The sequence below is a fragment of the Podarcis vaucheri genome (genome assembly GCF_965113315.1).
Source record: "Podarcis vaucheri genome assembly, chromosome: 5".
Classification (NCBI taxonomy): Eukaryota; Metazoa; Chordata; class Lepidosauria; order Squamata; family Lacertidae; genus Podarcis; species Podarcis vaucheri.
The window spans coordinates 33,486,195-33,558,283 of NC_138763.1; the positions used below are offsets into that span (position 1 = coordinate 33,486,195).

Here is a 72,089-nt window from a genome sequence, read left to right on the forward strand (position 1 = left end):
AAAACTAAGCAAAAGTTTGCACAGAAGCTAACAAAGGAAACTGGAACAATGATTTTAACCTTTTATGTGAAGCTTTAATGGTAAATACAGACAAACACTAGTGGCTCCATCATGTTTTCAAAGGCTATCTCAAAGTGCATATTCAAGAGAAACAGAGAGCCAGCGCTTTGGCTTCAATGAAGACCAAAGGTTAGGCACTGGGAATTCTAGGGAAGTCTACACATTTTGTAAATATAATGTGGAAGACACTGGAAATACCATCCATGCGAAAGCTGTTACATGTGATAGCCAAAGGATGTTTAGTACTGATCTGCTGCTTTCACATTATCTGGTGTTTAGGGGCATGGTTGCATGTGACTATTTCTGATATACTAACTTTTTGAAAACACATTGGAAAAGACTTGCACATGCTGGAGGGGTTATTTCGAGATCATGACTCATTTTGTCATTTCCATTTTCAAAGATATTCCCAACCCAATCTATGAGTCATTAATAGGATACATAGCAATACTTTTCAGAGAACATAGGAAAAGCCCTGCTGGATCAGACCAAAGGCTTATCTAGTCCAGCATCCTATCTTCACAGTGGCCGGCCAGATGCATATGCTGATCCACCTTGAGTGGGGGGCGGGAATAGTTTGCTCACCCCACCTCCCCTAGAAAGAAGACTCAAAATGGTTTTGCCCTGGGGGAGATGGGGAGTGGAGTGGTTGGGTGAACAATCAGGCCAATCAGGATGGAGGGAAAGCCAAGCTTTATAAGCTGGCTCATCCTTAAAGCACTGCACTCCTTTCTTTGCAGCAACCTCCTCCTTTCCCAAGCAGTATGGACCTTGCTAGTTGCCTGTTTGGGGGGCTGAGTGAGAATTTTAAGGTGGAGCCCCCGAATTAGCCTTGGAACTCCTCTGTTTTTGTCTGCTCCACACTATTGGGAGGCCTGTTTTTTATTGGTATAATTGGCTTTCAGTCCAGACAGGAAAGAAAAGTTATGATCTGAGGGGGTGGGAAATACCTGAGGTATTAAGAGCACTCTCTGTCACCCTATGGTGCCTTGGCATTGGGCCCTTTGTGATGCCCTTTCGGCAAGTGGACCAGGGTGAACACCAATGCAGCAGTGCCATAGTGCACTTACCGGGTTCACATACCCAAGTTTTTTGTAGCAGGGAGAAAAAAATTGTTCCATTCCTTTGCTGCAGGGCCACAGGTGTAACTATGGTGTAAATATGTACAGGAGTGGGGAAGGACCCAAACCTTCGCACCTTACAGAATCTCCTTGTCTGGACTATGTTTTGATTTGGCTAATTGTGTTTATTTGGTTGTTTGCAGATGCTCTGTGTTGTGTCATTCGAATAAATGTATTTTATTTTATTTGCCACAGTTGTGGTTTCTTGAGTCTTTGAGAATGTGCTGGCAAAACCTGCGTTTGGCTCCATATTCCAAGAAAACATCCACGGTTTCCTTCATGCACAAGATGTTAGTCATCATGATGCAAAGGCTGAGATTAGAGCTTTTATGCAACACACACACGAGTTTCATTCAAACTAAGGCCAGATATCTGTACCAGCAATAGTGCTGCATCATGGCTGCTCTCGGTGTGAACCAGTAACATTTTCAGGAAGCATCTAATGTGCAGGAGCACAGCTTTGTGGTTACTTCACATGAGACCACCATCTTGCCAAAGGGCTGGCAAAGAAGCAACCTTTTCATTTCTGCTGACATGACTGATCTGCTTTTTTCAAATGTTGCTGAAGCAGCACGGGAACATTCACTCTTTGGGATCTCCCACACTACTGCTAATAATGAATATTCCTAAACTGGGCTGTCGAGTACCAATTACGCTGTTTAGAGGTATGCACATAAAGATGAAGGAAACTTCAATAATATCCTGTATCTGGCTTATTTCAACCCCATGATGAGTTTCAAGATTATGTAAACACTTTCCATAGTCTTGAAAATCTTTTATCAGGCAGTGAGATGTGTTTTTCTGGTCACACGGTCCACCCAGCCAATTTTAATTCAAACAGGAGCCATAGATTGTTAAAAGCCATTAGTGTCTCTCTGATTTGTAACACCATGTTCCTTCCCTGCATCCTAGTTTCTTTAAAGCATCTCTGTGTTCTTTCTAAGCATCTCTGCATGCCATCAAATGCACTCCTGGTTCCACCTCCAAGGTGCAGATTTTGAAGATTTTAACCTTAGTCTAGGGGTAACCAACCCTCCAGATGTAGCTAGACTAGAACTCTCATCAGTCCCAGTTAGCATAGCCATATAGCAGGGCTGATGGGAACTGGAGTACTGTGATCATTGAAGGAAGGGTGGTATAGAAATTTAATAAGTAAATAAAAATAAATAAATAGAGTTATTTAGCCCGTTCCACAATTCTTTGCAGGCTGAGAGTTCTGATACTCATGATGAGTTCCTTGCTTACAAAAGCTTCTGTATTTGCTTCAGAAAGGATGCAATTCATAGAATGGCCCTTGGCCTATCTGATTGTTTAAGGACTGCCATGGACTGAATATGGCACGGTGTGTCAACAGCTAAGTATTCAGCCTTATCCAAATGCAAGTGTAGCTATTTATCCTTCAGAAATAGCTCTTTCACATTATGTTATTTACCTGTTATACGTAAAATATAGATCTTCCTACAATTGTTGGGTTTTGTTTGGTTTTTTTTATTAAAAAAATGGCAACAGTTATCAAGCTTGGGATAATATCAGTGTCATCAATTGTATCTTGCTTGTTTAAATTGTCATAAACTAATGGAGCAATTTCCCCTTATGGGATTCTGCTATACACAGGCTGAATCAAATAATTCACAAGAAATGATGATCAGACCTATAACAGCCCTTAAGAGCTAGATATTTCCCTGTCTGATGATGTGCTATTTTCCTCAGCTGCACTTTGTAAGGTGACATTGATACTGGCAGAAATGAAGTTTCCTGTAATAAACTAGCACAATACTTGCCGCTTCCTGTGGAATTAGACATTCTGCTTAGGGGTTGTGATCCTTAGGAGTCATTTATGTTAGACAAAAAATGAATCTGTATCAGTAGAAATGCCTTGCAGAATTAATGCATTTTTAAACAAAGCAGATCCAGGAGGGATTAGATTCCTAATTATAGAACAAATAATGAAGGTGTTATGGGCACATGGTAGATTGCAGACTGCAAAGGGATGCCCCATTCAATTAATATGCCTGCTGTGCTCATTCTCAGGAGTGAAGAGGTACCTAACCAGTAAAAATTGCTCATCTTCCCCATCCTGAAACAGGATTGAAATATCTCCCTTTTATTAAATATATTGATCGAAGGTGCATATAAACCATACATTTAAAGCACACAAATTCCATTGGGAACTGTAGTTTGTTAAGGTAGCTGGGAATTGTAGCTCTGTTGGTGGCAAACTACAGTTCCCATGATTCTTGGGGGAAGCCATGTGCTTTAAATGTGCTCCTGTGTGCAGGATATAAGTATTCAGCATCAAGCCTCAGGCTCTTGTTTCTTTTAAACTATGAGATGATACTTAATTAATAGAAATGGTAAAAAGCTTAGCTGGGTAGAAATCTTTCCTAAAAAGAACAAGGGATGCAGGAGGTCAGCTTCACAGCCTGATGGATTACACAGTTCTCTTGTGGGGGAAGCTCTGCGTATGTAAAGAGGTCCATGTGAAACACTGCTGCGGCATTTCTGAAATGGGCAAACACTGAAGAACCAAAAGGCTTTGTTTTAGCTCTCTCTCACTTCTGTCACTAGTCCTTCTTCTGAAGCATTGTAGTGTTATTTGATGATGTTCTCTAGCTTCTATAAAAATTATTGCTGAGGCATGAAACAACCTGGAATTACATGTATCACATATGCTCTAGTGAACTCATTTTTCAAACTATGGATCCTTATGTAGCCTTATTGGTAGACTTCAGGGAGTTGTGTTTTGGAGGAACGAGCCATAAACAGCTCAATGAACATGTTGTTTGGTGAGGAAGTGGAAGAAAAACTGGAAAGTGGGGTAGAGAGGAAATAGAATGGAATGGAAAATAGCATGGGGGGGAGGGATAGAATCCTGACTAGGACCATGCTACGCTACAACATTTTGTTGCAGGCCCAACATGTTAAAAATACAGTGGTACCTCAGGTTACAGATGCTTCAGGTTACAGACTCCGCTAACCCAGAAATAGTACCTCGGACTAAGAACTTTGCTTCAGGATGAGAACAGAAATCGCGTGGTAGTGGTGCGGCAACAGCAGGAGGCCCCATTAGCTAAAGTGATACCTCAGGTTAAGAACGGTTTCACGTTAAGAACAGACCTCCAGAACGAATTAAGTTCTTAACCTGAGGTACCACTATAACAGACAAACCAGGGCATTGGTACAAATAGCAGCTTTCTTCCAACCAGCAGCTTCAGCAGAGGCAACTTTTATCAGGACTGAAGCAGACAGAGGAAGTGCTAACCTTTCGCCTCCTTCAATAGCCAGATCATTTTTATATAGACTAGACAGCAACATAGTTTTAGCAAGATTTATTGTCTTATGGACTTATGCTGTATGTGTGTTGTTGTCATTGTCGTCCCCGCCCCTTCCCCAGGTCAATATTTAATTGGGACAGTCCACTAATACAACAACTATTTTGCTAGCAGGAGCCCTGTCTTTCTGTAGCGCAACACTCAACTCCAATGGTTGTCTTGCACTTGCAAAACATGTTGTGCAACACTTAGCACGAACACTATAATTATTATACTCAATTATAGTGCTTCCCTTTGATTGTGTTTCCTATTATACTCAGTGATGCTGCTTCCTGTGACTTCTTGCACTACTGCTATTGCTTTCATAACAATATCAACATTGAAACTGCATGCACTAATAGTAAGCTGCATGTTACCTTTGGACTGGGCAAGTGGGATACATAGGGGGTGATAGATATTTGTGTAAGAAGATGCATTATAAACTGGGAGCTAAATGGGAAGCTTCTTGAAGTCAGATGGAAGGAATAAAAAGAAGAAGAGGAGTTTGGATTTGATATCCCTACCCAAAGCAGTCTCAAAGTGGCTAACATTCTCCTTCCTCCCCCACAACAAACACTCTGTGAGGTGAGTGGGGCTGAGAGACTTCAAAGAAGTGTGACTGGCCCAAGGTCACCCAGCAACTGCATGTGGAGGAGCGGAGAAGCGAACCCGGTTCACCAGATTGCAAGACTACAGCTCTTAAGCACTACACCACATTGGTACCTTCAGAGCCCTCATATAGAATGTATTCCCTTTGTCTTGGGTAATATCAATGTGTTATATTTTTTCCCTACATGGAAAAGGAGTATATTCATACATGTTGTTTTCCATGCAAAATAAGCACACAAGAAGTATGTGAACCATCTTGATTAATGATCACATACTTAAGTATTTCAGTTCACACATGTGTGTGGTTGCCACACAGATACAATTCCTGTGTAGGAAAACTATCCCTGATTTCATGCAGTTTGAGTCCCTCTTTCAGAATAAAGCTTATGATCCCGGTCCATCTACCTCAGCCGTTCACTGCTCTCACCCATAGAGCTCATGACTATTTGTATAAATCAGACCTTCCAGGGAGGAAAGGAATTATAATTTGGAAGATAATCTCTTCTCCTCTAGCATCTTTACTGATTGACAAAGCCCAGGTGGAATAAAAGAAAGAAAGAAAGCTGTGCAGCTATAAAACTGACATTATTTTTATGGCAGCCTTTCTGTGGAAAACTGTGCCTCATATATGGTGTTAACATAGTTCAGTTTCAAAGAGCACTTGGGCTGCACCCTTATTTGTTCCGTAGTCTCTTCGCAACAGCAACACATAACCCGTGGCCTCGAGGCAGTGGTATGGTAATTGTGTTAGGAACAAAATGAAACTGCAGTAGTGCAGCTGTGATCCTGTCAATGTAGCTGCCCTATATACATTTTACATTGCTTGGCTATAAAATACCAGACTGATTCCAAAGCTGGCTGTGTGGGTTTTTATAATGCACACATGGTAAAGGCAACAGATCTGGCCATATATGTGATGTCACCTGTAAATCTCATCTGGGGCAGACACCCAGCCCTAGCTATCTTCCAATAGTTCCTTTAGCCATCGTATTAGAGGCTAGCAAGGATGCATTCAGGGTGAAATTCTCTCCTGATTTGCCACTGGTATTTACACTGAAGGAAATGCAGTTTGCTCTGCACACCACAATTTGTCCATTCCTTCCTTCATTATATCCACACAAACCTTTCCATAAAAGTTCATTTTGCTTTTGTGAAAGTGTTCTAGAAAGATTGTGAAGGAATCAGGCTTTATTGTCCTGAACCACCTGTTCATGATATGGGAATGCATGCTTTGGTTTGTGTACATGCTTTGTGTATACTATGGGAATGTATGTCTCACTTATATGTCTTGTTGCAACCTGCATGGGAAGTGTGGGGATAACTTGGAGTCCTAGTGAGTGCCCCAAGGCTCTAAACATCAACACAAGGCACCCACAATTGCTGATGTACAGAACTGTACATCCCACATCTGAAGGTGTGAGATTTTAAAACACCTGAATTCCTCAACACTGAAACCCAATGGAGGTGTCTGTGGTTGACAGCAGCCATCTATATCAGCAGTTTCTGGTGTAAATTATTTGGCTCAAGGAGATCTCAGTGTGATAAAGCGAATAACTGACAAATCCCCCTCGGGTGTATGGAAGATTGTGGAATGACCTGTTAAGACAAAAGAAGACATGAAGACATGTATTCACACACGTGATACCTGAGGAAGTATTAGGAGTGGGGAGGGGAATTGCTATAGTTGTTATGCCATGTGTGTCAGGTATGCTAGTCTGAAATTGCTTGAAAATAGTTGTTTTGCAATATTTTAAAACCCTATCACCACCTTTGTACTTTGAGAAGTATTTGCGTAAGAATCACAGCAAGTCAAACCAATAGCAGCACAGTAACTCTCCATATCAAGGAGCTGTTTTTTCTCTCCTCCTGCCACCCTTATCTATCAATTGTGCGCAGGATGCTATTGCTGCTGAAAAGTCATTCAGGAAAGTATTCTGACTGGTCAAAATGCATTCGTGTCATGTTTCCAGTAATTACAGTGTTACTTTGAGTGACTGTTTTATGATTTGCCTTGACCTCTAAAAAAGGTTTCCGTGAAATTTATTTTGGATTTCTACCCTGAAACAAAAAGTCTGCTTCTTAATTTTAAGAATCATCTCGAAAGCATATCCTCAGTGCTGTTTCAGGAGTTGCATAGAGTTGTGTCTCTTGCAATCAGTGGAATGGGAAGGGAGGCTATTTTTTGCCAATCTGTGCACCGCCCTTGCATTTCATGTCACATGCTATTCCAAAGGATCCCACAGACATCAGGATCAGGCTTTGAGGGCACATTGGAGGAGGGCATAGAGGGGGAGGCAATTGTCAAACTCACTTTATGCTAGAGAAGAAAGGCTTCACTGGATTAAAGAGCCTTCCCATTACGATGGACACCACCCTTGGTCTGTAGACAACACCCATTAAAAGTTTACAATCAAGCCCTATTAAAACCTCCTGTATCTCAATAACATAATAAGGCACCCCAAGGTTACTTCACTAGAACTCAAGGGTTGCAGAGGAGGAGATAGTCCCAGCTGCTTCACACTGATTTACACATTTGTTACAAACTTCCAACCTATGTTTAGTGACCACGGGTGCTAGAAAAATTAGCAATGCCCTGCTATCTAAAGAAGCTACATGGCAATTGTTGTTTTAAAAAGAAAGATTTCTCTTCCTGAGGCACTTGCAATAACAATGTTCCTAGAGTACAAATTACTGTTGTTTATTTGAGAGTCATTTAACTTTACTTTGGTTCCTAGATACACTGTTTATTTGATCAAATACGAGCAGCCCTTTTGGCAAAAGCTCTTTCCGATTCTTTTAAGAGCTTCTGTTTGTCGGCATCACTCATGTTTAGCATTGTATTCCTGGGACCTTCCATTTGAACACAACACTTGAAGAAAACACACAAAATGTTTGCCTGGATCTCTTTGGCTTGGAATCAGAGTGCACCTTTGCTCCCTTTGTTTATTTCGGACTAGATTTTTGTGTGTGTAAGAAGGATAATTACAAAGCTCTCTGTGGTAGGAAGGAAAAGAGTGGATAAAAATTTTAATCACTGTGCATCAAATTAAAAATCTGTTTTGAGTTCAGTACCTCTGAATAAATTCAGAACAACCAACCTTCCTTCAATGGGGACTGGGATGAATCTAAAGAATGAAAAAGACAATAGATATTATAAGAGCCATTCTGGACCTTCCATCACAGTTTTATCAAGTCATGGAAGGCAACTATTGGAAGAGGAGAGTCTTCGTCATCTATGGAGTTTTCCCACATATTTTTAACACCTGATTTTCAGGTTTAAATAATGCAGGAAGCCTAACCATATAGAGCAGTCTCTCTAGTTCAGACTTCCCCCCTCTAAAATGTGAAGAGTGGTGGAGCCAAATGCTGAGGACATGATGGAGGAGTGGGTTCAACAGGCATGCTCTCATGCTCTCCTTCATATGACTCCAATTGCATGGAGCTACGGACAACTGAGTTTGGACCATGTTAGCTAACAGCATGCTGGGATACTGAGTGTTTCTTCTTCAGAATCTATTGTAGGTACAGTGCCTGTTGGCTCTCTGTTGGACTGCTTAAGCTGTGCCTCCATTTGTGTCCAACCTATATATATATGTGAATAAACATGAATATTGCCACATTGATGTTTTTTACTTCTTCTTTTTACAATCAAGAGGTATATAAATTGTAAATAATAATAAATAATTACATGGTACCAATCTGCTTTAATTGGCTTCCAAAGGCAACCAAGACTGGGTAAGTAATTCACCTCTTTGGATTGGTATAGCAATATGTTACAATTCTAAAATACTATAGTATTTTAAAGAAACAATTAAAAGCAGTTCAAAAAGTGAACAACCTAAAAAAGGAAATTTCTGATCATCCTAGAGAAAAACTCCTTTGAGAAAAAGTTTCAGAGCTTGGGTTCAGCCACTGAACCCTGATCTCACTTGGGCATATTTCTGGAGATATTTGGTAGAGATGAATGAATCTGTCAGTTTTGGTTTCTCTCCGTTTCTCATTCCCTCTTCTTCAATTTCAAATTCAGATCTGCACATGGCTGCCGCACTTTGAATAATTTTGGGGGAGTGAGGGCATTGTCATGAAAACTAGTAAGCATTTTAAGTGAAAATTTGACTTTTTGTGAGTATTTTTTCCTAAGATAATGCATTTTTGTATATTGCATATTATTTTTGTATATTACTTTCATCGGCATATATATTTTGCACACTTTCCATCAAGATACATGTTGCTTGGTTGGTTGCACAGCAACATTCCAAAAAGTGCAAATTTCAAAATACAGTTTCTGTTAACTTATGAAGTATGAAATAAGTGGCAAATCAAAGAAAATTTCTTCCCCATCCCCAATATTGGGACACATTTATCCCCTGCACCCACACCCCAGGGTTGATACTGCAGAATGACCACAGGAATAGATCTGAAAATAGACAATTAACAAAGCTCAGCCTGAAGAAAGGAGACTTTAAAAGCTTTCCCAGCCTCGTTATGTGTTTCTTTTCTCAGAGGAGCAAAATAATGGAGACAAGTTTAGAAGTCATTTTGCTTGCCAAATATCTGGATATAGTTTTGGATTCCGGTATGTGTTGTAGTCACTGGGGAGCAGTGAGGTACCTATTTTATTTGATGCCTTCTGTGTCCTCAAAACTTAGCAGTGAGAACTGTCATTTGGGGATGAATAGCATTAACGCTCTTCAGTTTCTCTCTGCTTTCATGTATAAACGGCTGCTGGGCATAATGTAAGAATTGTTATGGATGTGGCTCATTACATTTTCCTTTCAATGCATCTTGTTTTCTTTCTAACAGGTTTTTATGTCTCTTTTACACCAGAATATGTGTGTTCTATTAATGCATTAAAGCAATGTGCTAATATTTCCCACATGGAGCTTAGTCTTTTTCATAACCTTTACAAAAGGGAAAAATATCAGTTGGCATTGTAACTTTTCAAAACCTTTCAAGAAAGGAATTCCTTTTCAGCAAGGAATTTCCATTAGGTCAGATTGACCGAGAACCCTTGAAATATGCTGGTGTGGTGACTGTCTCTTCTGGAAGCATGTGGTTTTCCTTGCTTATGTGTGAGGACCCCATCACACACCACTGCTTTTTTCATGGAAATAGCCATTTTTGGCTCAGCCTTAAATTTTAAAATCATTGCAATATAAAATTGACTAAATGTGTTATTAGAATTGGTAGCTTTACTTTGATAATGGTTCTTTAGTTGACAGCCAATTTTTTATTACATTTCTTTACATGCTTGTTGATTAGTTGGGTCCTCCATCATGGAGGGTATGTGTTGCTGTGAGATCACCAGAAACTGCCTCCCTGTTGTAGGGCAGGACCGTTTGGATGGCCACAATGAACCATTGGTTGCCCCTCTGTTGCTGGGGCAGAAATTTGGTCAGTTGGGTTGTCTATTGGCTGCAGACGGGCTACTTAAGCTGCTGCATGTCGCTGGAGAGTTTCACTGTCTTGTGATGTGCAGCGGATCACCCATCTCTTCTCCCTATATTTAGGGTTGTTCTTATGGCCTTGCTATGCCTGTCTAGGGGTTGTAGGTTTTGGAGCAAGGGCCCGGTAGGAATTTTGCCATTTGGCTGATTGGCTGGTGCCACTTGGTTTTTGCCTACCATGTGGCAAATCGTCAGAACTTTGTAAGGTTGGCGGTTAGACATTTGGTTCAATGTTTTGGGGAGCGGACATGGTTGGCTGTGGCTTCTCCTCCATTGCTGCTGCTAGGGAATTCCGTTAAAGGAATCCAGGAGCTCGCCTTGCTTTTGTCTGAACCCTGTCAAGGGGCTAGGGCCACACCAGAGCCCCTGGGAGCATCTGGGGTGAGCTGTGAGATCGAAGGAGTTCTCGCTCCCCCAGGACGCTTTCCCTTACTGACATATGGTGGTGCCCAGTGTCAGTCCTGTTCCTGCCACTGTGCAGGTTCAGGTAGTCTGGAACCAATGCCTAAGCAACCACTCACATGCTGTAATCAATAAAGTTCTGCCCAAAATTTAATGCCAAAAACCTTAAACTAATATCTGTGTCTATTGTTTCTTCATTTGGAGGTGGTTTTGGGGGTCTTCACATGCAACTCCCTTTAAGACATAGCACTGAAAAGTATTTAATGCAAACCTGCAATGTAAATTGTTATGCAATCCTAAATGCTCCCTTCTGTCTCCCCCCTCCCTCTTTTCTTTCTCCTTCAGTCCTACATAATTCCATCTGGCGCTCCCAAGACAACAGAGCTGAAATTAAGTCTCCATTCATTACAAAAATTGCCCACAAGTAATTCAGGGCTACGGACCGTCTGCTATTTGTCAGTGGTACTGAATGATTTCTATCTACTGTAACAAATCACTCAACAGTAAAAAAAAAAAAAAGGAAGTTGATCACATGCCAACCATGTGTTTAACAATGCCCTATTGTATGCTGCGGATGTGTATGAGGTCTTGAAGAAGAAAAGGGGGACACCCACACACTTGATGCACTCTTTTGGTTTCAAAAAATAAAATATGGATACAGTGGCCTAGGGACACGACAAGCCTACAAGGAAGATTGGTTTTAACAGAGTCTTAGAAAACTTTGGGATGCCTGGGGAAAAGGATCTCATTCATTTCAAGGCATTTTAATTAAGTGTACTAGTGGTACCACAAGCATCCGTAGAATGGTTTCTCTCCCTCCCCCCCATCAGTTAACGAAACCTAGAAGCATCTTATAGATCTGCAGGAAAGAAAGGAATAGTAAGATACTTCCTAATGAGCACTCAGAGGCAAGGAGGAGCAATCACAGCTCTAAAGCTATAATCATTCCTTCTGGGCAGTCTTTTTTCACAGGCTGATTGGCAAGACCAGACAATGCTTGATGTTTTTCATTACTACAAGCTCTCTCTCGTTGATGGAAGATCCCTCTTCTTGCTCACTCCCCCCCCACTTTGCTTTCCTGTTGTTTTCTGCTCCGTATTTCAGCCTCATTTTGCCCTAACTACACCTTAATGCAAACATTTGCCTTTCTTACCTCTTCTCCCTGGTAATCCCTCACTGAGCCTGACTTCATTTATTTTTTTCATTGTTAAAAATGCCAGTTGGTAATAATTCCAGTGTCCCAACCAGTCCAGTCACCACTGGCATGCAATACATTTGGAACTACACATACTTTCTCCATTAACATTTCAACAGCTGGCTTTGTTGAAGGAAAAACAAAGTCTTCGAAACCCAATCTGAGTGTAATTTTGATGCCCACTCCAGAATCCCTGAATTAAAGGAGTGGAAAAAAGTGAATTATTTTTACTCCTTTCCATCTAGAGACTTGTTCCAAAACCTGTCCTCCAGAAGCCTGAAATTATGTTCACAAAACAACAGAAGCAAAATCTTATTTCTGTACATAAACACTAAATCTCCTTAGGGGCTTTCCGTTCAAGTTTCTTTGAGCAAACAGGCAAATAGTAGGCATTTTAGGTTTTATAACTCCTTCTGGATCTATGAAGTTCAAGGTGCGGGTGGTATCTATGCATCAGTATGAGTGGCTAATGGAGCAAACAGAAATCAGTCTGCTAAACAGCCGATTCTAATACAAAGATGTGGACAATTATATTTCCCCTGCTGGTAGCGGGGAACTATTATTATGCTGACATAAGTAAAATAAAGATGAAGGGGGCGAGACAAATAAGGGGAAGTAAAAATTCAGCATTTTGAAATCATATACTCTTATCACTGATCTTAAGCATTTGTTTTGTTTGAATTTGTTTTCTCCCTGTCCATACTATTTGTAGATTTCTAATGGAGCCATGTGAATTCCAGATGTCCTATTTTAGAACTCATTGTGCAAGAAAGTGATGACCGGGGGATTTATTTATTTATTTATCTTGAAGAAGAACCAGCCATGCCCTATCGCTATCATCATTCGTCTCTTATCACCATTTATCTCTTGTTGACTGATTTTCCATCTCAAAGAGATCTGGGTTTGGTTTATTTTACTGGTTTTAATATTGATTGCTGTATTTACTTTCTCTTTCATTACCCATCCTGAGACCTACTATGGACAAAGGTTGGGATATAAATTATATGAATATATACCTTACTATGCATAAAACTGGACCCTCATTTGTTCTGACCTCTTTCCCCCACCTTCTCATTTCCCTCAAAAATGCTGCAACCCACCAATGTTTTGATATCAGGGTCAGTCTTCCACAGATGTATACATGCTCCATATGACTCTGTATTCACATGAGCCCCACAGCTGAAAAAAGTCTGAGCATGTGCAAACTTATGCTTAATTGTAATCTTATTGTACCGTGCTTTGAAATGTTGGGGCTAAACAGTATATAAATTGATGAAACAAATAAGCAAACTGTTTCTCATGAAAGGCTATAACTATGGCAGCACCTACTTATTTCCTTATTTCCTCTGTATAACTCTGGCTTCTCTGTGTGAAGCAAAGTGAGATGTCCACTTTAGGTGTAAGGTAAGATCTACCATATCAGAATGATTCCACCAATGTTGCACTCAGAAATACCCAATGATACCATATGTGTGTGTGTGTGTGTGTGTGTGTGTGTGTATACAATTTTTAAAATGTTCATAAATGGAGTAGTGGTTTATTATTTCCATATGTAGAACAGGATCATGTTACTGTTGCTGCCAATGACATCATCAGACCCCAGTGGCTTTACCTCCAGACCTGAGTGTGTGGAGAGCTGTAGGTCTGGAAAAGGGTAACTATCAATATACAACCAGTTAAATGTCTCTAAGTACTGAGTTCTGAGAGTGAGTCCAGTGGGACATCAGTAGTGGCAGTACTGGTGTGATCCCACCACTTCCTCCATGCGCATGGAGAGATTTTGTTAAGGTCACTTTATCTCCAAGCATGTCCTAATAGTTCCCAACAACTTTACTTGGTATTAAAGCAAATAATTTTATGTGGAGGTGAAGGTTTGAAAAATTCAGTATGTTTAAGATTTATAAATTTGCTTCTTTGTGCCCAAGACACTTGCTCAATAAAAGACAACAGACTTTAAGTGACTTTTAGCTACTCTAATATGCAGGATGTTTCGCTGCACTACAGATGTATTTGAAAATATTTTGAAAGAAGAAATACTAATAGTTAAACCTGTATACTGGGAACCACAAGCTGCTGTCATGGCCACTTTCCATGCCACCATTGGCCCTCACTGGGGTTGGCATGGGAAACAAGGTGTCAGGGACTGGACTGAAGGGGAGGAGATGGAGGTGGAATGGAGCCCCCCCCTTCTCCTGACGCTTCCAGAGGAGAGGAAAGCAGTATTGATTTACAGCAGGGGTTTAAGGAAGGTCACAGCACAAAGACAGGCAAAAAGAAGAGTTGGGAGGTGTTGGGAGATGAGAAGGGGGAGACAGAGACAGAGCAGCCAGCTGACACATTATCACTGCAGAGCTTTTCTGACCTCCCTTCCCCCAGAACTTTGTGTTCACTAAGAGTGCAAGAGCAAAGGACCCAAAGACAGTTGGGTATAAAGAGAAATGCTGATGCTGTTGCTAGGAAGGAAGGGAGGAGGAGCTCAGTTGGAACAATGCCATTATCGGTAGGAAGACTGCATTCTTTTGTCTCTCGCTATTATGAATGAATAAACTCATTAGAAAGGACTCACACAATTTCCTATAGATAGATCTTACTGGAAATGGAGCCACAGGGTGGTGCAACTATGCCACTATGGCAAAGTCTGGGATCTTGGAGAAAACAGTATAGCCTGTCATACTATAAACTGCAATGAGTTGCATTGGCTTCATCCCCTTACCAGGATTTGAGTTATTCCTACTACTCTCACAATCCTTCTTGACATGAATCATGAATTTGTCGACAAGTGTAATTAGAATAGAAATAACAGAACAACTCATGTATTCTTTGACTGTATATCAGTAGCCTCTGTTTTCATAACCTGGCAGCTCCTGCAAGTTTCTATGAAAATTTAGTGTGCTACGGAAGGTAGGCCCAGTGTTTTGCAGATGAGCGATGCATTCACAAAGAAATGCTTAAGTTTATAAACTTCAGGCTGGAGAATCAATTTAGCTGCATGGAGAATACTTAATTACACTAACATTCGTGCCAAGGAAATGACATTCTGAGAACCCCATGAAAAACTGACACTGACATCCTGCTGCTAGGGCTTTCTTCTTTCCATAAATAGACTGTGGGGTGAGTTATTTAGTGCCTGTGATACTATGAAGAAGGGAGTGGAACTCTCTGGATATGCTGTAGTCTGCATTCACTGTGAAGGTAGAGAATGTATGAACAGCACTTTCAAGATTGCAAAAAATCAGCAAGTAGGCTTTGGAGAATTACAAGCATAAATATTCTTCTACAGGAATTTGCCCATCAGCTGGCAGAAAGATGAAAGGGAGGAATGAAGAAAAGATGAAATGTGGCTCTGAAAGGCACAATATATTCTCAACCACCCTTCCTCTCAGTAGCAAGAATATTTGCTTCTTCTTCTTTTTTATTTTTACAAGGAGGAAGTGTATAATACCATTCAGTAATTGCAGCAGAAGGCTGAGATTATTATTTTTTCTGAAATGAGGAAACATTACTATGGAGGGGTAGGAGGCATATAAAATATAGCCTAAAGGTATGATGTGGTTGCTAAATAAATCAGTGAGGTTTTCAGAGTTTGCTAATAATAATAAAAACAACAACAAAGGCTATGCTCTAGTTAATGCTAAAAGATGGTGAGGCTGCAGTCCTATGCACACTTACTTGGTAGTAAGGCCTTTCATACCAAATGGAGCTTAATTTCAAGTACACATGCACACGGTTGCACCATAAGCTCCTCATATTTCTTTCTTAGCATATTCTTAGTTGTGTTCTATTTAAGTTAGTGTATCTTTGAAATGGGTAGCTTTGATTTGGCATTTATGGTCCGCTTTTTTCCTGACTGTTTGACGCCAAAGCTCTAAGGTAGGCCAGTGTTCATATTGCAGATAGGGGATGAGTGTCACACACTAAATTGATCTCAGCTGAAATCTAAGGCAAGAACTTCCTGAATCACAGTGCTAGCCAGTACACCAGTTTGTCTGAACTCTTTGCGATGGCAGGAGCATTGTAGGAATGAGTGTGCTTCTGAAAATATGAGTAGAAGCTGGTAAGGATCATCTAACATTTTTCTCCTGACTTCTGAATCTTTATGATTGTTGCCTTGGATTCTTTGCACACCTTAGCTAATAATTTGTCAGCTGACAAATTTTGGGAGTCCTCATCTCCTTTCATCTATTGGAATCCCCCTACCATAAATGTTCTTTAATTCACATCCTTCAAATCAAACATTGGGCTTCCCTGCTGATAATGTAAATGACAGGGAGGGACAGGGCCGGCCCAAATCTGAGGCAAGGTGAGGCAACCACCTCAGGCGGCAGGATCCACAGAGGCAGCACATCCCACTTTATATCTTTCTTCCCCTCTTGTTCCTGATACAGATCTTCACTCACCCCTTCTTCTCTGGTAATGAAAAGGGTGACATTTTTGGTTTGCCTCAGGTGCCAAAATGTCTTGGGATGGCCCCTGGGAGGGGAGATTCTTCCCATTGTCTCACAGGAGCAGCAATAGGCATATTTCATAGCAGTGTAGCTGTAATGTCTCTGGCCAATAGTAGAGGGGTGTGTGTGAATTTATCCTGCTCATGATTACCCTAATCATATTATGTCAAACATCAGACCCATACAGCTTCAACATAAGTTGAGAGCTTATTATAAACAGAAACAGCAGATCACTTCAAATCAAAATAAAAGGCTGAAGAACTGGTACAAGGTTTTTAATTCCCTCCTTTCACCTGTTTTATTTATTCATTTGTGTTTATCCCCATCTCTAATAAGGGCTCAGGGCAAGAATGACCTTTTCCAAACTATGATATTGCAGTCACGGTCTGATTTGCACATCACATATAAAATGAATATCAAAGATGTAAGAAGCTTTCCTCAGTGGCTATGAAGCCAAAGATCATTCTTTCAGATTCAAAGATTGTAGATAGCCTCCTTATTATAAGGGTTTAATGTTTAAGTCCTGCCAGGTTTAGTGCAACTAAGGCAACTGACTACACACCCATAAAGAAGACTCAAGAGGCAAAAAGCTTGTAGAAATGGTCATATAGAGAAACTGTAACCCGATTAGACAAATTCAGAAAGTATGGGGGGTGTTGTTGCTAAATCTGGTAGGAACACAGCCCTCCAATCTTCTGGACATGTTTACAGCTTCAGTCTATGACTTCCCTGTCAAGGTTTGGGAGCAAATCACTCCATTTTTGCTAAGTGGATCATGTCCACTTTTCATCAGAATGTGCACTTCAGGCCTTAAGTGCACCAAACAAGCCAAAGGCAATAGAAAGTAACTAAGGAGTGTCCTTAACCCAATAACCATTCTTCATGTTTTTAGAATTTCTCCTCTTACCCACACTGAATGCCAAATATGTAACCAAATTAGTGAAGCACCACTCCCAATTATAACCCCCAGAAGTGTGAAACAGGCAAGATGAAGAGTCTTAAGGGCCTACTGAAGATTCCCTCCAAAAAATCCTACTCTGTCCCTTTAAAAGCTGATGAGCACAGTCCACACTGTTTTACGGGAGGGGGGCATGGCAAGAGAGAAGTCCAAGATGGGAGCAGAGCTGTCTTAAGATAGCTAGCTTTCAGTCCTCCTCCCGGACGCCCATGTAATTCCTCCACTCCATGCCTCCATTTGGGGAATCAGATTCCCAAGCCATCTTTACGGAAAAAATGGGTGGAGACAAACGTGTCCCCACCTAAATTGGAAATTGCTTTGTAATTGTAACAGCTATGAGTTACTTCTGTCTCCCCCAGCCAAACCACAATTCTATCCCAAATGCCATTAAACTTACCTGTTTTCGCTTAAAGGAAAATGTGTTACCAGCATCAATCGACTGCTGATACAAAGATCACATATCTTACTAGCAATGATGACAAAGATCTCATCATTAATTTACAGGAACTAACCTGATTCTGATCTGAAGACAGTTCAGCATCTGACTGATAAAAATGCTAATAATACTGTACTGTTGCAGGCTGAGCAGGAAGCATAAAGGACCGTAAAGTCTGGAATCTGCTTGACCTCAAACAATAGTATCTTGAATAAAGTCTCTATTAAACATTTCTTTTTATTAGAAAATGTTAAGTTTTCAACCCCCCTTCCAAAAATAAATTCCATTATTATTGTTGTTGTTGTTTCCATATGTTGTTGTTCCAATATGTGAACAACAACTTCCATGTTCAGCTGAAGTTCACATATTGGGCTACAGCCTATAGCACTTACATGGGACTATGCCCAACTGAAGCGTATATCCATGTAAAATCCGCATGAAGCATTTCTGAATTTGCAGGGATCTGTCAGTCGAACTCAGGGCACTGGAAATATGGACGCTATAAGTCTAATCCTATATACAACACAAATAAGAAAAGTAAAATGGCACTCATTCTGATCGCTCCTCCACACAGAACACACATAAAATTTTGTTTCGTTTCACCCCCCCCTCAAATTACAGATAAAACTGCCCATTTCAAGGTAAGCAAAACAGTTGCAAAATTTATTTGTTTTTCTTTCTAAAATAATAATAATAATAATAATAATAATAATAATAATAATAATATCCCGCCCTCCTCAGCTGAAGCCGGGCTCAGGGTGGCTAACAATCCCGGAGCAAATGATTTTGTTGAACTTAACAATTTTAATGAAAAGTTCTTTCCAAAATTGCCTTTTGCCCTTGGTTGAAATAGATACACACAAAAATGTTTATTTTACTTGGAGGGGAAAGAAAGGAAGAGCACGGTGAGGATCGTTGTTGAGAAATATTCAACAAACCAACTCAAAATGGGGTGTCAGGTTGGTGAGGTTTGTTGTTGCTTGCACTGCTTTTAAACAATATATTATTTCTAGCTGGATACAAATCAAAACCCATTCCCTGTGCACTTTACAGAACAGCAGGCTCTCGTGGCTTCTCTGTATTTGGACATCTTGATTCAGAGACATATTTCTGTATTCAATTTTTAATGAGTTCAAAATCAACTATATATGAGGGCAGCAAACTTCTCCTTGGTGCATTTATCAGTGGTCATTCTGAAGTCAAGGCAGAAACTGGGGAGGGAGGCTATTTTGTCTAACAGTCAAAACATCATCATCATCACCACCGCCACCACCATCATCAACATTTTTTATTTGTATGCCGCCTTTCCATAGTTAAAACAATGCTCAAGGCGGCTTACAGCCTGACAGGATTTACATAATTACCAGCATAACAAAGGTCATAAACCATAAATAAATAAATAAAGCACATCAAAAGGTACCCAACCAAAAGGAAAACAATTTCCACATAAATCATAAAATTAAAACTAAAAAATACAACATTAATATCAATAACAATTTAAAATGATAGAGATAAAAAATAATTTTTTAAAAAAGCATCCATCTCTATTGAGCAGCAGCAGCAGTCCTTTATGGAGCCTTCCAGCCCCCGCCCCAAGCCAGGTGAAGAGAGGCAGGGCAGGGCCCTTCAGGCTCCCAGCAGGTCAGTCCTGGGCAGCAGAAGTCCTTTATGGGGAAGAGTTATAGTGCAGTGGTAGAAGAAGTTCCAGGTTTAATCTCTGGCATCTCCAAGCAGGGCTGAGAAAGTCTCTTCTCCAAAACTCTGGAGAAGAATTGTCGCCTAGTATAGAGTGGACAACACTCAGATAGATAGACTAATGGTTCAACTCAGTGTAAGGCCACTTTCAATAAATTTGAGAATGTATAGGACTACATTTTGTTATTATACTTTGTTGGAATGAATATAATAATTGAATTCCATAGATGTGGTCAGCTGTGTATTAAGTACAGGTCACAGTGTTTTTCATGAACTTAACAATGAGGGAATGTCTTGGTATTTAGAACAGGTTGTACAGTGTGTGCAGAAGCAGAGAAAAGCTTATAAGCAAGACTTCCCAGAATGCAAGAGAAAAAAGCAATGCTTCCCCATAATGCAACAGTTATGTGCAGAAAGAGAACTTCCCTTTAATACTGTTTTTAAATTTACTTGGAAACCCACCCAACCCTAACCTTCCACAGAATCACGCTCCAAGTATGAGCTATAGCAGGAGGGTATGTAGGAAGTCTGGCATAGCTGGGACTATGTCTGCTCCATCAACCAATGGGATGTGAATGTGGTAGAAGCTGGGTGTGGCAGCAATTGGCTGTCTGAATTTTCCCCAGCCTCTCTATGATCATATAAGAACGTAGGCAGACAAAGAGGAAGCAAGGCTGCAGGAACGCCGCAAGGGAACACTGGCAGTCTAGATGCTACATGGAGCCAGAACAGGAAGCACCCTTTCCTGTGGCTTAAACTAGCAAAACTGGAGGCAATTCTGGGCAAATGTCACCTGGTAGTATTCCAGGAACTGAGAGGAGACAGGAGATTTGCTGTGGGTTAGAAGAAATATCAGCAGGAGTCCTTTAAGAACCAAGTTGCACTATTTAAAGCCAGCTAAAACTGTTAGGTAATGAAAAGATGGGGTAGGTGCAGGGGTTTTTTCAACCAGAACTCAACAGAACTCAGTTCCGGCACCTCTCAGGTAGGCACCATTGCCATTATAAGAGAACAAGAGTGAGTTCTCGCACCTCTTTTTCTAGAAAAATAGAACTGGGCAGATGTCTGTGATGGGCTGGGCTTCCTGACTCTGCACAAATATCAGGAAGAAGTCATGTCTTCTGTTCCCTGGATTGAAAGAGAGTGGGGGAGAGACACAAATGTTCAAAAAGAATTTGAGTGGAGTATGTTTTAAGGTTCAGAAAAGATTATTCTCTAATGGGCATTTGTTAGAACTCTCAGTGCCTCACAGCAGCAATAAACAACAACCCACAACTTACGTGACCCTATCCCCAATGAAAATGTTTTGATGGTGCCAGCTTTCACGTGGCTGCATACAGCATATTTGCTAATGTCTGTCACGCACGTAGGTGACAGGAGGGAAGGTTTTATAATGAGAATCTTCACAATGACCAAACACAATGGGTTACATCATTTACATACACGATCAATGACTGCATGACTGCTGGTTTTCTGTGTGAATTCCTATTGTTAGCAGTACTTAACTGAAATTAAGCTGTCATGCTCTTTAACATAAAATGTCATCCAGAATGAAAAGAAATGTAGTGACTCCCTTATACTGTTGGTCTGTGCAGATAGAAACATAGGCCTGGACATACTGTACAGCATCTTTCTGATCACCTCATCTCCAGTTGTTTTGTTCAGAAAGAATGTATGTTGGAAGCAAGAATTTCCCCAATGTATGCATGAATGTTTATTAGTACATTGCAGACGTAATAATGAACACATTGGTGTCAAGGGGACGTAACTGGTATAATGTTCTTTGTGGCATATTCCTTGCCATTACAGAACAAGGGAAACACCTGCTTTCATGGAGCCCCTTGGTGCAAAGATGTCAGGACTGCAGCAGAAATTGAACTGTTGACTTGAGTGGACCACTCTATCCAAGGTATCCACATCAGCCACTAACCCAGAAAAGGTCAGCTGACAGCTCCTGATCCTTATCCATCAGAAGCAGGTGGTATGGTGGGACAGAGGCTCTTACCTGACCTGATCTCCCAGCATGTGAGTTGCTGCTGCATATCCAAAGGGGAGGGGGAGATAGACAGTGGTACAATCAGTGTGGTGCAAACACATTGGCTGCGGCAATCCAGCACTCCTGCTGGTATATTTGCACTGCACCACCTTCCCACTGTCTTGCAGCAGTGACTCCACTGCTGGGAGGTCAGGTAAGTACTTCTGCCCAAACACAACAACCACTCCTGTTGTGCATGTTTCCATATCATGCTTGGTTCCTTGGCTGAAAAACTAGGAGGGAGCAATTCTTGAAGGCAGACCACTTTCATGTTGCCCTGATCTGCCATCAAGTGCATATAGAAGTGAAATCTGTCAGATCGACATTCAAAGGCCCTAGCTATGATTCACAGCAGTTCCTGATGGGATGGCATACAAAAGGAAACTGTAAGTTCAGCTCCTGTGGGGGAAGTGTTTTTAAGTAGCAGCAGTGTGATAAACTTGACTTTAAGCTTTGGTGGAAAACTTATCATACTGCTACGTATTTTATTTTCTATGCAGACTTAACTTCCTGATTCTATTTATTGTTTCTCTCCCAACTGTTTCTTTCAAGTCTATTTCTTTTAGGCATATTTCTTTGTTGTGCTTGTGTCTTTTGTTCTCCATACTGTTCTTTTATTCTGTGATCTGCCAAGCTCTGCACAATTAGAACAGCTAAGTCAACATTGCCAGCCTACTTGAATTCACTTGGCACTGTAACTAGCATTTAAGATTTGCATGGCCTATACACTCTTCATCTCTTTTATTGGAGAAGGTCATTGTAAAGTCATTTATGTATTCCTGAATAGTTTATTGATCTCCTAATTATTCTGTGTTTGTGGTTCCCTCTGATGTGTCTCTCTCTCTGTTATTTTGTTATATTATTCTAAACATTCAATAAACAAATTTCGATTTATAAAAGGCAGCTTAGACAAGAGGGTAGAAATTCCCTGAAAGTTCAAAGGAGGAACCGAATGTTTAACTTCTACTGAACTTAGAGGGTGGGAATAAAAACATAAGGCAAAGGGGAAGCTAAAGCATATCATGCCTATCTCAAAGAAATAAATAGTGATATTATGGCCTTTTCCTCCAGCACTGTGGTCACGTTAGCCTTGGTTATTTCATAGCAGTTCCAGAAATGGGCGTTAATAATTCTCAGAGTAGTTTGCCCAGAAAAATATGAAATCAGCAAAATGATTTGCACATTTTTGGAACAATAAATATCGACCTCAATTATACAAAAGAAATTTCATAATATTTCTCCTCCCCAAACAATTACAAAGCACAGCCCATCCCTGCATCCTGGAAAGGGCTCAGTGACCAGAGCTAATGCCAAAAGGAGGGGTGGGCTTTACTAAAACCCATATTTTTCATTTTGCTATTAATATAGCATGCCTGCTATCCATGTCCCAGAAGAAAGGCACATATTTTCGCATGCATAAAATCCCAAAGGCATTCCCAGCAGTTAAAGGGTTTCGGATAATGGAGAAATGCTTGGCTGAAAGGGCCTACAGACACCATCGTCCCAAGAAACCCATCAAACATATGCTTACTTCTAGGTTCGCATCATGATAGCCAAAGGGAGAGGGGAGGGCACAAGGGAAATTGCTCATATACACGAAGCAACAGCATTCTCAGCATCACCTTCAAAAATTGTGATCACGAACTGCCAGCCAGGCCCAGGAGCAATTCTGCATTTGGCTGGCTGCATGGAATTATAACATCAAAACTCTAGTAATCTGCTTCTGGGTGGGCTAAGCTAGATGGACAATTGGTCTGACTCAGAATAAGAGTGTAACTACATGCTAGGCGAAGCATGGCTGATGCCAAGAGCAGCAGCCTGATGTCTGACTCTTCCCTTTCGCCTCTGAAATGTAAGGATGGGGGAGAAATTCAATTCAGCTCATATTTAAAAGTGAACCTACCTAATTTTCAGTTTACAAAACAATATGCAAACCAAAGCACAGCTATCATTCTGAATTTGCACTTTTCTGAATTTTGCAATGCAGATTTCCCACCAACTAATGTGTATAAAACATGCATTTTGGTGAAAATAACATACAGAAATGCATTATATTAGGCAGAAATGCTTTGCCAAATGTGTATATAAGGAGAAATTGCATACAAAAATTTGGGTATTTGGTGAAATTAGTACTAAAATTTTCACAAGGAGTTTGTTTTGTTTTACTTATGAGCAATGCAAAAGTCACAAGGACAGAGACAGACCAATCATCCAGCCTGAATCTTCATTGCCCAGAGATGACTTGGGTTTGTATTCATCTTTTATATTACATTTATATCAGCATTGCTGCTGCCACTACAGCTGAAACTGTAACTGCTGCTTCTAATCACTGCATATTTGACACTGAACTTGTTGGTCAGTACAGTAAAGGTAGTTGTTGAATGCTGAGAAGAGAAAAGAAACTATAACCATAGTCCTCCCTGTTGCATTTCATTTTAGGGTGCTGAAAGAGACGTCAAACTTTTCAGCATGTGTTCGGAAATATATTTTTAAAAAGCAGTAGTTCAGCTGAACATAAATATTATTGTTTCAATCCTAATTAAAAACACAGGTCATTACTACATAAATAATAAAGCCATCAAAATATGTTTTCCTTTTATGAGGAGAAATCACATTAGGAATGGCATTTCTAACACTCACTCTCCAAAAAGCAATTTTTGACAAGTATCGCCTGTGTGTGCATATGCTTACACACACACAAACCAACACAATACAATTCTATTGTAAAAGAAAGTGAGAGCTCCCAGCCCTGACACTTTTATAACACCATACTGAAAAATACAGCTTTCCCAAGCAATCGGAGAAGGCCTGTATTTTTTGTTATCTTGTATTTACATTAACTAGAATCGCCATTTTTACTAGCTGTGAGATCACTGACTAGAAACCCAGAGGGTGTTAGCTCTATATTTGTTGTATTGTATAGTGCTACGTGACGTTCTTTTTCCATGGGAAGCACATAGATTTCATGCGCTGTGCTGGAGGTTACAAGACCCTTGCCGTGGTCCCTATGGAGTATCACATACACCATGGTGCATTATCAAACAAAGCTGTTTTGTTTTTCTAATGAGCTCATTGAGCAAGGATGACTACCATGTGCAGATACAGAAATGGAAACAGCGTTTGCAGCTTCTTAATGATGTCTCTTTTCATTTGCTGTAGCTTTGCACTGTAACTATTCATATACCTATGTTTCTTGTGTGACGGTTAATTTCTGTCTGTTATCCTGACACAAGGAGTGTCAGGTTGCATTACCATATGTGGAAACGCTCAAGTGCAAGGCTGATACGTATTTATGTATTTATATTAGCAGATAATAGCAATTATTCTATTCATGAAGAAGTGTGTATGATGGTTATTGTGATAGTTGCATTGGGATTTCTATATCTTCCTGCCGCTATACAAATAGTGAGCTTTATTTTTTAAAAAATTTTATTTACAGGCACAGTTTGTCATGCAGGGGTGAGTGACACAAACACACTTGCACCATAAAGTTATATTATACGGGATATCCCAGTGGTATATCTGTTGTGGTGTAATGGTAGACCTGGCTGCTCATCTGACTGATTTTCAGTGTAGGATTGACCTCTTAATGTATCAAAAACATCACAATTAGCCAGCTCAGAAAATAATATGAGGTAAGATCATGCCCCTTTACTTTAGATAGCAGATAAGAACGCCTAGAGAACACTGGCTGGCATTAGGATATACAGGATCAGTATGGGTCTCTATAGACACAATGTATCACCTATTAAATACTTTCTGCTTTACCTGGCAGTAACCATCTCCTCTCCCCTGCAATAGATATTCCTGATTGCCTCCATTTTAGTACCTTCTGCTGTGATTCTTATTGGTTGTTGGGAGCACCATCCTTCCTGTAACTGCTGGTGCTGCTTCATTTGCCCCACCCAAAAGTGGTTTATGTACACCAGCCTACCTTTCCCAGATGTCCTAATATGGATGTGGGTGGCGCTGAGGTACAAACCACTGAGCATCTTGCACTTGTTGATCAGAAGGTCAGTGATTCGAATCCCTGTGGCGGGGGGAGCTCCCATTGCTCTGTCCCAGCTCCTGCCAACCTAGCAGTTTGAAAGCACAGCAGTGCAAGTAGATAAATAGGTACCACTGCAGCGGGAAGGTAAACGGAGTTTCTGTGCACTCTGGTTTCTGTCATGGTGTTCTGTTGCACCAGAAGTGGTTTAGTCATCTTGGCCACATGACCTGGAATGCTGTCTGTGGACAAACACTGGCTCCCTTGGCCTGAAAACAAGATGAGCGCCGCAACCCAATAGCTGTCTTTGACTGGACTTAACCATCCAGGGGTCCTTTACCTTTACCTAATATGCACCTCTTTATCCTGACCTCTTGAAATTTTCTGATTATACCAATTTTTTTTGTATATTGGGTTGAAAATAATCCTAAATGAACTAACAGGATACTTTCATCTTGCCCAGATGAAATATATAAAATATTTTCATTCTAAATCTATTTATTAAAAACCTAAAATATTGTTTAGGCTTTTGGTTGTGACAGTATCAGGGAGTTGCCTTTTGGACACCAGATTCCCTCCTTACGCCTTTCTAAGCTGAAATCAAAGCTTTGTCAATTGATTCCCAAGATGCTTGCTAGTCAAAAGTACAGATGATCCAAGTCGGTTTTCTGCTGCCAAAATTTTAGCCACAGTTCCAGTCACCGTTTCTGCTCATTAGGCCGATGGGAATTGTTTAGATCATTTTCATTCTCTGCGAAGATGTGGTGCCAAGTGTTTACTATTACATATGCAAAATAATTTTCCAGAATCACATTACAAATGGGAAACGCTCAGATGACTCACAAAGACTGAAACAAATGAATAAGAAATAAATAAACAGTCCCAACTGCATGGGTTATCAGTTTTATGCACAGGATGAATAAGCCATGCACATTTCCACTAATCTGGAATTACAATAACCACTTTTCTCTTGGGGGAGGGGGGAATGGCAGCTGAAATACTGCATTAAGATGTGCTTTGTTCGCTTTTCAGAATAGCAAGGAATGGTCTTGACTGAACTGAGTTTTATTGAGTATGCAAACAATTCTAGAAATCTTAATAGTGCTGTTGGGCTACACTCCCATACCTACTTACCAGGGCCAGATTTAGGTTGGATGAGTGTCAGGGAAGGAGGGAAATGAAACGTAAAGATCAAAGACGTCTTGCGAGGTTTCCATGCCTACTTTGTTGGTTCCGGAAACGAAAGAAGCCACTCCCCGAATCTGACTCGACAGGTTGTTTAGCTTATATGTAAATCCGGCACTGCTACTTACTTGTGAATATGGCTATAAGAAGGCAATGTTTTCCTTTCCGCCCTGTAGTTGTCACATGCAGTATTGTTTCCATTTCAGTGCAGCTCATCTTCTGCATTTTTTTTTAAAAATGGCATTATTCATCTTGTCTGCTGTGGCAAAGTTACATAATGTGCATAATTAATTACATTATGATGTTGCCATTACATTCTTTCACTCCATTCCTTTCAGTGCAAAGGAAATGCAATGCAAATGAGGAAGAAGCATTATCAATTACATATTATTTATTGACTGAAACATCAACAAACTTGAATAGCAATCATATTTGCTGGATTGATTTCTGGATATGAGATAAATAAGTGAACACTGGCATTTTTTGCTCCCATTTCCATTTCCACTGGAATTATCTGGCATTTCTTCTTAAGAAGAGATGTTGTTCTTAGGAATAGCTATTGTGAGCTGCCATGAGATCTATGGATGAAGGGCATTATACAAATTACCGTATTTTTCACTCTATAAGACCCACCAGACCACAAGACGCACCTAATTTTTGGAGGAGGAAAACAAGAAAAAAAATATTCTCAATCTCAGAAGCCAGAACAGCAAGAGCGATCACTGAGCAGTGAAAGCAGCAATCCCTCTTGCTGTTCTGGCTTCTGGGATAGCGCAGCCTGCATTCGCTCCATAAGACGCACACACATTTCCCCTTAATTTTTAGGAGGGAAAAAGTGAGTCTTATAGAGCAAAATATACGGTAAATAAATAAAAGAAGAGGAAGAGGAAGAAGAAGTAGTAGTTAGTAATGAGACTTACTTCTGGGTAGACAGGTACAGGATTGAACTATTTCTTGTCTTTTCCAAACTTTCTTTTCCAAGCAGAATAAATGAATTTGGGGGAAAGTAAACAGCATCCATCTCAGGAAATGAACTGAACTGCAAGAGATAAGAGCTCAGATCCAGACTAAGCTAGTCACACTTTAAATCACAGGGACAAGTTCACCACAACTAAGTCTGGATATAAGTCAAAAAGGAAAAGGCAACCAAAACTTCAGAGTAAGTATCAGTATTAATATTACTGAACATATGTAGAAAACAATTGCTGGTAATTTAACTCTGCATTCTGAACGTGCTGAAGATGTCACTATTAAAGCTACAGAAGGCAAATTCTGTTGAAAAACCCAAATCAGCCTTTGTTGTAAAAAGCAGCAGAAAATTGCTGACAAAACCTAATGGAGGCATCAGAATAATCTCATTAAAGTGGAACGCACTTATTCAAAACATAAAAAGAAGGTTCACAGCAGCTCTCAATCTGTTTGGGGAATGGCAGGGGAAAGAATGCATTTGACCTCATCTCCTTTTTGAGTCGAATTTTCTCCATTAACTCTATATTAAGCTCTGACATTCTAATATCCTTCACAAATACACCTGTGTGTACACACACACACATACATACATACCCCACTTTAATACATCACCCGCACAAAACACCAAGTAAATAGACTTCAAATCTTAAATGTAGATAACTAAAGATAACTGGATCCTCTCCCTCTTTCCTTATGTTCCTGATGGGAATGTATTTTTTATGTTGGCTGTGAGGGATATAAATTCTATACTTTAATGAAGATAAATATTTCTATTCCTATCTGCCAGAAGCCAGGCAGTGACTGGTGGAGAGGGAGGCCTGAAATCAGAGTAGAGGGTTCTCTTCACAAGCCTCCCCATTGCAGGAGTGGTAAGTTCCACTGATTTGCTGCTGCTAAGGTTGGTGTGCTTGTTTTCCTTCCTGTTGAGACCTGGGACTCATGACAATATCTGGAATCAGAGCTGGGAATAGGATTTCTCTAGTCTAGAGTCTCAGCATTAATCTGAAGTGAGGTGGTGTTTGAGTGACTTCCGTGTGGCAGTTGGAAGCTTGAGCGTAACTGGCAGGAAACACTGTTAACCATATAAGAACAGAATGCCAGGCTGCCCACTAATCCCAGAGGCTGATGTTAGAAATGTCTGATTCCTTCTGGACCTTGAAGTGAGGGCTCAAGGAACTGAAAACTACAAACACAGGTAGTGTGGACCTAGACGGACCTGGTTCAAGCCTCAGATTCCCTGTCACAAATAACACACTCCCTTATTCTCCACCCCAGTTTGCAGGGTTGATTGGGGCAGAAGATGCACGTAAACTGTGCCTGTTTCACATACATGGAAGCACGTTTCCAAATGCTGCTCAGGCACTCTCGCTGAGTGAAAAATATATGCACATCCATGGCAAATCCTTATTTTGTGAGAACAGAGTCATAAAGATTAAGTGAATCTCTGGCCTAGCTCGGTACAGTTAGTAGCAAAGTAAGGAAAGGTGGGTGTAATGTGTATGGGTTGCTCATGCGTAAGTTGCCGCCTCTCCAGACTTTGTTGCCTTGCTAAACCTTTCAGTCTGGGCAGCCCTTCACTTCGTGGCTGCCTCAGTCGCTAGCAGAATCCGTCAGTGGGCGTTTCTTAAATCTTTTCCAACATAAAAGTTGTTTGACACCCAGTCTCCTCCTCCTCTCACTGCGCGGACGTCTTCTGCGCAGGGTGGGCGTGGGTAGCGGAGGACCCGTGCTCTCCCCGCTGGTGTCCGGTGAAGAGTCCTGGAGCCCTCTCGCCGATTCCCCCATCATCCCCTCTATATCCCTGGTGTTGCGCTAATTTGCTTCCCCATCTGCGGAGCTGCCTCTCTCCCTGCTGGGCCCTTCTCCAGCATCATTTGAGAGCCTTCCCTCCGCCTCTAGCTCCGATGTCAGTTCCCTGACAGTGGGTATAAACGGGAATCAGGTGAAGGTGTGTCTAACTTCATGGGCTGGGTTAACATGGAAGCAAAAAGTGTAAAGGCCAGAAGGTCATCAGTTTAAAATTTGTTATATACTTTCCCATCACTAAAGTGAAATAATCATTAAAAAAACAACCAAGACTGAGAATTTGCTTATACTGTATTTATTGACTGTGCAAAATCGCACAATTTAATAGGCTTCACCAATGCCAAAGCAATTTGTTAGTTGTTTTTAAAATAAATAAAAAATATGTTTTGTAATTAGGAAGAAAAGATTGCCACCAGGATAGTTTTCATGAAACCTGGCTGAGATGTGTGGTGGCTTAGCCAGAAATGATTCTTCAATCTAAGTATTAAATAATAAGCAATTTTCTGTTGGCATATAATTCAGTATGCTAGCATATGAAAATGAATGACAATACAGTTCCTGGGGTTGTGGGTTCCTCGTTGTTAAAAGCGACAGATATGGCTATGTTGTACGATGCATTTTCAAATCATTTGTGATCTTTTTCATCCTTTGAAGGATCCCTGTCATTCTGTTTAATAGCAAAGACATTGAAAAAAGGTAAGGGCAATTGCTGATAGTTAGCTGTGAGCATGTTTCAAATCTTCTGAAACTTTTAGATATGTAGTGTGGTAATATTTATAATTTTCACTATATTGTAACTCTTGCATTGCATTAATAACATACTATGATGCCTGTGGTCTGTGCCCAAACATGTGATGAAGGCTAACTCTCCCCACAACCCAACACACACACACAAATCTATCCACAGGAGAGTCATCTGACTCACAGAATAAAGTGTGTGTCAATTTTGATGGGCACCATTACAGCTCAGAAGTTGCAAGCTTCCCGAGAGGTCACCAGCAGAGGAACTGAAGGCATCACTCAAGAGAAATACTATCTTTCTGAAAGATTTCAAAGCACAGAACCTTTACAGCTGTCACATTGTTTTGGTGTTCCCTTCCAGTAAGCATATCTTTACCAACAATGTGTGCCCATCAATCTGGGTACAATGAACTTGTTTTCATCAGTCTGTAACTTTCAAGTTCCAAGATGGATCCTTTGTTATGTTCAGGTTGTTTTACCCAAACTAAAATATTTGTATCTAAAAGAGGCTCCTCTGCTAGGGAATGTGGGATAATGTGCTTTTGATCACTGAAGAAGTGGTCTTATTTTGCAATGCAATTATCTACATGATGAAAACAAGTGATTAAAGTGATTTAAATATTCAGTTCTTATGAATTCACAGGTGTGAATTTGACTGCAAAATGTAAATAATATTTTCCAAATTTGAAACAAGTTCTACAAGGAGATTTATTATGATCCGTGTTTATCAGTTTCCTCATGAGTTTTCAGATCTGTCACAATCCTATTTTACTTTGCAGTGGTAAAACAAAAGTTATGGACATGCAACATATTTGCCAATGGAACTGGGATTTTTTTCTGAATCCTTTTAATTGTACAGTGTTATTGTTGATTGGCTCTCAATGAGCAAAACACATCAGTGCTGGTTTACTGATCACCTATACCGATGTATAACTGATGTACAGTTACAGACATTTCAGGTTACAAACGCTTCAGGTTACAGACTCCGCTAACCCAGAAATAGTACCTCGGGTTAAGAACTTTGCTTCAGGATGAGAACAGAAATCATGCTCTGGCGGCGCGGCAGCTAAAGTGGTACTTCAGGTTAAGAACAGTTTCAGGTTAAGAACAGACTTCCAGAACAAATTAAGTTCTTAACCTGAGGTACCACTGTATTTAGAAAACTGAAATAATCTCTGCCTTTGTAAGCACTCATTGAGTTGCCTCTACAACAAAGACACTGATGCATTTATGTGAACTTCTGTTGGTAAAAGTCTTGAAGTGCTTCACCCTTATGCAGGTCTTAATTAAGAAGAATAAAAAAAATTCCTTCCTGTAGCACCTTAAAGACCAACTAAGTTAGTTCTTGGTATAAGCTTTCGTGTGCATGCACACTTCTTCAGATACACGTGTATCTGAAGAAGTGTGCATGCACACGAAAGCTTATACCAAGAACTAACTTAGTTGGTCTTTAAGGTGCTACAGGAAGGAATTTTTTTTATTTTGACTATGGCAGACCAACACGGCTACCCATCTGTAACTTAATTAAGAAGAGTTCTTCACTGACACTGAAAAACTCTCATTTGTAATTTGGCAAATCGCTTGTGTTCTTCCAGGTTGGCCACTTTGAAAACAGATTCTGGACTAGATGGGTCATTAGCCTGATCTAGCAGGATCTTCTTATGTTTTTGGTACATTGTCTACACGATGGTTCCCAAGTGTTACTGTCAAGTTGTATTTTGTTTGCCAGAAAAAAAAATATGTTGACTAAACCCAATAGCTCTGAGGTCTCCACCCCATTTTCCAAGATAAGATTGCAGTTGCAAAATCTGACTTATAAACATACATGGTTTGGATCCAGGTTAACTTAGTCACATGTTGGCCCCACTGGAATCAGCGAGATAAGTTAGTCATGATTCCCTTTACTGAACCAGATCATTGGGTCCATCTAGCCTGCTAGCTCTTTGAATTCTCAGGTAACTGTCTTTCATGTTGATGGTATTACTGGAGAAGCTAGAGATTGAACAAGGTTTATTTTATTGTTTGATAAAAGTTATCATTTTATTATTTGATGAGATTAACTTAATACAGTATCTTTACAGCATCTTTACAGTAATGTAAAGATATGATGGATTTATATGAAAACAATTTTTTGCTATGTGTGTTTAATTTTAAAACAAATACAGTCATACCTTGGAAGTCAAACGGAATCTGTTCTGGAAGCCTGTGCGACTTGCAAAACATTTGAAAACCAAAGCATGGCTTCTGATTGGCTTCTGAATCGGAAGCCATGCAAGCCCTGTCAGACGTTCAGCTTCCAAAAGAACATTCAAAAACCAGAACAGTTACTTCCGGGTTTTGACTGTTTGGGAGCCAAAACGTTCGAGAACTAGGCTGTTCAACTTACAAGGTACGACTGTACTTTTCTCCTTTTTTAAAGGAATTATTAAAACCTGTCTGCATAGGCTTTTATTAGAGTCATTTGCAAATATGGCTATCCTACTTTTCACTCCTCCTGTATATCATTTACGAATTATCACTGGACCTAATATAAATCCTTAGAGGACCCCACTTAATACTTCCCCCCATTGCAACAATTTCCACTTGTTTCTATTTTCCACTTCCTGATCTGTCAACAGTTACTAATGCATAAGAGGAGCAATGATCTTATCTCATGACTGAACTTCTCTCTGAGCAACAGCCAAACCTGATAGTTCATTAAAAAGTAAATTAGTCCAGTAATTCATATTGATAATATTTACTATGCTTCTGTTGATGTGATATAGGTCTATAACCAGGAAGAGAAAATTATTTCCCACTAGCCATCCCTAGCCTAGGAAAATTTCCTGTATCCCTAAGTTTGGTAAAAATGTTACTGTGATAAAACGCAAACTAGTCAAAATGGAAAATAGGAACTTTGCAAAATGAAGTTGGTTTGGAAGATTCACGCTGAGTTAAAGTAGATTTGCATTTCCAATTTATTATTTCTACTGCAGTTTTGGAAAGGCGCATGTTTATTTTGAGCTTGACATCTTTGCTCTGCAGGCCCTTCAATTTCCAGAATACTGCATATTTTCTGCAGAATGGTAGCAAGTCTTTCTATAGATTGCTCTAAATTAATTTGACTTTGTTCAGCATTATCTTACAATTGCAGTGACCCTAAGGTGAACTTCCCAGTGTTAATTCACATGCCCATAGTGAGACTCAATGTTTCTAAGACCAGAAAAGATTATGCTAAACTCATGCTAATTATAATTTTCTAATATATTCTGAAAATCACACAGTTACCAAGTAACAAAAGGTCATTTCCAATAAACGATACCTTTCGAAGTAAAATTGTTTGGGGTTTTTTATATATACTCTAGCTGGATCTTGAAAAGTAGAAATAGGATCTTTGCCAAGGAAGTGATCTTTGACACTCATAAGCAGCATATTGTATACAAAATTGTTGTAGGCATCCATCTGTCTCAGGAGAAAATGGAGGAGTGTGCCTTTGGGGGTGAAGTCAGACTGTTGGAAGGTTACAAAAGCACCTGCTATGGCTGCAGAGACCAAATAGAGAAGATACATGCTTTGTTGCAGCTGAGACAGTTAAAGATGCCAACTTGTGCTGTAGCAGATGCACCATGGTGCTCCTTCTCTCAGTGTTCCTCCCAGCAGTCATTCCTCCTCTTAGGCACCAGCAAGGGATCAGGAACAAACAGTTGTAGTTAAAAACATCAGTCTATGGCCAATGTAAAGTTTTTAAAGAAGAATTTGGCAACCTCTCCCATAACCTTAAAAGTCACATGGAGGCACTATTGTCTAGTTCATGGGTAGGCAACCTAAGGCCTGGGGGCCAGATCCTGCCTAATCGCCTTCTCAATCCGGCCCACGGATGATCTGGGAATCAGTATGTTTTTACATGAGTAGAATATATCCTTTTATTAAAATGCATCTCTGGGTTATTTGTGGGACACAGGAATTCATTCTTCTTATTATTTTTTCAAAATATAGTCCAGCCCCCCACATGGTCTGAGAGACGGTAGACTAGCCCACAGCTGAAAAAGTTGCTGACCCCTGGTCTATGGGGTTTTTAAAGGCCCAAAATAGGTGAGCATGCAGAATATGGGAGGAATGAGGACAACAGGAAGAATTCCTAGCTGCAAAATAAAAGCTACTGGTTGCTTGCAGTGGTAATGGAACATGCCTTTCTTTGGTGTTCCCCACCCTAGTCTCTCCAGAAGTTAAATATTGGAGAGTGGAAGAGCAGATGCTTCATTTCTAATATCAACATACAGTATGACCATGAACACTAAAATACCATGCAGTGCAGAGCCTGCTACTTCATATTTCAGGTGCTTGAGATATATATTTGTGGGAAATTGGCTTGGACTAGCCTATCTTTATCTGAAAGAAGAACAGACAATCTTGGTTTTTAGAATGACAGAAGGCACTATATTACAGTCTGAGTAAGATCTAATTTATATATTTTAATTGCTGCTATATCTGTACCGTCGCTGTTATACCAAACTGCAAATTTAAATGTATCCCTATTGTGTTTCATGACTTCCCTGCTTTTGTATATGAGCTGGAACTGGTCTGTGACCGAAATAATAAATTCATTCATATATTACAGTCTATATTACAGAGTAAATAGCATACAGAAGGAAGGTGTGGACTTCTCAATCAAGTTCAATGGGAAAAAGTGGTGTCGGCAGTCATACTTGGTATGAGAATTAGGGCATCACAGGTCTATTCCTCTTTTTTATCTATCAGGTGCTTGAAGGCATGGACTCCTTAGTGGTTTATGCAGATTCATAGATACTACAGGATACCATACCCTTCCACAGTGGACACAGATGCTGAGTGCCAACAAAATTGTAGCCAAAATGGGACAAGCGAGGAAAAAATAGCAAGGCATCAGCATGTTCATGCAAATCCTGAGGTCCACAGATGCAGATCTGCCCCCGAAAATACTAAGGGGGCATCCCTATCCCAATAAAAATAACCCAATAAGGCCAATACATGCAAAGTAGCCATGGTATGTGGTCAGCTGGAAAAGGTCTATGGGGAAAATAGGATGAAGAGAAAGAAGAGTAAGGTACAATACCCTGTTTAGAGGGAATGGCTAACTGAACCATTTCAGTAGGAAAGATACACAGCAACATTAGGTTGCAGGACACACACACACGTGTGTGTGTGTGTGTGTGTGTGTGTGTTTCTTATTTTCTACTTCTGTTTCTCATATTTTTCATCTTGCGCTGTTCTCATCAAGTTCAAAGTTAACACAAAATCGCATGGAAGAAAGAGTAGCTCTGTTATCTAAGAATGTGTAATGCAGCATACCTTTCACATTAGCATCTCAAATCCCCAGATTGCACATGTAATGTAAGAACATTTTAAATAGTCTCAGTGGATATCTCTCCTGTTTGGAATTTGAGCCACAACCCCTCAGCATGGTGCCAATAATCCTTGTTCAGGTGCTAGCCCCTAGTGTACAAAGTGATGTATTAACTAATAATCTCTGTCACCCAGAAAACAAAATCCATTCATCATATACAACCTTTTTCACCCACCTACCCATCCTTGCCAATAAACACACAAAGAATAATAACAAAAAGGAACAAGAGCTATCTTGTGCTGCCTCCATCACATAGCAAAACATATTATAAATCAAAATATGGCCACACAGGACTCTCAGAGCAAAATGAACATGGGGCAGAATAGTTTCTTCATTTAACATGAAATGTATGCCTTGTACAGTCAGGTCTGTATGTGAACAAAGGTTGACTCTGTACATTGCATTCAGGCTTCAGTCCTACACACACGTGGCCTGGAAGTGAGCCCCATTTAAATCAGTGATTCTTACTTCGAAGTAGACTTGGACAGAATATACTGTTGGCTTCCAAGATGATAGAACTTGTGAATATAGACTACCAATCATTTTTTTCTGCAAAACATAGGCCTGGTTCATTCAGCCTCAAATCTTGACATGGATAACAGGTTCTAGCTTAGATTTCTCTCATGTATTATATTTATAAGCAAGGGTATTTGCTTATTTCCCCCCTAATCAAGAGCAATCACTTCTCCAATCTATTGGCTAGAAAGTTGCGAGAGTTTACATGTAGAGGTGCCAGTGAAGTTCTCCTGAGTTGGGTTCAGGGAATAACTTTGAGGGGCTTGTAAAAGCTTGTCTCAGTTGTGAGGTGAGCTTTTCACAATAGCTCAGAAACACATGGTTCGCATAAAGAAGGTTCCAGATGGATTCCCAGGCATCTCTGGTTTTGGGGAGGGCCAGAGTTCAGTCGTAGAGTGTATGCTTGGTATGCAAAACACCTAAGTTTGGTTTCTGTAATCTCCAGGTAGGGCTGGGGAAGGCTTCTCTCTGAAACCTTGGAGAGCTGTTTCAGGTTAGTAAAGACCAGGGGTGGTTAACCTGTGGTCCTCCAGATGTTATTGGGCTGCTGGCCCCATTGACCCCAGCAGTCATGGGCAATGGTGGTGGGGTGAAAGGATTTGTAGTCCAAGAACATCTGGAGGGCCACAGGTTAGTCACCTCTGGGGTAGACAATACCGAACTACAGTAGATGGCTCAGTTGTCTGATTAGCTTCCTAGTACCAAATCCTTCTCTGACAAATCAATACTAAGAAAAGAGTTGATAGGGACTGCAGGGTTCCAAGCCTCAAACTGGGTCAGTAAGTGATACAACTTATTTCCTATTTCTTTCTTAGGTTTTAGTTTGTTTTGTTTTTTCTTCGAGGAATGCAGCCATGGCATATCGTGCATGTCATTTGTTTTGATTTTTTTTTTACCATGAATAAACCACAGCAGCGTAGTATATTGAGCATATTACAGGTTGTTCCCAGATATTCCAGAGTGTTTGGCTATAAACAAAGGAACTGATTATGATGGAAATACAATAAGCCAGTGCTCAAGGATAGGAGCCAATGTAGACTCATTGTGTCAGCAGCCCATATGTTATTTCTAAACTGGGGTATTGATTGTTACTTGTAGGGTAGAAGCTGTATTTGTATGTCAATGCTGGATATAATGATGAGGGGATGAAAAAGTGATCAAGGGTTCAAAAGGATCTGAAAGATTCAGAAAATGTGTGCCTCAACGCATGCAAACATCTGGAATGCATACAGGAGAGAATGGCAATGAGACTTTACCAGTAAAATGTAACCAAACCGTTTAGCTGCCCTGCTCCATATTTCAGACACTTTCATTTTACAATACACAAGAAACCTAGCACTCCCTGTTAGATGATTTACTATTCTAGACAGCTTATATGGAAGAAAAGCAATTGAACATATCTGGCCACACCAACCTCCCATGCCAATAGCAAGGTTTTAAAGTAAAACTCAGCACAGCTGTGCATATACCTGCCATGTCTTCTTCATGTGTTGTTTTCAGAAAGAACAGCTTTGAACATGTTGATTTACGAAATGATAAACACATCGTTCACCATGGACAATTTAATGTGATTCAAAAAGATACCCATTAAACAGCATCATTAACTTTTTCACCTAATATTTAGAGTCATCCGGGATGAAAAGCTGGGTGAGTTACCAGTAATTATATTTGGAGGACAGGTTCAAAAATAAATGTGTCAGGCTAGCATAGACAAAACAGACACCATTTTGTGAATAATGGCTTTCAGGAGGGTTTTATTGTTGTTGCAAGGATTAGCATGTTCATCATAGCACTCTGTATGACAAAAATGTTTGGACAGAGCCATATGACAATATTCACAATTATGTAAATCACATTAAACTTTTGGCAATGCTTCCTGGCACTGCTTGGTTATTTTGTTTTATTTTTTAGGTTTATTTTATTTTTTGTTCAGATTTTTATTTTTATTTGTAAGCCACCTTCAGTTTGCTTTTATCCTGGGATATAGCTGTCTAAGGGAGATAAATTAAATTTCACAAAGGCAAAGTGATGTAGCAACTCATTCAACTATGACAAAGAAACCCACATTCTTACCACAGCATATCATGATTTCTGGCCTCGGCCCAGTATACCTGAAGGAGTGTCTCCACCCCCATCATTCAGCCTGGACACTGAGGTCCTTCTGGTGGTTCCCTCACTGCAAGAAGTGAGGTTACAGGAAACCAGGCAGAGGGCCTTCTCAGTGGTGGCGCCCGCCCTGTGGAATGCCCTCCCATCAGATTTCAAGGAAATAAACACCTATCTGACTTTTAGAAGACATATGAAGGCAGCCCTGTTTAGGGAAGTTTTTGATGTTTAATGTTTTATCGTGTTTTTAATATTCTATTGGGAGCTGTCCAGAGTGGCATTATTAGTATTATTAGTATTAGTATGAGCATGTCAGTATAAATATTCTGAGGGTGCCTCCTAGCAATAAAAGAAATGAAAAGAGGTGCCAGGTGATGAAAATGTGATGTGGAGGGGCAGACCAGCTAGTGCATCCTCATTCTGCCTTCATCAGGTGAGGCTTTGAACACTTGAAGAACGCTATACAAAAAGAGAGGGCAAAGAGGCAGCTTCTGAATTTCTGCCATATTTCCAAGCAGATGTGTCTAGAATTGCACTGTCAATCTCCAAACTATGTTTTGTTGCATGTGAACTGAACAGTATAGGGCTTTTAGAAAATGCTGCTAAATGTTTCCCCCTTACAGAAGAAGAAGAAGAAGAAGAAGAAGAAGAAGAAGAAGAAGAAGAAGAAGAGTGAGGTGCTTTTAAAACTAGAAAAGACAATGTGAATTCACAGTATTGTTTAAGTAGGTCCCTCCCCCCCCACATTGTCCTTATGATTGGATATGGTTAGGCTTGCATAGTCTGCAGGGGCCGGCATCTATGGGAAGAATGAAAATACGGTAACCACAAGGTTCATTAAGTCTTTGATGATTTACTAGCAGAGACTTATGGCAAAAGTGATGCACAAATTCAATGCAAGTACGGTGCTCTTTTGATAAAATAAAAATTACTAAAATAAACTGGCGGGCATCTGACAAAGAACTGAATATATTCTGCAGAAATCAAATATAGACTTTGCCTGATTTATGCATAAACGTTATGGACTAATAAATGAAATGCATTATTATGTTTTACTTTTTGTGCAAGTCAAAATTTTAGATCATAGTATTTTAACTTTTTTTTTTTAGGAATATATATGTGCTCACGAGTCATAATTATAACCTTTGGATAACCTGCCTCTACCAGAACAATGGTAGGGTGTTTCTATATCAGTTGCAGATCGACAATTGTGCACTTATCCCCCATCTCACACCACACATGTACTTAGCCCTGCTAGTGAAATGCATACATCCTGCAATTATATACTGAATGCAAATAAATTTTAACAATTACACTCCTTTTGACTGAATGGTCCCCAATGGGACAATAGTATTGTGTTTTCGCATATATACAGTTTCAAATCTGCTTTATTTCATACTCCATCTTCCAAACACAGATTTATGTATCCTGCAGTTTAAATAATTGTTAAAGTTATCCCTTTTTGCATACTTCTATTTCAGCTTTTCTTTAAAAAAGCAGAAGTCAGAGAAACAGAAGTTGCATCAATTGTATGGGAACCTGAGATATATCCAGAACCCCACCCTCCTCCAAATCACCTTGATGCTTGTAGTTATTGCATAGTAGGGCTAAAGCTTAAAATGGGATTAGACAAATTAACGGGCAGAAGGTCTTTCAAAGGCTATTAAATATGATAAGTAAATGCAGCCTCCATCCATGCTCAAGGTAATGTGCCATTTGAGTCTAGATATTGGAACAAATAATTGAGAAGGACACTTGCCTTCTCTTACTTTGGGTCTCCTTAATCAACCACTGCCTACCTGGTGAAAGACCCCATGTTTGATGACCACAGAGTGTGATCTCTCACCACCAGACCACCAAGCTCTCATTTCCTTTTTCATTTCTTTATAAATATGTTTAGATATATGAAGAATCCCAGACACATGTCCACTTTCTGTGGCTACCTAAGGCTCAAAAGGGAAGCAAGGATTGTGCAGTCGTACGTCAGAACCAAGGAGAGAGCATACAGAACCTTGGACAGCTCTTTGAAGCTAAGGCAAGAGAAGCTGGTTCACAGAGAGCTGGAGCCGAATTAAACCTTATGTAGGCTGACTGGGACGCGTGTGGCGCTGTGGGTTAAACCACAGAGCCTAGGACTTGCCGATCAGAAGGTTGGTGGTTCGAATCCCCGCGATGGGGTGAGCTCCTGTTGCTCGGTCCCTGCTCCTGCCAACCTAGCAGTTTGAAAGCACATCAAAGTGCAAGTAGATTAACAGGTACTGCTCCGGCAGGAAGGTAAACAACATTTCCGTGCACTGCTCCGGTTCGCCAGAAGCGGCTTAGTCATGCTGGCCACATGACCTGGAAGCTGTATGCCAGCTCCCTCAGCCAATAAAGCGAGATGAGCGCCACAACCCCAGAGTCGGTCATGAATGGACCTAATGGTCAGGGGTCCCTTTACCTTTACCTTAGGCTGACTAGATCTGAAGTGGAGGAGTCTCCACTTTCTGAAGGAGATGTTTGCTTAAAGGGTCTTCACATTATTTTGTAAAGTTTGTGTTATGTGAAGCTGAGGGACAGACGTACTGTAGGGGACCCATCCTCTGGGTCAGAGGCTGTGCCCTCTGGCTGAGAAGTCCCTAAATAAGGGATTGTTAGTTATCTCCCCTTAACTTCATCTGATATTCATTTCTGATCTTCTTTAGTCCTGGTTTGTTCTGTGTTTGTTTCTTCTGGTTTACCCTCTGATAACCTTTGTTGCTCCTTGGACTGGACTCCCAGTTCCCATCTGCAGGCACACTCCAAACTGCTATCCTGATAAAATGGCAGCTGTCATATATTATCATCTACTATGCTAATTACCTTTTCCCACTTTACTCCACTACATGCTAGTGGCAGAATGTAGCGCACATCAGGTGATTGTGCCATCTTTTGACACATTAAGGTTGAATCTGTTGTGGTTCGGATTTCTGAAGACCCTACAAAACCCATTCCAGAAGTGCATTGCTAGCTGAAATGATAGTACTTCACTCGTTCACAGCTATGAGTGTCCCATTTGGCATAAGCTTCTCCTGCTCATTTTCTTTCTTGTTTCTTCTTTGGCCGACAAAGCTCAGCTTGTAATCCTGTCAGCAATCACTGAATGATTGGCAAAACATTCTTCACCAAAGCCAACTCCCTGGTTCACCCTTCAGTTATTTCATATTTTAGCTCATCATTGGTTAGGAAAGCATTTTAACACTGCCGGGATCTGGACTCTATTCATGCACTTTGCTTCCAGCATCAAGCTGGATAGGCCGATAATTCCAAAGCTAAGGCCCTGCTCGCCAGTGCTATAAATTTTATCACGCTGCAGCAAAATGCTATGATGCATGTCAAGCTCTTTTAACTTTACTCTGCAAAACTAACAGTAGAAATCCTGGCAAAGCTTCCACTGTTTGGCATTTGGTTTAAGTTCATCCTGGGTATCAAGATCTACTTAACAGACAGAGACCACTGCTGGGTCTAGAGCACAGAGACATCCTTCTTCAGGGAATTAAGCTAAATAGCTGTGAGACTGAAACCCAGACAACCATTTGTTCAGGTGGTGGCTGTTTCTCTCGAGCCAATGGGCAGAACCTTCTCTTCACCATGGCTTGTAAGAGCACATTACAGACAGATACAGATGAAAGGAAAGTGTGACATCTGCTCATTCCTAGGGAAAAAACAGCTGTGGCAGGAGAATGTAGAGCGGGGAAGCAATTGGAAAGCCTTGCTTAATCCTGTTTCTGTCCCAGACTACCATATTCTTAATTCTCTGTCTGTGTCTCTCTCTCTCTCTTCCACACACACATACACACACACACACACACCAGCCCCCTTTCCCACATATTTATATTCCACATATTCCTATTACATATTTATATTTGCAAGAAAGTATGCTTTTGAAAAAATGCAGGTGGAAAAAAGTGGCAGAGGGTTCAAACAGATTATATGAAAAGAGGTCTGCAACCTATCATCTGTGGTTGATTCTCCACTCAAAATCCCTTCCTAACATGCCCCATCTAGAAAAACAGATATTGCTCTTAGAGAAAGCAGAGTTTTCATTGCAGACCTGTTTATGTGTTCGTTGGGTCTGCCACACGTTTTACTCCAGTAGGCATATTCAGAGTTTTGAGAAAATTCCAGTGACACCTGTCATAAAATGGCTGCCACTGTAGCATGTAGCGGAAGCCAGAGCTGAGCAGGAAGAGCAAACAGTCTCGTATGCATTGTGGCTTTTGCAGGGAATAGTTACTAAGATACTTTTTGGGTGCCATAGGAACTATGTTGGTGCCCATTCTCACCACACCAGTGACTCCATGTCTAAGCTATAGGTAGGCCCTAATACAGGGTGTGGGAGGACCATCAAGCAATAGTAAGGACCCCTACCCATTAGGTCCAGCCGTGACCAACTTTGGGGTTGCAGCGCTCATCTCGCTTTATTGGCCGAGGGAGCTTCCGGGTCATGTGGCCAGCATGACTAAGCCACTTCTGGCGAAGCAGAGCAGCACACGGAAACGCCATTTACCTTCCCACTGGAGCAGTGCCTATTTATCTACTTGCAGTTTGACATGCTTTAGAACTGCTAGGTTGGCAGGAACAGGAACCAAGCAACGGGAGCTCACCCCATCGTAGGGATTCAAACCACCGACCTTCTGATTGGCAAGTCCTAGGCTCTGTGGTTTAACCCACAGCGCCACCTGCGTCCCTATCAAGCAATAGTAGCTGACTGCAAAACAAATAAGAAAGTGGTGTAGCCAATGCAGGATGAGTGAACAGAAGCAGAGCCAGCCAGCCTATGAGGTGGGCTGAAGCAGCTGCCTCAGGAAGTGGAATCCTTGGGGGGGGGTGCCCCCATGGGTGCCCCACCTGCCCCTGTCACCACTGGGCTCTAGCAAGATCTCAGAGAACTCTAGGAAACATTCCATGAGATCTCACTGGAATCCACCATGTGACCCTAGTAGGCAAGGCTTCGGTGGGGCAAGGGGTCTGAGCAGAAGTGTCAGTATCAGGGAATTGTCTATGCCAGAAATACCATGCAAGGTAGATAGTCAGGAAGTGTGCTAAAGAGAGAGTGTCAAGGAAGGAAGACTGTGAGGGGTAATAGGGTGGGGAGAGAGTTCATTATTGGTATCCCCTGTTTAAGAGTGTAAACAATGCAAAACACCCCCTCGCCTTGAATCTAATTGGATTAAAGGTTTTCTGTGCAAGTGAGGCATAATAGCGGCAGCTGTTGCCATTTATAATATCATGAGGCTAGCTACCAGTCTCTCCACCCCCACCCCCAGCGCTGACTACCTGCAAACAGCGGAAAGACAATAGCCATTCATCATTTCAAAACGAGATATTTTGGAGTGGTCTAGTAAGTAGTACACCGAGTTTTTGACTGCTGGGTTCTGCTTCTATACAGAGGGGAATTCCTCACTATGTTTTTCACCAGATCATATTGATTGCCGAGTGTAGCAGATTCTCAGCTGTCCAATAAATATTTTCCTTTCTTTTCCTTTCTTTTGTTTTTTACACAGGTAACTTAATGCAACGAACTTCTTCTTCTTCTTCTTCTTCTTCTTCTTCTTCTTCTTCTTCTTCTTCTTCTTCTTCTTCCATATTGGACTGGTTTTGTAAGCCTCCAAAGATAGCTTCCTAAAATACCTTGGTTAACTCATAAGTAATGTCGAACCAAAAGTCCTCCCTAAGAAGCCTGCTCAACCTTGGAAGGGGGAGAGGAAAGGAAAGGGGGAGAGGTAGCAATTTGAGGGAATGGGAGTGGGACAACAAAATATGCCAAAAGATTATCTGCCACTTATGGTGGTGACCAAGACCAGGCTGCAGCATCAGATCCTTATGAAGAGTGAGGATTCATCAAGTGGCAGTCTATAGGAAAAACACTATTTGACATTATTGTATTCCTGGATGATATTGTGTAAAAGTTTTATTGTAAAAGCTACTCAGTCTCTGGAGTATCCAGGTTGGTACTATATGTCTAGCTATGCTTATCTGGGCTAAGCAAAATGTATAGGGCAAGGGAGTGCTGCCATTGATTGTCACTTATGCTTGATTAACCTTTAACCATTATCTATCTCACATGAATGGAATCCTTTTTATGTCACTCGCTAATACCAGTGGAACTATTTTGCTTAAAATTTGACTGATGTAGCTGCCAGCTTCCTTAAATGAAAGGATTATACTGCTTAATCTTCCTTTTAAGATAATTTGTGGCAGATAGTTATGAAAGTAATGGGTCTTAAAAGTATTTCTGAAGAGGCCCAGGCTACTGTTTTAGGCATCCTTTCCCTACCTTGAACAAAGTATTTACATGAGCGGAACTGAAAACACCACAGAATATGAAAGGATGTTCTGATTTGTGTGTACACAAAAGAGCTAAATACTAGAATTTAATTATGCAGGTGGCGTTTCATTGTTTAAGCTCTTTTATATTTTGCTCTTAATGCTGTCTGATAGATCAAAGCTTTCTTTTTTTAAAAAAAAGAGTTGCAGGGCTGTCTACAATTTATCTTTCAGCAAACGTCTGACCCTGTATTTCATTAGCAAAAAGCACCAGATACTGTCTTGTCCAGATACATTAGTGAATCTTACGCTTATCCACAGGCCAGCAAACATTCATTCATTTGTAAATGAGCAAATAACTAGTGTGTATCATGCTCTTCAGTAGGAATATAATATAAAATATATATACTAAAAACAGCTCAAATAATAAAACACAATCAAAATGAAGTTGCAAAAGTTATAGTTCTCAGCAAACTAAAACAAAGTGGTGGAGAGAATATCTCAACTTTCATGGGACCATTTCTCTTATGCCCCGAAAGGAAGATATATTACAGTGGTACCTCAGGCTAAGTACTTAATTCGTTCCGGAGGTCTGTACTTAACCTGAAACTGTTCTTAACCTGAAGCACCACTTTAGCTAATGGGGCCTCTTGCTGCTGCCACGCTGACAGAGTACGGTTTCTGTTCTCATCCTGAAGCAAAGTACTTAACCCAAGGTAATATTTCTGGGTTAGCGGAGTCTGTAACCTGAAGCGTATGTAACCTGAGGTACCACTGTAATTGGATTTCTGCAGGTGCATTCTAAGAATTATTGGCGGGGGGGGGGGGACTCGCCTTATTCTGGCATGCGAGTGAGGTGATAATGAGATTTTCAAGTTTGTGTCAAATTATCATAGAGAATTAGAAAAGTACTGAAAAAGAGGCTGGATACCTCTTTTATTTTCTTCAGATGTGTAAAGGTCACAGCCCAAAATGTATCTGCTTGGGTTTGCATATTTGTCTCAATAAAAGGAGGCTCCACAGGGCTGGCCGGCAGCTCGCATGCAGCTCACCTGTGCGCAGCTCACCTGTATTATCAACTCCTGCCTCATGTCCGTCACTTCAACACATTAGTCTCCTCTAACGTCTTCCTGCTTCCTGGGGCCAACTTCCTGCTGCTGTAACTCTGGCCACTGGAGTTTTCCTCTTTTTGTGATCTCTTGGAGCTTTTGCATTCAGTGAATCCCTCTCTTTCATCTCTCTCTCTTTTTTCCTTCTTTACTGTGCTGGCTGATCATCAGACCACACATTGACCACGTTGTGGACAACTGCCCTTTATATAATACAATTTTGTACAAGACCCTCTGACCAATGACTTTTAATTACTTATCTCTATGCACATCCATTTCTATGGAGAAAACTGGCCTATCAAATCCTGAGCTTTTGAAGCCTCCTGCCAAGTATAAAAGCTGGCAAGCTTTTAAGTGTTAACCACTGGGGCCTGTAGCAGCTTTCTTTGTAACTGTAGGAGCCGACAGCAGGATGTATAAGAAATAACAGTTGGACTTCAGCTAGCGCTGACCTTTTCATCACTTATTCTTACCCAGGTGTAAACACAACAGTATTATTATACTCATAAACATTCTTATTTTTTCTATTTATAGAGCATCTTAAAAATATCAGACTTTTTCTGATTCTTCACAGAATGCGTGGAGGACAACTTCTAAAAGAATCTCATGGGCTGCAAGGCATAATGATTGGTCTCATCACTTATCACAGCTGGCTACTCCCAGAAAGAATCACCAATCTGAGGAATGGAAAAAGGAAAAGGGGGAAAAAACTTGACAAAAAGCAGTGGTCAATCAGGTCACAAATAGGCAGAAACAGCATGAATAAAAGGTGATCTGTGGAAATAGTTTAGCTGCCCTGACAGAACTATTTGTGCACTCATAATTAAAACTGGCAGCTTAATGAGAGAAACAAATTATTATTTAGTTCACAGAGAAGGTTATTTTGTTGTATGATTTTTTTAAAAAAGTGAATTGTCCTTTGATAGTTGCACATCACAAACCTTCCCTGGTCCCTCACTTAAAACGGCTCCTTTAAATTCTTTTCAACCCGTATTCTTTAAAGTATGAAATCTCCTACTTTTGCAGTAAAAACAAAATGAGAAAGCAGAGCAAGACAGAGCAACAAGAATGCAGAATACTTAAAAGGGCAGCTTCCCAAAGGCTTTGAAAAGTTGAAAAAGTCTGCCTAAGCCAGGTTTGTTTGCATTTGCTAATATTATATGCACTTTCATGAAGTTTAACAGCGGGAAATGCTTCTTGTTTTTAATAGATGACACACCTGTATTCCAGACTGCCAAGAAAAAAGGACATTCCAATCTGAAAGTTATTTTTCATGTGAATCACATATTTGCTTTGAAAGTGCGGACACCTGCTGATCAAGATTCAAGAACACCTGTTCACCCCCACATATAGGGGCATATATCCTTCTCACATGAGCACCATGATCTTTTCTGCTGCTGTTGTTGTCAGTTGTTTTATCATGCGATCCAACTTTTATTCATCTAAGCACAAGGTGGTTCGGTAAGCATTACTTTGAAGTTTTGATACAGATGTTTTAGAGCTGAGTCAGATCCTGATCTACAAATGGAACCTTTCTTGGCAATGATGTATAGGGCACTCCATTTTGTCAGCTCTATCCGGGGTAGGACAGGAAAAGTATGTTCCAGTACTGGATTGTTCCAGACTGCATTCACACACGGGGTTTATTGTGCTAGTTTTACTGATGCAAGTGCTTCTGCCCTGATGTCTAACATTCCTTTTACATGGCAGTACCTGTTGCCTTATGGAGCTGTGGCTTTTAGATTGCCATACCACAATGTCTTGCCATCCTGTTCAGGGTGCAGGGCTCGCAGGGTGGTGTGAGTGCGCCCTTTGGGTGCATGCCTGTTGCACCCACCAAGGGCACCAACCCAGGGTGCGCCCACAACAGCCATGGATGCTACGTCACAGGCTGGGGGTCATGAATTGGAAAGTGCTATTGTCACCAAGTGCCTTTAAATACAGATAGGGGACCTTTGGCCCTTAAGATGTTGTTGATTTCCATCTCCCCTCAGTTTGAGACATTATAGACTTCCGGGTTAGCGCCTCCGGCAATGGCGGATTTCCTCTGATCGGAAGGAATCCGCTTCGTGGAAATTAGGGTCTGGACCACAACAGCGAGGCGGAGACCCACCAAAAACCACAGGCGGGAGAAGCCTATGGACGTGGGATTCGGCTGACACCTTTTGTGCCTCCCCTACTCATGGTGAAACCCGGTTTCGGGGATCCGGAGTGACGTGGGGTGAGCGGCGCGGTGCTTCGAATCGATTGCTCTTTTCATGGAGTGAAGCCACATTGCTGTTGCCGGAGAGCTCTGACTTTTTCCTGTGGACAATTGGACTTTAAACAACTACCCGTGAGTAGAATGGAAAATTGGACTATGAAACATCTTAATTTGGTACCGAAGCGGGAAGGTTCTAAACATGAAGTCCGCCTTCCGCTTTTGTAAATAGATTGAAGCAAAGACATTGCAAGCTAAAGTCTGGAAAGTCTTTTGTAAATGACTAACTCTCCATCAGCTAAAACTACTAACCCCCCCCCTTGGAAGCAGGAGAAGAGGGGGAAAATCTTAGATTGTTTAAGCCTGCAGGAGAGAGAGTAAAGAAAGATAAATTTTAACCATCTTGGACCTGGGAACGGGGTGCCAGGAAGACAGATGTTTTGGGAAAGTTCATTGACTGTGAATAAAACGTTTCTTGACAGATAGTTTAAAAAGAGAAAATATTGATTCCAATGTTTCCTTTTGCATTTAAAAGGAACAAAATATTTGAAAAACATTTCGTTTTTACTTTCGTTGAAAAACGAAAGTAATTTTGTTGCTGGATCCGCTTTCAAAAGGACGGATACAAATAGAAATTGTTTCCCCTAGAGGGAGCTTTTGAAACTGTTGTTGGAGTCGATCTCCAACTGTTGTTGGAGTCGATCTGGGGAATTCTCCAGCTGCAGAGATTAAAGATCGTGAGAACCAGACATTGACCTTGAACAAGAATGTGCGCAGAAGAAGCCTTAGTGATTGCTTTTTGCAAGACAAGCACTTTACTGGAACAGCTACATGAGAAGATGGATTTGATGACTGTTGCAGTTAATAATTTTGGACAAACAGTGAATACCTATATAGAAACCACTCAGGAACCGACCCAGGAATCTGCTTTGACAGGGCAAGTTGTGCAGAAGACAAAGGAGGAGGTTGTTGTTGAACCTCAAGTAATACAAGTGGAGAGAGGAACATAAGCTGTTGTTTTTGATGACTGTATCTGGAGAAACTCAGATTTGGAGAGATGGAGTCTTGTTTGGTTTGGAGATGGGAAGTTGGATAGATCCCCCTATGCAGGGATGTTCTGGCTTCTGGGATCTGGTTTTGGGCCAGGGGGAGTCTGGAGTTGTGGGGGCCTTTAACTTTGGAGGGACTTTGAAACATGCCTTCAAATACCTTTTGAATTTTAGTGCTGACTATGGAGAATGGGCTGACCTGTCGAGAAGGGATAAAGACATTGTTAGGTTGGAGTCTCCCCGAGATCTACTCCTCAGCGATAAAGGAAGGAAATTAAGAACAAGATCAGCAGAAGACAAAGTAAAGTACAGGTATAAATATGAAGAAGATTTGCAGAAGGGACATGGAAAAGAGTTAAGAGCCTCGGATAGAAGATCACCAGGTTGATGGACTAGATGGAATGGATAGAAAGGACTAACAGAACCCGAGACCAGGAAGAAGAGACAGTGGATGAAGATTGGAAGAAAGTTTAAAAATTCATTTAGAGAATTATTGTAAAATTAATGAGTGTTAGAAAAAATGTTGGAATGAAAATATTTGGCTTTAGTAGAAATGCTATAAGGAGTTATGTACAAATAAGTTTCAAGTTTTAGGGCTTTTTATGGTAAGATAAGGTTAAAATAAATTAAGACAATTTAATGACAGAATATAGTGAAAGATGGAAAGGATTTGCTGAGATAATTAATAGCTAGAATACAAAAAAGGGAGGTGCGAGGAGGTTGATGAAACAAGTTAACGAAAGATAAAGCTTTGGGAATATTGGATTTGTTTTTAATTTTTTGTTTGCTTTTGTTTTTGGTTTTGATGTATTGTGTGTTTTGTTCTCTTTTTTCTTTTTATTGACTTGTATTGTTTAATTCCTTTTTTGTTTCTCTTTTTCCTTTTTCTTTTTTTCTCTGTAATTTTAAATTCTCAATAAATATCATTTTAAAAAAAGAAAAAAAGTTTGAGACATTATAGCCAATGTTAAGGGATGGTGTGGCAACATCTGGCTCATCAACATCTGGAAGGCCAGAATCATAGCTGTCAACGTTTCCCTTTTTTTAAGGAAAATTCCCTTATTCCGAATAGGATTTCTCACAAATAAAAGGAGAAATTGACAGCTATGGCCAGAATGTCCATACATCTGCTTTAAAGCAAAGGAACAAAATCTGTCATTTTCTTAGCCTGAGGAAGCTTGATCCATCATAAGGAGTGTAGATATTTGAGGGCTAAATTAGGTCCTCCAAATGTCATCCACCTAAACAGATTAACAGCACTGTTTTCTCTCTTAATAGACCTTGCTAAGAAGCAGATACAGGAGATAATCAAGTACCAGGATGGGGTGGGGGTTGTGGACTGGACTCAGCCAGATAGGTCTCAGGTTATGCAGGCCTGACCTGGATGTGCATCTTTTCAACTGCTCTAAGTGGTGAAATGTCTTTTTTTGGATTTGGTCCCCCCCCCCCAGTAATAGTAGTTTCTGCATATGACAAAAGCAAATAACCAAGTGCTCTTTGGGGGTTAACTAAAGTCCTTCAGTTGGGGGGTAGGGGGTTAAAATGGTGCTGAAAGATGAATGAGTGTGTTTCCATCACTTTTGTTATTTTATCTTCTGGTAGTAAAGAAATTTAGTCTGTAAAATTTTGTTGGTGTCATAATATATATTGAGAGACTGCATAAAGTGTCATGCTCCTTGTATAAATGAACCGGATACATTTTGAATCAATGTTTCAATATCACATAAATCTTACACCAGATTTTCCTCCCTCTGCATTGTTTCTATCAGATGACCCATTTAGACATTAAGACACTTCTATGTGCATACAATGAGCAAATGGCTTAAAGACAACAGCAAGCTCTATACTCCCTGTCCACACACTGAAGTTTGCAACAGGGGTCATGCATAAGGATGTATGCAGTGCCACAAGTCCACAGGATCAGAAAAATCATGTTTTCCACTTGTGCAAAGTCCTGCCACTGCACACACAACACACACTGTGTGAACGAACCTGCCAATTTCAGTTTCTCCACTCTTACGTTCAGTTCTCCAGAGTTCTCCATCTGTTTCTGTGTTGTTCTTTTAAAATAAAGTCCTTACAAAAAATTACCAGCATTTTAGTGTACATTTCTTTTAACACAGAAAAATTTGCAAGCCATTTTGCTTAATATAATGCATTTTTCTCTGTCATACTAATATGTGAATTTTCATGCATATTTCCCTAATATGTTTTTGGGTGGAGTGCAATGCAAATTTTGAAGGCTCACTGCATTTCAGTCTCTGTATTGTTTTAGCAAACTCCAATTTGGTAGATTCACATTAAATTTACAGTAACTCCAATTATTTTCCTTCCCTAGACATGGGTAGCAGAAAGTGAAGCACATTCTTTGCAGATATGAAGAGAAGCCCTAGTACTTTGTCGGAACTGGAGTTTGCTCTTTTTTTAGGTGAGTGGGTGTGGCGTTTGCCCATTCCTTGTGATTTTGTTTGTAGAGGGGGATGGAAATGGTTAATGTAGATTGACCAATGAGAAAGCTCAGAGGTGGAGCCTACCTGGTTTTGAGGCTCAGCCCAGGGGTTTTACCATTGGAAGATAGAGGAGTCAGAGTCAGACAGAGTCAGTAAGGTGAACATAGCGGTTGTGACAGCTAGAATGAGAGACAGGGATAGATCTGAGAGAGAAGAGTGTGACAGTGTGCGATAGTGCCACATCTAGTTAAGGGCGTGATTTGAGAAACCATTCTGAATATATTTAAAACTTGCTTGTTCTTCAGTAAACTTTAATCTTTGTTGTTGACTTTACAACCTGACTGAGACTCAGTATTTCACCAGAAGAAACCTGGTTGGTGGCAGCGCAAGAATAAAGCAGTGGTGTACAGGTCAATAGTCTGTGAAACGACCGGGAGCTCTGTACGAATGCCACAGTGGGAATCAATGTCTATTTTGTCAAAATCATTTTCTATCAACAAAATATTTGAGAGCTGATTATTTTCCTTTTACTCAACATTAACAACAAGGTCAAAATAGCTATGATCATATCAGGGCCGTTCTACAAGGGTTCCATAGCCGGACTCAGAGCTGCCAATACAGACAGTATCTGTGCAGCAATGCATGTACTGCTCTCCAAATCCAACAAGGGGTAACATTCATGCAACATTGTTTTGCCTGCAGAGATGGATACGAAAGGGATATCTGAAATAAAGCCTAGTTCTGAGCATGGAACATCCTTGTTGGTCAGGGCACAAGTAACTCTCTTGCGTTCCAAATATAGGCATAACCAGTCAGCTTCCTCATCTCAAAGGTTTCAAGGTGGAATCCCTGAAGGCCACATACCAGTGCTTCAATATAAACATATTGACATGTGTTTGTTTTATGCATTTTCTACTTCAGCAAGCCTGGTATCCTTACACTCCCTGGAAATGTGCAGCAGAAGACAAAGTCTAGATGTAATTGGTCTATTAGGCAGGGAAATATATGCAGTGACATATTCATGGAATTGGATTGATTCAATTTGCATGTTTGTTGAAAAGGACTTATCTTAGTTCGGGTAAACAGAATAAGATTAAGTTTGATCTCTAGCCTCTTATTCAAACCAATTTACACAGTTCAGTGACAACACACAAAGAAAAAAAAATATGTGCATGCTAAGAAACTGTCATTTTGTAGGATATTGTGCTTGCTGTAAACACAAGTTTATAGTACACCAAGCTGCACACCTATTGGCCACATCTTCAACCTCATCTCTTCATCTGATTTGCAACTATGATGTGGCCTTCTGACTAACAGGATTTCCATTTTAATAAGGTCATGCTGTACTTGTTAACAGAATCACTAAAGGAAGAATTACTGTAACTAACTAAGAAATTGGGAAAGGCGACATTTAATATTATAATGCAATGTTTAACCTCAAACAAATATTACAAGAAATTATTATCCATATATACCAGAACCAAATTCTTAGGTAGATAAGACTCTATCTATCTGTGTATCTATATATCATCTATCTATCTATCTATCTATCTATCTATCTATCTATCTATCTATCTATCATCTATCATCTATCCAAACTTTGTAATAATCTGTTATTCACTCTCCCTGTCAAAGTGATTATGCTACTTTGAAAGAGAGGCATTATTTTTTACTGCATCTCAGTGTCACGTGTTTTCTATTTTAATCAGCTGAAGTCATACAAACCCTAGTTTAATATACATATGCACACATATTTAGAAGATAGTGAATATTACCAGCACCATGTTTGTTTAGCTGTGTATAGGCTATTTTCCATTTTCAACCAGAGGAATCCAGGAAACAAGGGACCATTTAAATGGCGCTAAATTACATTTTCAAACTTAAAGTGTAATCTGTGCACAGCTAAACAAACAACATACAAGCAAACCCAGGGTGTACAACTGAAGTGGGTTGCCCATAATTCTGGAGATTCAGCAGTCCGAACTCAGAGAAGGCTTTTCTCTTTGGATCTGATTCTTGAGAAAAGTTGTCCACAGCTCTGACCTGCTTTTGGGTGCAAGCATCATAACCCACCAGATACGTTTTAGAAGAGAGGGCGAGGAGCAAGAGCACATTAAAGAAATGTCCCTCAGAAACCAAAGGAATCTTGTTATTACAAATTTGGAGAAACCGATGTATGTCCTTGAAAGTGAAAGCCATGGTAGGTAGATGTATCCACGAGCACCAGAACAAGATTGACATTTGATATACCTATACCTTATTGTTTGTTATTTTAAAATCCTTTTTCATTCCCACAAACCTGGATTATATATGCTAAAAACACCAAACAGATTAATATTTCTGCCTTCTCATGTTTACTGGATGAGCAGCTTCTGCCTAAGGGAAGCTTTATGAAAGGCATTTGTGAAAACAAAATTATTGCTTAATTATGTATCAAAGCCCGCTATTATTTACAGTGATATAAAGACAGGGAGTCAGACAGTAATGAGGGTATCAGAGGAAGACATGAGCCCAATTAATGTAGCCAGCATTACACACTGTTAAGGCTACTACTGATGAGAGGAATTCCTTTTCGGCTACTGGGCTTCAAAGCTCAAGCAGCAGAGGGCTTTTGTGGCCAAACCAGGAATGGGATTCTGGCATGACTTCAGTCATGCAGCATGCTCATGCATGCTATGATTGAGTGGGGCTTGCAAGACTAGATTGAAGACCACTCTGCTCCACCACCTGCCTCTTTCATTCTCCACCCACTCACCCCCCCTGAGCACAGTATAGATTTCACTGGCTGCCTTTTGGAGTTGAGCAGGATATTTTTGCCAATTGGCTCACTTGTGGACTGATCATTATGGGGTTGTTGTTTTTTTGCCTACTCTGTACTGCTTCTCTTATTGTGCTAATTTGGCTTGTTTAAATAGGTTAATGTGCTGCTTTGTGAATTGGATTGCTTGGCATTTTCCTAGTTTCCTAGTTTAGTTGGTCACATTTGACAGGTATCTGCGGGAATTCCTCTTCCCGGGGAGGTTCGACTGTCACCTTCACTATATACCTTTAGGCGCCAGTCATATTGACATCTAATATCCTTTTAAAATGTGTTGGGGAGGGAGGATTATTGGCTTGTTCTTGTTCTTATTATGTATTTTGTGTTTTTATATTGTGATTTTATGTTGTGAACCACCCTGAGACCTGTGGGTATAGGGTGGTATTGTTATGTACTGAAGTTCTCACCCTGGGCCAGCAGGGGGATACTGTAGATAGTTATGCAAATGAAGGATCGAATGTGACGTTCAGTGATTGGATAGTTTTAGAAAGTTGCTACAGTAACGTTGTACTGGAGCTCTATATAAGCAGGCTGACTGAGCCCTTCAGTTCAGTTCTGTTCTGGCCTCTGAATAAACAAGAGCTGTTTGAAGAATTGCTGTGTTGTCTGATATGTTCACCCACAACTTAACACTGGTGATGAAGGTGGGATCGATGGACATCAGAGCACAGCCAGATGCACAGCCCTCTGAACTGAGCTGAATCACTGAGTGAAAAATCACTGAACAGAACCAATTCAGAGCTGACCGTTCTGGCTAGAGCACGGTGTTCCATCCATCGCCCTCCACGCCGGCATCGGAATCATGGCTTCACTTGTGCCTCTCCCACCGTTTGCGCCAGCCTCTGAATCATGGGACTCCTACCTCGCTCGGTTCGACTGCTACCTCCAAGCCAACGAGCTGACAGAGGGTAGGGAGTGGTGAGCACCCTTAGGCACCTTTAAGATGAAAGGTGAGACACAAAATGTGCCTGCCTGATCTGTGGGGCTTGTTGTCTAAGTAAGGCTTATCTTTGGTGCTATCTTGTAACACCCACCTGGATTTCTGGGGCACCAAGATGGGGTGGGTAAGACAAGGGTGGAGGAAGTGGGTGCGGTGGGTGTGGGCTGCCCAGGTGTCACCACTGAGGGAGCGACAAAATGCCAGGCAGCACTCACCACAGGGCCTTCAGCCTCCTGGGAGAGACGCGGTGGCTTGGGCGAGTGCAGGCTCCGCACTGCCCCTAAATGGTCTGCCCGCTGCCTCCCCCCCCCCCAAGCTGTAGGGCGGCTGAGTGGGAGGAGGCAGGCTCTGTGGTGTGCCCCACCCCTATGGGCGCACCACCCCAGGCACCCAAGCGGCTTCCTCCGCCACTGGGGTGAGGAAGGCCTCCCTACCCACCCTTGAATAACTACTTGTTTCCCACAAGGCCACACTGCTGATAGTAAATAAACAGTGGCCATGTTTTCCAAAATCGCTTTTGTGCCACCTCCCTCTTCATTTCATGCTTACAGTCACAATTATTCTGCTTTCCATGTGCTTTTTGTCATTTAAACTGATACAGCTTTATATATGAACTCTGTACTTTAACAGAGGATTCTCTCTTCCCCCACTTCCCCCAGTGATATTTTTTTATAAAGTTTCTTCTAATTGCAGTGTGACAGAAAGGCTGGTATCTTAGACAAACTGCCATGAGGCATGATCTGCAAATGGATGGTTAAGTGACATGCTTACTGTGCTCACAGACAGGGAACATAGTGAATTCACAAATGCATTAAAAGTACAGTAGAAAGAAACCCAGCAGGATCTTACAGAATCCCATAAACATCCCCACAGGGCTCTCACAATATTTTGCAAAGGGCACTGAGCCAAAAAGACAAAAAGGCCCTTCAGAACATAACAATGAGGAAATGATGAGATCTTAAATTGATGGTTTCAGCGTATCTTTGTGCCTTCTAAACTTAGCCTGGAACAGTTTGAAATTGTGCAAAAATGTCAAAATCTGCTATTTTCACACAACCCTCCATTACAGCTATTGTGAGTGAATGACAATAGGTTTACCAGTATTGGGGTGGGTTTTTAAAAAAAAAACAAATATTTTAACATTTAATTTAAGAACATCTAAATGTAGGGTTCAGTGTTCGGGCACATTACCATGCTGGAACTTTAATGAAAATATTATCTAGTCTTTTTTCCACTGAAGTGCTCATTGGCAATTCTTTCAGTATTTCACTACAGTCTTCTTCTACACAGCCTAAGAACTCTGACAGGCCCACTCTTTCCCTTCAAAGGCTTGTTAACTATGTGATGAATAAATCTGTCACTTTCAATTCTGAAGCTGCTCCCTGTTTTGATTGCTGCAGGATCCCATATCTGTGGCAACTTTTCACCACTCCAAATCGATTAAAAAAGTGATTGGCTTAGCTTATCGGAGGAGTGGTGCTGATGGAAAATGATTGATTCATTGAAACTGAAAGACAGTGTGTCTGTGTGTGTCTGTGTGTGTGTGTGTGTGTTTCTGTGCACCTTTTTTTTTTAAGTGAAAAACAGATAATGAATTCTCAAAGAATCTATCATGGCCGAACTAGATGCACTTTCCCCCCTTTCTACAACTGGAGACTAATTAAATGCCCCTGAAATCAATAGTGGAACTTCTGATTAATATGTAGGGGCTTCATTTAAGGAAATTACTTCATTTCACAAGCCTTGTAAAAGACTCGACAGAGCTTTGTCTTCGGCAGTGGAAGCGTTTTGTTTATTAATTTGCTTCCTAAGTGTCTTCAGCGTAATGGCAAAGTGAGTCGAAGGGCTTCAGTTTCGCTTCCAGAATAAATTTGTTGCTGCGTACAGCTATCAAACCACTTACTCTTGGGTAGGTCCACTTTGGAGTCAATATAGCTACCCTGGAAAATGTAATCTTAACTCTGATTGTAAGATATACCGTACTCTGCCAAAAGCTAAGTGTTTTATCAGGAGAATATATCTGTTACAGATAAATAACCCTAGTGTGTGTCAGTGAGTCAACCAGCGGTGCGCTTTTTTTTTACCTAAACATCTTAGGAGAAGATTCAGCTTTCTCTCACCACTCACTTCTGACTAAAGTATAGCTCTATTGATGGGACACTTCCACTAGCAGAAGGGAGGAGATTTCCTCTCCCCCTTCTTCTCCTAGGGGCATCCTGCCACACTTTTCTAGCTGAGCCTCAGCCTATGGAATCTACTACCTCCCATGAATAGAAAGAGCCTTTCTGCCCACAAAATGTGAAGTCCAGATCCAACCCCTTGATCTTGCCAAAGCTATTTACTCAGCCCTGTTTCAGCTAAAGCAACTTTCATCCCAATGAATCCACAGCCAGCTTTTCATTATTATACCCAACTATGAACCAGCACGCCTTTGGTTCTTTAAAACCCTTCTGTGAATATTTGCACAGTGGTGATATTAGTAACAGGGCTAGGGATTCTTATGCTCTGCGAAGTGTGTCAGGACCTCTGCAACAGCTCATGGACTATAAGGAAAGAAGATTCTAGTAAACCACAATCCCCCTGAAGAATCATTTCAAGTTTTGTCATATTATAACAAGCCCTTGACTCATGTTATGTGTTATTCTTGGAGCAATTTTCTTGCATGTGGAAATATCAGAGATCGGATGTACATGCTGGAAGTGCTAGAGATTTATTCGTTTATTTCAAAAGATCCAGAGAAGCTGGAGGTTCAATCAGATGGGGCCTTCATGGATGGAAGAAGCTGCTCTACAGAGAAACAAATGGACACATCACTTTTGTAATTTAGAAGCAACGGTAGCAATGGAGAGAACAAATGCAACTTCAGAGGAGAAGGAAATGATTAATTATATGGTACAGTTCCTTGGCTGTAATTGAATTATTTTCTCTTTGAAGAAAAGCTTAAGTGTACAATAAATGTTAATTATATTAAGATCAGCACAGTAGAACTAGGATTCAGATTATTTTGTGGAAACAAGAGGGATTTACTGGAGATTTCCTAAAGAAAACCTCCACCTAAAGATTGCCAGAAATTCAAAAACCATCCAGACCACAATTTTTGTGAAGTATTGTGTATTGATGTGACACTAAGGTGATCGTATTTAAATCAAGTTAGCCCCGCTGACATAATAATGGTTATAGGCTTGTCAGCACCAATGTCTCACCACATATTCATTGAGATTTCAAGGGAATTTAATGTGCAGCTCCTTTGATCTACACATGGACAGGAAACTAATGCTAGCTTGGGATCTAGTCATCAAATCTATGGGGATGGGTGAGTAGGGCTCGTCTTGGTACAAAAAAAATGTTTTGTACACATTAGTATACTTCTTAATCATAAAAGAGAATATCAAAGTGGCGAACAAAACTATGGGCTATCCAAAGGCCTGCACCACCAACTTGATAGACTGTTCTACCAACTATGGTAGTGGGTGGGAATTGGAGAGACCGCAACATCTGTGGGCGGCATCATTTCCAGCCCTGTTTTGAAAGTATGTGGTGTCCCCTTGGAGTAGTTTGTACCTTTAATAAACGTTCAAAAAAGAAGGAAAATGGTGGGAAGCCTTTGTCTCCCTTGTCACTGTAACCCTCCCACTACAAAAAGCTCTACTTTTTCCGCAAAAAGCTCTACTTTCTGAAACATGCACCTCCAGCTCAAAATCTCCAGGAAGGATGCCGCTGTCGGAAGCACCAGGGGGCACCACACACAACCCCAAGATCAAGACAAACCTCTCCAGGCGTCTTCCTCTGGAATGCAGCATGGGACGGTCATAACTCTTCAGTCCCGTTGTGCAGCAGCGGCACATATACAAAGATATGTGCATACTCCAGTATATCTGAAGGAGCGTCTCTACCCCCATCGTTCTACCCGCACACTGAGGTCCAGCACCGAGGGCCTTCTGGCAGTTCCCTCACTGCGAGAAGCTAAATTACAGGGAACCAGGCAGTGGCGCCCTCCCTGTGGAATGCCCTCCCACCAGATGTCAAAGAAAAGAACAACTACCAGACTTTTAGAAGACATCTGAAGGCAGCCCTGTTTAGGGAAGCTTTAAATATTTGATGTATTACAGTATTTTAATTTTTTTTTGGAAGCCGCCCAGATGGGCGGGGTATAAATAAATTATTATTATTATTATTATTATTATTATTATTATTATACTCAAACAGCATAGTAAAGCTGGAAGCTGAGGCTATGAAGTGTGGAATCTAAGTTATTTTATTAAGCAATATATACAGGACAAAGCAATCATGGCGTCCTCTCACATCTTCTCCAAGAGAGAGAGAGAGAGAGAAGTACAAAAGTACAATACAATAGAAGAGACAGGACTGGCTTCCGTTTCCCACACTTTCCAAGCATGGAATGTAAGCACAGACATGTGATGTAAGAATCACACATCCAGCAATGGGAGAGAATGAAAATGCTGACAGCCACCCCCACCCAAAAGTCCCAGGAACTTCCAGAATTTTCCTGAGCTAAAATATTCAGTCAGGCCCTGTGTAAGCAGTCAGCCAAATCAGGCACTGGCCAAAGGCTCCAGGGTCTCACCAGCCTGACCCAGCTGTCCAGCCATTCATTTCCCTTTGCACCAGGTACTGAGATGGCTGCTTTAGTGGTGTGTAAGGGGCTGTGACACTTTTGATTGGATCCACACTCAGCTCCTACCTACATCGACCACTGGCAGGACCCAGAGTCAGGTGTAGATCAGCAATAAATAACACGGTGTCAATGTAGTTAGCTCCTTATTCAAAGAAACAGTGCAGGCCTAGTGATCCCAGCAACTCTTTGCAGTAGATCTTGTTCCAATGAGGCAGTTGAAAGGACCAAAGGTCCCTGCCTTCCTACAACTCTTTAAAGCTCCTCCTCTCCAGGGTCTTTCCCAAGCAGTTGCACACTGCGTATGCACACAAACAATCTATGCGCTGCTGTTTTCATTTCTCTGTGTGTTCTAGGAGACCAGTAGGGAGGGAAAAACTCCCTGGCTTCTTCAGCAGCCTGTCTCTCTGTCTCCTGGCCTCACTCTTCTCCATCCTCCACTTCAGCTTCAGAGTCTGAACTGCTCTCTGCCACAGCTTCTTCCTGCTCACTAAACCCAGTTGCCTCTTTAGCTTCCAACACCTCATCCTCCCAGCCTGCTTTCTCTTCACCCTCTGCCCAATCATCATCATCCCACCACCAATACTCTGGCTCTGAGCCTTCTTTCCCTGGCGTTCCCCAGCCAGTGCTTTCCACCACTTCTCTGCATCCAACCAGTCCATGACAACCACCTGCCATCTTAATTTATCCAAAATGCTATGCTGCGGGCTACAGATCTATGGAATCTGTAGTTCTGGCTCCCATTCTAAAGCACCACCAACACTCAACAACAAAAAATATGCTGTCTAGGGGGCCAGCAGGGAGATGAGAAGCAGTGTCACTGCTGCCTCCATGGCAGCAGTACAATAAAAAACAACAACACTGTGTGCCCACATTGAGGTTGTGTCTATTTATACTGAGGTGAGAGACCATTGTTGGCACTGTGCTGAGGGCCCCCTGAATTCTGGCACTGGGCATGCATTCCACCCAGTCCTACTTTCATACAGGGTCTTCTAAATCCTGATTTCCTCCAATTTCCCTAGCTTAACACATAGAGTAATATTCTTCCTAAGGAATAAAAAGCCCATTTTAATTTCTTTTTTACTTCTTCTAAAAAAATGATTTTCCCACCTTGCAAACTGGCACTGAAGCAACTCTTTAATGGATTCAGCACATACAGCATGCCATTATGTTTTGGCACCTATTCCACTGGTTTCATTAAGTGAAAGATTAAGACTTTACCGATGGAAGTGGTTCCCCACCCACCCAGACGCTGGAAATTCTTGATAGCTTTGAGAGAAATGGAGCTCATCGGTTTCTGAGGAGACGTAAGTGCTTTAATGCTTGCAAAACAAATCTGCATGATGTTTTAAAACTAGGGTACATAATCAGTAATAACATTTTGAAAAAGAGTAATATTTTAAAAGGGTTGTTGACTGAATGGGGAGTGGGAAACTCAGGCCACTTTATGAGCTACCCGGTGCAATGCTAATCCAGCAGGCTGGAGTGGCATTTGATATGACATATTCTGCAAGTGTTCAGCTTTACTGAAGGTAATTTAAAAAGACACTTCACACAATTATTTGGATAAGTTTTTGTGGGATTTTTATGAACTCAAAAAACAATTTTATTAAAACAAATATTTTCCAGGTATTTATAAAGCCATTTTAGGAAAAGCATAGGTGTTGATTTACATAAAACACATTTTGCTGAGGTAACAAAGGTAACCTTTTGAACCAAGGGTGACACCTTTATCAGAAGAAAAACCCCTTTGACTAACATTAATCCAGTGAAAGTAGTAACTTTAAAGTTCAGGGTGAGAGATTTCTTGTAAAAGGTAGACAGCCATTCACAGTCTTAGAGAATGGAGAAAGGGGGGAAATCAATAGGAAATATTTTATACTTAGTGACAGGACTATGAAGAATTATCATAATTCTACCTCATGACAGAAAGTTTTATGATTGGGTATATGATTAGGTTACATTATTATTATATCATCATTACATTCATATTCTACCTTTCCTCCAAGGAGCTCAAGCTAGTGTACATGGTTGTATTCCTCCTCATTTTATCCTTACAAGAGTCCTGTTAAATCAGTTAGGTTGAGAGATTGTGACTGGCTCAAGTACATAGAATGAGTAGCAATGTGTGGGTATTTGAACCCTAATCTCCTATGTCCTAGCCAAACACTTTAACTATTGTGGCACATTGGTTTTCATATATGTAGAACAGTGACTTGCTGTCTTGATTTCAGGATAGATTCCAGAAAGTTCACCTGGGGTGGTTCTGTTAGATACCTTGGCTGGTTCCCTGCACCATTAGCATGCAGTTGAATTGCTGGTGGAGATATTCTTGAGAGTTGGAGATTTGGTGGCATCAGTATTCAAATGTCACTCATGTCTATCTTGTCTTCCCATTCACATCGGGGAAGCTGGAGGAATTCAGAAGCAGTGTCTAGACTGCATGTGGGCCAACAAATTGAAACTGAATCCAGGCAAGTCAGAAGATGGCCAGGAGGACTGCTGAGTCTGCATCTGTCTGCAAAACTGTTCATTTGCAAATAATACAAAAGTGGGCACTCAGCTTGCACCATATTCCATAATACTTCCGGAAGTTGCTTTTATGTTGCGTGAAAGCTCAAAAAATAATGTGGCAAGTAACGGTTATGGGAACTTTGAGGAAATGGCATGTGGATGCAGAATCAGTGGGGGAGCAGGAGTCTGGCCAAGTGTTTTTATTTTGGGAGCAAAAGCCAAAAAGTCGTTTGGAAGCTTAGGGGACCCCTGATCTTACCTCAAATGCCTCGTTAATGAAATGGGAAAACCTTCTTCATATCTCCCCAATCTGCCCCATAATCTGGGCTACATACAAAGCAGATACACACCCCTGCCGTTCACCATCTTCATTTCAGATTATCAGTGACCATGAAAATTTGGTTATTTCTAGCGAACTTCTTAGCAATAAAGTTGGTCCTATCATCTATCAAGATGATGCAGTAGATGATTCCAGCAAGATACAAGGTCCTCTAAGACATTATTAAGACAATAGAAACAATACTATTCCCTGTGATATATGCCCCATTGTTACATGTTTGCAATACGGTATGGTTTTAAATATTTGCTGTGCATATGAAAGGAAAGGCAATGGAAAAAAGATTGACATACAGTCTGATCCAATGCATGTCTACATGAAAATAAGTCCCACTTGGCTCAGCCAAACTTACTCCTAAGTAAGTATGCATGCCTAAGGCATATGATAAACTTTAGTCATTTTCAAAGAGTTTTGTGAGAGTGAAAGCAACTGTTGAGCTGGTAAGTTTTGAAAGAGAGTTTAATTCATTTTAAATTCATTTTTGCATGTCTGGGTTTTTTAAAAGACTAATATAACAAATTCTTTATATACTTACCATACTTCAGTATTTCACTGTGGAACTTCAAAGTTCCACAGTGTTTATAAGATTAATCAAGCGGTGATCAATAAATTCCTTATTGTTTTACTAGCCCATGAAAGACCTGAATCATATGACAAGCTGTACATAATTTAAAGTTACTTACTGAAAATTAGCCATTCTCCAGGTCTAATATATCTGTCTTTCAGATTAGCCATACAAATGATTTTTTTTAAAATAATATGTTGCTGATAAAGAAAACTTACATATAAATGTCAAAGTCTTAATATATAATATATTAGAATGAAGAAAGATGTCAGTAAAGCAATCCAAAGGCTTAAGCACCATTATGCCAGCACAGTACGCCAATTGCCAGTCCAAAATTCTGTTTTATTATTGTGGTGTCTCATATTAAAAGAATCTGGAACAAAATAGACTCATTTAAATTATTTTTTTACAGCAGGTTGGATGCTTATTAAGATCATACTAAAGTAATGCAAAATGATGGAATAGGCATTTATTATACTATTAACCCTTCGAGAGAAAATCAAGAATAAATCAAAATGCTTAATCAAATTGCTTATGAGACAAACAATATATTGGCTGTAATAATCAGGGTAGCCAAGGGCTATACAGCAGTATTTGAACCTAGACCTCAAAGTGTGTTCTCTAACTCATGGGCTCACTTCAGGTGATATGCTAAGCCAAAACCCCTGCTCCCAGCCAATGGTTAGGATTGCTTTCCCTAGCACAAGATTAGAATCAGCAATTGCATTAAATAAGCCAATAAACAGAGCATTTTCTCATCTCAAATTGAGCCATTAGCAAGCCCCTTGAAGTTTTCACAAACCCAAAATGTTTTAGTAGAGGGAATGCTTAAAATGCTTTACACAGCTAGATCCACATTGCAGTATCACCTTGGAAAGGGTTCTACATTAGGTAGTCATCCTCTGTCCCTTTGAAGAGAGTGTATGGTTTGGGTAGAGAGATGACCAAAGCCAACAGGTGCTCACTATTCTTTCCTTGTCAGCCTGGGGGGTGGGGGGGACACTGCCTGCTGCAGAGTTTTGTCCTAGGCTCATTGTTGCTCAACATCTTTATAAACAACTGGGATGAAGGAAGTAAGGAGATCAAATTTGCAGTTGACATCAAACCTGGAGGAGTTGCTAATACCTCAGAAGGTGGAATCAGAATTCGAGACTAACTTAACAGATTGGCCAATTGGGCCCAAACTAACAAAATGAATTTCAAAAGGGGCAAATGTTAGATTCTACACTTAGACAGGAATGACCAGCTGCACAAATATAAGATGGGAGAAAACTGTATTGCCAGCAGTACATGTGAACATTATCTAGGGCAGACCACAGGCTTCACATGTGTCTACAGTGTGATGCAGCAGCAAAAAAAAAGTTAATGTTGTTCCAGGCTGCATCGACAGAAGTATAGTGGGAAGTAATAATACGTACTGCTCTATTCTGCCCTGGTGAGAACACCACAGTTTAAAAAGAATATTGGCAAGCCTAGAAGGTGTGCAGAGAAGGACAATCAAGATGACTGAAGAACTGGAAAGCAAGTCTTGTGAGGAATGGTTGAGGGAGTTGGGTATGTTTAGTTAAGAGGAAATTGAGGGAAGATGTGCTTGCCATCTTCAAATACAGTGGTACCTCAGGTTACATACGCTTCAGGTTACAGACTCCACTAACCCAGAAATAGTGCTTCAGGTTAAGAACTTTGCTTCAGGATGAGAAGAGAAATCGTGCTCTGGCGGCATGGCAGCAGCAGGAGGCCCCATTAGCTAAAGTGGTGCTTCAGGTTAAGAACAGTTTCAGGTTAAGAACGGACCTCCGGAATGAATTAAGTACTTAAACCGAGGTACCACTGTATCTTAAGCGCTGCCACATGGAAGCTGGATCAAACTTGTTTTCTCCTACTCCAGAGGGCAGGACCCAAACTGATGGCTTCAAGTTATAAGACAGGAGATTCTGACTAAACATAAGGAAGAACTTTTGATGGCAAGAGCTATTTGACAGCGGAACTGACTTCATCAGAAGCTTGTGGACTCACCTTCCTTGGAGGTTTTTAAGCAGACATTTGTGGAAACTGTAGTGGAATGGGCAGTGCCGATATTGACAAATACATACTGGAATGAAAAATGGTGTATTCTCACGTCCCTATGTAGGATCCTAACTCATCCTTCCACAACTGGTACCCTCGATAATCTGAGCTAGAATTCCCTGTTTATGCAAGCTGTGAGTGATAGGAGCATTAGTAAAAAACATCTGGGGGCAGCAGCTTGGGGAAGGCTGCCCTAGTTTCATTCACAATTGTTTGTAGACTATTTTCTGCTCTTAAGCTCACTCTGGATTTTTTTTAAGCACTTCAGCTTGGCATGACTACAGTTCTACTATTTAAACATGTAATAATAAGTTTTACTTTATTACTAAGAATTTTAATTAGCTTAGTTTATAAATGTTTTCTAAAGTAAGAGCAGAATACCGACTCATAATTATAGTTATTTGATTCCAGAAGAGATCCTTGTCACAAAATCTTAGCTGTTTAAATGTAGTTTTATTCTTAAAATTCATTAAATGATCTGCGCTATTTAACTGTAAATTATAGATACATTATGTAATAGAATAATCCCTTCAAGTTAATTATAAGCATGGCAGAAATTAACAACTGGCAGAAGTTTTGTTATCTCTGTTTTAAAAATCTGCATTTTACTAGTCTGTTGGCAAAAGAGCATGATTCTATCATAATTGCTAGTCATCAGCTGTTCCCTCTTTAAGGGGAGCCACAAACCTGAAAAAGAGGACTTATTAAATTGATATTTCTATTGAATGTTCAAAAATGATCTCATGTGTTGTAAATCTATAAATATTCAGTGTTTCAGCATTCCTTCTTCCTACTTCTGAAAGTTTTCCAGAATGGATGTCTTTCCATTTCCACAATACTTGTTCTGTAGCCATACAAATATAAATGTTCCATGCTACCTTCTCATTACTATATTATCAAATTTTTTTAAAAAAATGGAGTCATTCGTCCCATTGGGCTTGCAGAATTTTACTGGTAAACACATTCAAGTGAATGGACTTTCACCCTCCTGTACTCTCATGCAATATGGGCTGCAATGATACAGGCCAGAGCTCCTTGGTTGCATGTTGCTGTTTGGGTTGAAGACCTTTGCATTGCAGGGGGTTGGACTAGATGACCCTCGGGGTCCCTTCCAACTCTACAGTTCTATGATTCTATGATATTGGGATGCGGTAGAAATTCAGTTCATGTTTATAAGCGAACCCACCAAATATGGACTTGCTGAAACAATATGAGAACTGAAATGCACTCATCAAAATTCCTTATGTACAAAATTCCATAAACTGAGGTGAAGTGTGCACACAAATGCATAAATTAGTGAAAATAACATACAAAAATGCATTATATTAGGGTATATTTGGGAAAACCTTCATACAAACATGTGTCCATTAGAATAAATTAGAGCTGAAATGCTGGTTTTTTAATGAAATCATTTTTATTGGTTTTACAAATACAAAGTACACGTAAACACAAACTAGTAAAAATATATCTATATAAAGAGATTCTTTGAATCTTGAGACTTCTCCCCATCTCCTCTGTGGGGTCTCATTTTAAACATCTACAACTGCATATTCATCAGAACTCCAGTTTTTATATCAAACCATATTGTCCATAGTGATTTTTACACTACAAGTGAATCAAAATCCTTTCTTGTTTCCATCTGCTTACAGTGGTCTCCTAAGTGAATGCTGATGAATTTTCATGAAAACTTGTTAAATAATAATAATCACATACTGATGTGGAAGTTTGGAGAACTTAAGACAGGAAAAATGAGAACCTGAAAGAAGCCAAAATTAACAGATTCATCCATCTATATTCACGTGTTTAGTGTATTCTTTTCTATGTCATGTTGCATTCATCCACCTTTCCTTTCTTGAGCTTGATTAAAAGAATACTCTTCTTATTCAATTTGGAGCTGTGAACATAATCAGCAGTTACCGATCTAAAGTCAAGACACAAGCAAGGTTATCCCAGGAAGTTTAGTACGTGGGTAGGCAAACTAAAGCCCGGGGGCCAGATCTGGCCCAATCGCCTTCTCAATCCGGCCTGCGGATGGTCTGGGAATCAGCGTGTTTTTACATGAGTAGAATGTGCGCTTTTATTTAAAATGCATCTTTGGGTTATTTGTGGGGCATAGGAATTTGTTCATTTTTCTTCTTCTTCAAAATATAGTCTGGCCCCCCACAAGGTCTGAGGGACAGTGGAGAGGCCCCCTGCTGAAAAAGTTTGCTGAGCCCTGGTTTAGTACCTCTCAGAGTGCAATCCCGTACATGTCTACTCATAACTAAGCCTGAATCAAGTTCAATGAGACTTAATCTAAGTGTGTACAACAAATACAACAAAATCTCAAAGCAGAGTGCTAATTTAGACATAGGCTGTGTAAGCCAGTTGTAATCATTCCATGTACAAGTCTCACAAAAATGGATTGGTCTGGACATATTCAAATGTGAGAAGTTGTTAATTGATGCAGGATGTTCTAAACAAATGGTGAGAAACCTCATATTTCATTTATACTTTTCCATCTGTTCCCTTGATTTCGAAGGCCAAATAAGGATGAGCAGATTTTCCTAATTCAGACCCAAAATTTTATGATGAGGAGGTATAAGACAGTGAATGGATCCATTTATTTCTGGTCAGTTTCACATGTACTCATTCATAAGTCAATTATGTATTTTTTCCTGTAGCGATTTATTATTTTTGTCTAGACACATGCAAAACAATTTTTAAAAAACATATCACATTTTTGTACATTTTATATGGTTTTGAATCTAAAATGTGTCCTTTTGGTACATTTTTTTATCTGAGAACTCCATCATAAAATTTTGACAACTGTGAAAAGTGAAGGGTGGCAGTGTTTTGACCCATGCATTAGTCGAGGAAATACGAACCAGGTCAGTTTGCTTAAAAATGAGGACCAAATTAAATTTCTGAGAATCTGTACACCAGGGGGCATCAGAAGTCAATATGAATCAGCAAAAACCTATATATAAATCTGATCTGCTTAATGTGACTTCCAGTGTAACCCTATACTGTACATGACTACTCAGAAATAAGTCCAACTGGTTTCACCGAAGGTAAGTGGGTATAGGATTCTAGCCGTAATTTAAATCCATATGGATTTTAATTGCCAGCTACCTATGTGCTCATTTTAGGCTCTGGGCTGAGAACTAACAGATATTCCACACAAAACAGAAAAGGTTATATCTATTTGATGCATTACATGATTAAATATTTTTTGCACTTCACAAGCATAAACCTCCTTCCTACTATTTCTTTACAGATGGTCTTGAGCCCAGAACCATATGGAGTTCAGGAGTTCAGAACTATGTGGAAATAGCTGCAAGAGGGAACAGAATACTCACCTTACTCCTGATGCTGCCATCCTGTCCCTAGTGCTGCCCACACTTTGCAGAACACCGGCTGTCCTTGTGCTCTGGAATTCTGAGTGCAGACGGACACTGCATTAACATTTTTAAAGAACAAAGAAATGCATACACAAAATAAATAGCATGCTCCTTTATCCCTTTCGAGGACAGGGGACAGGGAAATGGATATAATCTGGACACTAAGGCCACATCTGAACTAAACATTTAACTCTACATTCCACTCCCCGTGCATTTCAGTTTAACAAAGAGATTTTCTAAAAAAATAATCTTAAATTGGAGCATGGTGCAACCTTCAGTCCCACAGCTCATTTGCATGCCACCCACCTTTGATTTTGATGGCCACATATACATTGATGCAACACTGCAAAGATGCAGTATGGGTGTGCATTTGTGTACGATCTCAGCAAAGTGATTTTGTGCAATGTTGATGTGATGCACACTGGCAAAACACCAGTCAAATAATCTTGATTTTGTAAAAAATATGCAATAGTAAAACAACATTGATTGCCTTTATTTTTTTTTGGGGGGGGAGGGGGACATCATTTTTCAATGTGCATGTAATAATTGTTAATATGAGGGAGGGAGATGTGCATGATCCAAAGGAAAGGAAAGCTGTGGCCAGCCATGCATGCACTGTACAAAATTTGGAAATGATAGCACAGAATGATTCCAGATGCTTTTGGTTCCACTTCCAAAGCACGATTAGTTTATTCAGAACTCCCAAACCCATGGAGCAATTTAGATGGGGAGAAGTGAGTAAGCACCCGTATTAGCACATTTACAATAGCAGCTGCTTCCTTGTTGATTTCAGCCCAACCTGTGATGGATGCAACTGGAAGAAAAGAGTACTTTGCTTTTACGTTCCTGTTGCATGAAAATCATTAATCATTCAAAAACATCTTCACTGAGGATTGACTGGAGTGTAGCTGAAGGGCAAGCAGTGTAAACATGCATGTTGGAGAGAAAATGGAAGCTTCTTTTGAACAAAACAATAGGCTCATTAGGCTCTGTGATGTTTTGTGTTATATGTCACAGAGAAATATTTAATTAAAATGAATAGAGGATGCTTAGAAAGCAGCTTTTAACCTGACTGATGTTCAAAAGCATGAACCTCATCGCAGACTGGGAACTCCGGCTGATCTTATAGCATATTTATCAGTTGCTTTTTGAGCTACTTCATGCACGTGAAATGACTTAACATGATCCATATTAGAAACAGACTCTTTTTTCTGCCACAAAGTACCACTTAGGTTTAATTCCATGTGTAACTTGTGCACAAAGTATAATGAGTTCCTTGTGGAAAGGAAGATGTTTCTTCAGTTGTTTGAAAACAAAGATTCATAATTCATTAACATGTAGCATGTTGAGAATTCTGCCTTTGAAATGTCTCTGCACTCGAGGCCAAATCCTTCACTCAGATCCACATGGTTGATTTCACAAATGAGTGGTTCAGAAAATCCACAACTCTTGTTTCCATGCCTCCTGTTTAGTACTTTATATCCATAAGCAACATGGGCGACCCTATCCAAGATCCATCAACTGATACGAAGGGGGAAATGAATCTGGTTTTTATTCAGGCATAACATATAACTAGAAAATGATGAAAGTTCAAAAGCTTCACTGTTGATCATTTAAGTGCAAATAATTCTAAATTATGCTTTAAGAAGACAGGAGTAGGGAGATTTCACAAAATACCCTTGGCCATATGACTTAAAAAAAAAATCCTTACTCTGAGTGACTCAGAGAAAAGAAGTCATTACTACGAAACTTTGTAGAACCAGTATGGAAGAGATACTCTGTAAAAAGGAAGGAGAGAGGAGATTAATTCAATGCTTAGAAACATGGATGCCTGTGTTTTTGAAAGCTATTAGGACACTTGAAGGTTTGTTTGCGATACATGTTGGCAGTTGGCCCCAGGCATGAGGAAATATTTTAGGGGGATGCTGCTCAGAATCATAAGAAGATGTAGAAAGGTAGTGCTAAAGCTTAAGAAGGTAATGGAAATCGTAAGAGTGTAGGAAGAACCCTGCTGGATCAAACCAAAGGTTTATCTAATACAGCATCCAGTTTCCCACAGTGGCTGACCAGATGCCTCTGGAAAGGCCTCAAGCCTTTCTATGAGTGCAACAGCATGCTCTGATCATCTTCCCCAGGAGTCATGCTGCCTCTGTTCCTATAGATAGTGTAAAGCTATCATGACTCTTTGTTTACTGAAAAAACATATAGTGATTAAAGAAAAAAAACACCAAATAATATAAATAGGATAAAAATTGCAGCACATTAATACATAAAACTGAAACTAAAAAAAATCAGGTTACCTATGGTGTTCCAGACAGGTAAGTTTTATTGAAATGTTCAGATAGTAAAATGTTGTTATGACTTTCTTCCTTTTCCCCCTTTTCTTTTTATGGTCAGGGTCATACTAGCCAGATCATGCTATTTTCTGGTGGTGGAAACAGTTCCTTTTCAGAAATGGTCATGCACTTTACAGAATCAAACCACACAGGAGTAAAGTTGTCTTTCTTGCTCTGCCTTTGTGTCATTCTCAACTTACTTGTCAGTCTTTCCAGTAAAGCTATTTCTCAAACCACTTTGTGACCATTTGTAAGTATATCACCTGAGAGGTTTTTCCTGCATCTAGCAAAGATTATATCAGCATCTTGTAGTAGGTGGCTTATGAGTTATTTACTATTTAAGTCCAAATAATTTTCTGGAAAGATATTTAATAGTGCCACTCAGTCCATTCATCTCCTTGTCATTATGACCACGGTCTCTCCCTTTTGGCGCAGTCTGCACCACTGCCCTAAAGGAGAAAACAAGGCAAGTGGCAGATGCAAAAAGTGGTTCCAAATTTATTTTTTTGTTTACAATGTCCTTCCTCTCTTTGTACAATCATAGCTTGTATGTGAGAAGAGGGCAGGAACAAATATACTTATGAAATCAGAAGACTGTTGTTTAAACAGGATATATGATTCCTTAAAGTGTGTATAAAGTATTTGCACAGCAGTGCTGGAAACCTAAACACCAAATTATGCCCAAACGATGCTATATTTTGCTCAACTCTGTATACTTTAGTCCAACTGATGTTAGTGAAGTCTCAATGCTTCTATGCCAGACACTGACCAGTGTTGCCTGAAATGGGTTAGCTCAAACACTAATAAATGAAATGCAGGGATTCTAGGGTCATGCCCAGAGTGCCTGTCAATATATATTAACGAAGCTCTAGAGTCAGATAAACTTAGGATTGGAATCCGATATACAGTCATTATTGGGAGTAAGTCCCATTGATCTCCACAGAGTCAGTATACCTAGAATCAGGCTACAAGGAAGCTTATGTGAATGAAATGCACCACAGTGGTGTCAATAG

General features: G+C 40.4%; 2 long non-coding RNA genes across 2 annotated transcripts; one reads left to right on the forward strand and one right to left on the reverse strand.

The window, feature by feature from the left end:
- Positions 1 to 19,538: 19,538 nt before the first annotated feature.
- LOC309532050 lies at positions 19,539 to 27,913 on the reverse strand. The gene is made up of 4 exons (XR_014219555.1): positions 27,808 to 27,913; positions 27,016 to 27,465; positions 20,635 to 20,807; positions 19,539 to 19,561 (listed from the first exon to the last, which is right to left on the reverse strand). It is a non-coding gene; the product is annotated as an uncharacterized lncRNA (long non-coding RNA).
- Positions 27,914 to 28,919: 1,006 nt separating this feature from the next.
- On the forward strand, positions 28,920 to 46,485 carry LOC309532044. Its single transcript, XR_014219545.1, has 3 exons — positions 28,920 to 29,051; positions 30,317 to 30,358; positions 46,359 to 46,485. It is a non-coding gene; the product is annotated as an uncharacterized lncRNA (long non-coding RNA).
- Positions 46,486 to 72,089: the final 25,604 nt, after the last annotated feature.